Source organism: Idiotropiscis lumnitzeri, unplaced genomic scaffold (assembly GCF_059441095.1).
Source record: "Idiotropiscis lumnitzeri isolate Australia: NSW breed Sydney's pygmy pipehorse unplaced genomic scaffold, RoL_Ilum_1.0 HiC_scaffold_26, whole genome shotgun sequence".
In the NCBI taxonomy this organism is placed as follows: Eukaryota; Metazoa; Chordata; class Actinopteri; order Syngnathiformes; family Syngnathidae; genus Idiotropiscis; species Idiotropiscis lumnitzeri.
This window is the reverse complement of record NW_028283564.1, coordinates 1,594,016-1,666,104: the sequence shown is the minus strand read 5'-3', so window position 1 is coordinate 1,666,104 and position 72,089 is coordinate 1,594,016. Positions and strand designations below refer to the sequence as shown.

Genomic DNA, 72,089 nt, shown 5'->3' with positions numbered 1-72,089 from the left:
CACAGCGCCGCCAAGTGGAATCAAAAATGTGTTTTTATTTTAATTTTCACGTACTGCACGGTGCCCTTTTGACGAATCCGACTGAAAATTAGTCAGAAAAGACTCAAGACAATGATCTTACTCTCTGCCGAATTTTGTGACGTTTTGGCAAAAGGCGTGGCTATTACGGTGCTGAAAAGTCCGATTGTACTTTGTGGCAACAAAAGCTCCGGCAACATGACTCAGATGATCCTATCTTCTCGAAGTTGTACATATATATATATATATATATATATATATATATATATATATATATATACGGGGAGAGAGAGAGTGAAATTCATGTTATAACAAAAAAAACAAATTATTATTAAAACGTATTATTTTTTTATTCCCCAGCCATTCTTTTTGTATTTATTTAATTACTCCGACTTTTACCTGCTGGTACGCCGTCCGGTGTGCCCTGTGAAATGAAAGGTGGCATTCTTTATTTATTTATTTATTTATTCATTTATTCATTCATAACTGACAGCTTCGCGCTCCGCTCGTGCCCGGGCGGAAGAGGTGCTCCAATTCGGCTTAACTGTGACACACGCCCACCCTCCTCCCCCGGAGCTTCCATTCGGTTAAACTTAGGGGCCGCTTGGCACCGCCCGTGCCCGGGGAAGGTGCTCCTCTTCGGCTTACTGTGTCGCGAGCATGCCCTCCTCCTCCGGAGCTTCCATTCGGTTAAACTTAGGGGCCGCTTGGAACCGCCCGTGCCCGGGGAAGGTGCTCCTCTTCGGCTTACTGTGTCGCGAGCATGCCCTCCTCCTCCGGAGCTTCCATTCGGTTAAACTTAGGGGCCGCTTGGAACCGCCCGTGTACACAAGTTGTACACATTTGAGGATACTTCAGCCCTGAAGACATCTACATACTTATTTTTCATCGTAGTAGTAGCGCCACTAACTGGTAAAAGCTAATACAAGTTATTTTCTTGGATGTTTTTCTCTGTGCAACTCAACAAGGTCGCCCTCATATATGCTCGGATGACTGTTTCGGCCATGAGGATGTCACAATACGAAATTCGTCCTTTTTCGTGAAAAGTTGTGGGAGTGGCATTGCACTGTTCGGCAATAAAACAACGCTGATTATGAGGTTCTAAATATGAACGACAACTCGGGAAACTTTACACACACATCAGGCAGAGCAAATTTATCAATATTTTATACGTTAGTTGTGCAGCTTTTTTGAAATGGCTCGCCATGGCCCTCGAGAAATGTTCAAAAAAGCAGCCCTGGTTGAGTGTTTCACCTCGCTTTTTGTAAATTTTATGGAGTACAGTGAACCCTCGGTTATCGCGGTTAATGGGGACAGAGACCACCCGCGAAAACTGAAAATCCGCGAAGTAGCGGCGCACCTTCAAAAATGCTTAAAAAAAAAATACAATATATATATATATAAATATATATATATACATATATATATATATATATATATATATATATATACATATATACATATATATATATATATATATATATATATATATATATATATGTATATATATATATATACGGGGAGAGAGAGAGTCAAATTCATGTTATAACAAAAAAAACAAATTATTATTAAAACGTATTATTTTTTTATTCCCCAGCCATTCTTTTTGTATTTATTTAATTACTCCGACTTTTACCTGCTGGTACGCCGTCCGGTGTGCCCTGTGAAATGAAAGGTGGCATTCTTTATTTATTTATTTATTTATTCATTTATTCATTCATAACTGACAGCTTCGCGCTCCGCTCGTGCCCGGGCGGAAGAGGTGCTCCAATTCGGCTTAACTGTGACACACGCCCACCCTCCTCCCCCGGAGCTTCCATTCGGTTAAACTTAGGGGCCGCTTGGCACCGCCCGTGCCCGGGGAAGGTGCTCCTCTTCGGCTTACTGTGTCGCGAGCATGCCCTCCTCCTCCGGAGCTTCCATTCGGTTAAACTTAGGGGCCGCTTGGAACCGCCCGTGCCCGGGGAAGGTGCTCCTCTTCGGCTTACTGTGACGCGAGCATGCCCTCCTCCTCCGGAGCTTCCATTCGGTTAAACTTAGGGGCCGCTTGGCACCGCCTGTGCCCGGGGAAATTGCTCCTCTACGGCTTAACTGCCACGCACGCCGGCCGGAGCTCTGGTACGGTCCGAACCGCGCGAAACGTCGTCACCGATCGTGTCCGGGGGAACGTGCTCTTCTTCGTCCACTCTCCTCTTCGCCCACGCTCTTCTTCGGCGCACGCCGGCCGTCTAACCGCTCCAGCGCCCCGTCGTGCCGCTCGGCGAAACTACAATGCCCCCGAATATTTTTTATACCCGCGAAGCACTGAACCCGCGAAAGGTGAACCGCGAAGTAGCGAGGGTTCACTGTATGTATAAGACCAAGACCTACAAAAAAGTCTCTTGGAGCAATAAGCTAGGTTTTACAGGAAGTCGGCCATTTTGAATTTACTTAAAAGGGGGCGGGTCACCACAATGGACTTTGTGTAGAAATTATTATTGGGGCCCGAGCAGCGACCGCGGCGAGGTCCCTATTGTTTATGTAGAAATTATTATTAGGGCCCGAGCAGCGACCGCTACGAGGTCCCCATTGTTTTTGTGGAAATTATTATTATTATTATTATTAGGGCCCGAGCAGTGACCGCTGCGAGGTCCCTATTGTTTTTCTAGAAATTGTTATTAGGGCCCAAGCTGCGACGGCTGCGAGGTCCCTATTGTTTTTGTAGAAAATATTATTACTTTTATTATTATTATTATTATTATTATTATTAGGGCCTGAGCAGCGACCGCTGCGAAGTCCCTATTGTTTTTGTAGAAATTATTATTATTATTATTTTTCCGATTGTTCGATTGCATTTTTGACCCCCGAAACATGCACAAAAATTCACCAAACTTGGCAGTCTCATCGGGCATGGCGAAAAATTTGATATTTTAACGTCTAATATGAACAGGAAGTGAGTTATGAATTTTTGAAAGTCCGACTTTTGCCCTTTTTTGCATGTTTACAGGGGTCATTCTTTTGCACCCTGATCCTAAAGGCTTCATCTGATTGCCTTAAAATTCTGTCTGTAGCATCTTAAGACCTGGGACAAACACTGGGGCTAAAACTTTTTGTTTCCGAAATACTATATGACGGGGGCGGGGCTTCGAAGTTTTCACTTAAGATTTCCTTCGCCGCAATGGACAAAATGCTTAATAACTCTCTTGCACATGCTGCTAAAAATCCAAAACTTCACATGTACATAAAGAGTCGGTACCTGAAGACATCTATATGTTTATATTCTGTTATACACCTTGCGCCAATCAATAACATTTTTTACATTTTGACGTACTGCACGGTGCCCTTTTAACGAATCCGATTGAAAATTGGCTAGAAAAGACTCAAGACATTGATCTTACTCTATCCCTATTTTTGTGACTTTCCTTCGAAGGGCGTGGCTATTGCGGTGCCGCAGAGTCTGATTATTCTCCGTGGCAACAAAAGTTCCTGCAAAATGATTCAGATGATCCATCTTCTCGAAATTTTTCACATTTGAGGATATTCAGGCCCTGAAGACGGCTGCCAACTTATTTTTGATCGCAGTGGTAGCGCCACCAACTGGTTAAAACAAATACAAATTATTTTCGTTGATGTTTTTCTCCGGGCAGGTTAACAAAATCTACCTTATATTTGCTCGGATGAGTGTTTAGGCCTTGAGGATGTCACAATACGAAAGTCTTTCGCCTTCTTCAGAGTGTCACATGATGGTGTCTTGTGGCCCGTCTTTATCAGCTGATGTTCCATGAGGGCGTGACTTACCTGTCACAAGAATGAAGGCAAGTCACGCCCCCCGCTGTCCGTTCACTCCGCCAAGATGCTGCTCCAGGTGGTAGAGAGGATGAAGGCTCCCTTGTCTCTGTTCATGGTTTTTATGCCTCGCTTGCAGATCTCAATGGCCTCTCTGATCCAGCGCTGTTGTTTGTTCTCTTCTGTGCGGATGACCCTGCCCTTCTCCCGGTCCATGATGTGGTTTTCCCTTTTGCAGTGGTCAGTGATTGCTGATTTGTAATGTTCATGTTGTGCTTGTTCTTTTACTGCTCTGATTTTTCATTTTTTTGACAGGTAAGTCACACCCTCATGGAACATCAGCTGATAAAGACGGGTCTCAAGACACCATCATGCGACACTCTGAAGAAGGCGAAAGACTCGCCGAAACATGTCAGGTAAAAAATTTACCGAAAACATAATTGTCTGCTTTTAATGAATCTGTCAAATATCAATAATAAGAAGACAAAATGAACCTAATACAAATAAATGAATGCTTAATAACTCCCCTGCACATGCTCCTAAAAATCCAAACCTTCACCTGTAAATAAAATGTCCCGACCTGAAGACATCTTAATGTTATTATTTTGTTATACACACAGCGCCGCCAAGTGGAATCAAAAATTTGTTTTTATTTTAATTTTCACGTACTGCACCGTGCCCTTTTGACGAATCCGACTGAAAATTAGTCAGAAAAGACTCAAGACAATGATCTTACTCTCTGCCGAGTTTTGTGACGTTTTGGCAAAAGGCGTGGCTATTACGGTGCTGAAAAGTCCGATTGTACTTTGTGGCAACAAAAGCTCCGCCAACATGACTCAGATGATCCTATCTTCTCGAAGTTGTACACATTTGAGGATACTTCAGCCCTGAAGACATCTACCAACTTATTTTTCATCGTAGTAGTAGCGCCACCAACTGGTAAAAGCTAATACAAGTTATTTTCTTGGATGTTTTTCTCCATGCAACTCAACAAGGTCGCCCTCATATATGCTCGGAGGACTGTTTCGGCCATGAGGATGTCACAATACGAAATTCATCCTTTTTCGTGAAAAGTTGTGGGAGTGGCATTGCACTGTTTGGCAATAAAACAACGCTGATTATGAGGTTCTAAATATGAACGACAACTCGTGAAACTTGACACACACATCAGGCAGAGCAAATTTATCAATATTTTATACGTTAGTTGTGCAGCTTTTTTGAAATGGCTCGCCATGGCCCTCGAGAAATGTTCAAAAAAGCAGCCCTGGTTGAGTGTTTCACCTCGCTTTTTGTAAATTTTATGGAGTACAGTGAACCCTCGGTTATCGCGGTTAATGGGGACCGAGACCACCCGCGGAAACTGAAAATCCGCGAAGTAGCGGCGCACCTTCAAAAATGCTTAAAAGAAAATACAATATATATAATAAATATATATATATATATATATATATATATATATATATATACGGGGAGAGAGAGAGAGAGAGAGTGAAATTCATGTTATAACAAAAAAAACAAATTATTATTAAAACGTATTATTTTTTTATTCCCCAGCCATTCTTTTTGTATTTATTTAATTACTCAGACTTTTACCTGCTGGTACGCCGTCTGGTGTGCCCTGTGAAATGAAAGGTGCCATTCTTTATTTATTTATTTATTTATTCATTTATTCATTCATAACTGACAGCTTCGCGCTCCGCTCGTGCCCGGGCGGAAGAGGTGCTCCAATTCGGCTTAACTGTGACACACGCCCACCCTCCTCCCCCGGAGCTTCCATTCGGTTAAACTTAGGGGCCGCTTGGCACCGCCCGTGCCCGGGGAAGGTGCTCCTCTTCGGCTTACTGTGACGCGAGCATGCCCTCCTCCTCCGGAGCTTCCATTCGGTTAAACTTAGGGGCCGCTTGGCACCGCCCGTGCCCGGGGAAGGTGCTCCTCTACGGCTTAACTGCCACGCACGCCGGCCGGAGCTCTGGTACGGTCCGAACCGCGCGAAACGTCGCCACCGATCGTGTCCGGGGGAACGTGCTCTTCTTCGTCCACTCTCCTCTTCGCCCACGCTCTTCTTCGGCGCACGCCGGCCGTCTAACCGCTCCAGCGCCCCGTCGTGCCGCTCGGCGAAACTACAATGCCCCCGAATATTTTTTATACCCGCGAAGCACTGAACCCGCGAAAGGTGAACCGCGAAGTAGCGAGGGTTCACTGTATGTATAAGACCAAGACCTACAAAAAAGTCTCTTGGAGCAATGAGCTAGGTTTTACAGGAAGTCGGCCATTTTGAATTTATTAAAAGGGGGCGGGTCACCACAATGGACTTTGTGTAGAAATTATTATTGGGGCCCGAGCAGCGACCGCGGCGAGGTCCCTATTGTTTATGTAGAAATTATTATTAGGGCCCGAGCAGCGACCGCTACGAGGTCCCCATTGTTTTTGTGGAAATTATTATTATTATTATTATTAGGGCCCGAGCAGTGACCGCTGCGAGGTCCCTATTGTTTTTCTAGAAATTGTTATTAGGGCCCGAGCTGCGACGGCTGCGAGGTCCCTATTGTTTTTGTAGAAAATATTATTACTTTCAAATTTCCCCATTGTGGGACTAATAAAGGACATCTTATCTTATCTTCTCTTCTTCTTATTATTATTATTAGGGCCTGAGCAGCGACCGCTGCGAAGTCCCTATTGTTTTTGTAGAAATTATTCTTATTATTATTTTTCCGATTGTTCGATCGCATTTTTGACCCCCGAAACATGCACAAAAATTCACCAAACTTGGCAGTCTCATCGGGCATGGCGAAAAATTTGATATTTTAACGTCTAATATGAACAGGAAGTGAGTTATGAATTTTTGAAAGTCCGACTTTTGCCCTTTTTTGCATGTTTACAGGGGTCATTCTTTTGCACCCTGATCCTAAAGGCTTCATCTGATTGCCTTAAAATTCTGTCTCTAGCATCTTAAGACCTGGGACAAACACTGGGGCTAAAATTTTTTGTTTCCGAAATACTATATGAACGGGGGCGGGGCTTCGAAGTTTTCACTTAAGATTTCCTTCGCCGCAATGGACAAAATGCTTAATAACTCTCCTGCACATGCAGCTAAAAATCCAAAACTTCACATGTACATAAAGAGTCGGTACCTGAAGACATCTATATGTTTATATTCAGTTATACACCTTGCGCCAATCAATATCATTTTTTACATTTTGACGTACTGCACGGTGCCCTTTTAACGAATCCGATTGAAAATTGGCTAGAAAAGACTCAAGACATTGATCTTACTCTATCCCTATTTTTGTGACATTCCTTCGAAGGGCGTGGCTATTACGGTGCCGCAGAGTCTGATTAATCTCCGTGGCAACAAAAGTTCCTGCAAAATGATTCAGATGATCCATCTTCTCGAAATTTTTCACATTTGAGGATATTCAGGCCCTGAAGGCCCTGCCAACTTATTTTTGATCGCAGTGGTAGCGCCACCAACTGGTTAAAACAAATACAAATTATTTTCGTTGATGTTTTTCTCCGGGCAGGTTAACAAAATCTACCTTATATTTGCTCGGATGAGTGTTTAGGCCTTGAGGATGTCACAATACGAAAGTCTTTCGCCTTCTTCAGAGTGTCACATGATGGTGTCTTGTGACCCGTCTTTATCAGCTGATGTTCCATGAGGGCGTGACTTACCTGTCACAAGAATGAAGGCAAGTCACGCCCCCCGCTGTCCGTTCACTCTGCCAAGATGCTGCTCCAGGTGGTAGAGAGGATGAAGGCTCCCTTGTCTCTGTTCATGGTTTTTATGCCTCGCTTGCAGATCTCAATGGCCTCTCTGATCCAGCGCTGTTGTTTGTTCTCTTCGGTGCGGATGACCCTGCCCTTCTCCCAGTCCATGATGTGGTTTTCCCTTTTGCAGTGGTCAGTGATTGCTGATTTGTAATGTTCATGTTGTGCTTGTTCTTTTACTGCTCTGATTTTTAATTTTTTTGACAGGTAAGTCACACCCTCATGGAACATCAGCTGGTAAAGACGGGTCTCAAGACACCATCATGCGACACTCTGAAGAAGGCGAAAGACTCGCCGAAACATGTCAGGTAAAAAATTAACCTAAAACATAATTGTCTGCTTTTAATGAATCAGTCAAATATCAATAATAAGAAGACAAAATGAACCTAATACAAATAAATGAATGCTTAATAACTCCCCTGCACATGCTCCTAAAAATCCAAACCTTCACCTGTAAATAAAACGTCCCGACCTGAAGACATCTTAATGTTATTATTTTGTTATACACACAGCGCCGCCAAGTGGAATCAAAAATGTGTTTTTATTTTAATTTTCACATACTGCACGGTGCCCTTTTGACGAATCCGACTGAAAATTAGTCAGAAAAGACTCAAGACAATGATCTTACTCTCTGCCGAATTTTGTGACGTTTTGGCAAAAGGCGTGGCTATTACGGTGCTGAAAAGTCAGATTGTACTCTGTGGCAACAAAAGCTCCGACAACATGACTCAGATGATCCTATCTTCTCGAAGTTGTACACATTTGAGGATACTTCAGCCCTGAAGACATCTACCAACTTATTTTTCATCGTAGTAGTAGCGCCACCAACTGGTAAAAGCTAATACAAGTTATTTTCTTGGATGTTTTTCTCCGTGCAACTCAACAAGGTCGCCCTCATATATGCTCGGAGGACTGTTTCGGCCATGAGGATGTCACAATACGAAATTCATCCTTTTTCGTGAAAAGTTGTGGGAGTGGCATTGCACTGTTCGGCAATAAAACAACGCTGATTATGAGGTTCTAAATATGAACGACAACTCGTGAAACTTTACACACACATCAGGCAGAGCAAATTTATCAATATTTTATACGTTAGTTGTGCAGCTTTTTTGAAATGGCTCGCCATGGCCCTCGAGAAATGTTAAAAAAAGCAGCCCTGGTTGAGTGTTTCACCTTGCTTTTTGTAAATTTCATGGAGTACAGTGAACCCTCGGTTATCGCGGTTAATGGGGACAGAGACCACCCGCGAAAACTGAAAATCCGCGAAGTAGCGGCGCACCTTCAAAAATGCTTAAAAAAAAATACAATATATATAATAAATATATATATAGACAGAGAGTAGGAGTGAAATTCATGTTATAACAAAAAAAACAAATTATTATTAAAACGTATTATTTTTTTATTCCCCAGCCATTCTTTTTGTATTTATTTAATTACTCCGACTTTTACCTGCTGGTACGCCGTCCGGTGTGCCCTGTGAAATGAAAGGTGGCATTCTTTATTTATTTATTTATTTATTCATTTATTCATTCATAACTGACAGCTTCGCGCTCCGTTCGTGCCCGGGCGGAAGAGGTGTTCCAATTCGGCTTTACTGTGACACACGCCCGCCCTCCTGCCCCGGAGCTTCCATTCGGTCAAACTTAGGGGCCGCTTGGCACCGCCCGTGCCCGGGGAAGGTGCTCCTCTTCGGCTTACTGTGACGCGAGCATGCCCGCCTCCTCCGGAGCTTCCATTCGGTTAAACTTAGGGGCCGCTTGGAACCGCCCGTGCCCGGGGAAGGTGCTCCTCTTTGGCTTACTGTGACGCGAGCATGCCCTCCTCCTCCGGAGCTTCCATTCGGTTAAACTTAGGGGCCGCTTGGCACCGCCCGTGCCCGGGGAAGGTGCTCCTCTACGGCTTAACTGCCACGCACGCCGGGCGGAGCTCTGGTACGGTCCGAACCGCGCGAAACGTCGCCACCGATCGTGTCCGGGGGAACGTGCTCTTCTTCGTCCACTCTCCTCTTCGCCCACGCTCTTCTTCGGCGCACGCCGGCCGTCTAACCGCTCCAGCGCCCGTCGTGCCGCTCGGCGAAACTACAATGCCCCCGAATATTTTTTATACCCGCGAAGCACTGAACCCGCGAAAGGTGAACCGCGAAGTAGCGAGGGTTCACCGTATGTATAAGACCAAGACCTACAAAAAAGTCTCTTGGAGCAATGAGCTAGGTTTTACAGGAAGTCGGCCATTTTGAATTTACTTAAAAGGGGCGGGTCACCACAATGGACTTTGTGTAGAAATTATTATTGGGGCCCGAGCAGCGACCGCGGCGAGGTCCCTATTGTTTATGTAGAAATTATTATTAGGGCCCGAGCAGCGACCGCTACGAGGTCCCCATTGTTTTTGTGGAAATTATTATTATTTTTATTATTAGGGCCCGAGCAGTGACCGCTGCGAGGTCCCTATTGTTTTTCTAGAAATTGTTATTAGGGCCCAAGCTGCGACGGCTGCGAGGTCCCTACTGTTTTTGTAGAAAATATTATTACTTTTATTATTATTATTATTATTATTATTATTAGGGCCTGAGCAGCGACCGCTGCGAAGTCCCTATTGTTTTTGTAGAAGTTATTATTATTATTATTTTTACGATTGTTCGATTGCATTTTTGTCCCCCGAAACATGCACAAAAATTCACCAAACTTGACAGTCTCATCGGGCATGGCGAAAAATTTGATATTTTAACGTCTAATATGAACAGGAAGTGAGTTATGAATTTTTGAAAGTCCGACTTTTGCCCTTTTTTGCATGTTTACAGGGGTCATTCTTTTGCACCCTGATCCTAAAGGCTTCATCTGATTGCCTTAAAATTCTGTCTGTAGCATCTTAAGACCTGGGACAAACACTGGGACTAAAATTTTTTGTTTCCGAAATACTATATGAAGGGGGGGGGGCTTCGAAGTTTTCACTTAAGATTTCCTTCGCCGCAATGGACAAAATGCTTAATAACTCTCTTGCACATGCTGCTAAAAATCCAAAACTTCACATGTACATAAAGAGTCGGTACCTGAAGACATCTATATGTTTATATTCAGTTATACACCTTGCGCCAATCAATATCATTTTTTACATTTTGACGTACTGCACGGTGCCCTTTTAACGAATCCGATTGAAAATTGGCTAGAAAAGACTCAAGACATTGATCTTACTCTATCCCTATTTTTGTGACTTTCCTTCGAAGGGCGTGGCTATTACGGTGCCGCAGAGTCTGATTATTCTCCGTGGCAACAAAAGTTCCTGCAAAATGATTCAGATGATCCATCTTCTCGAAATTTTTCACATTTGAGGATATTCAGGCCCTGAAGACGGCTGCCAACTTATTTTTGATCGCAGTGGTAGCGCCACCAACTGGTTAAAACAAATACAAATTATTTTCGTTGATGTTTTTCTCCGGGCAGGTTAACAAAATCTACCTTATATTTGCTCGGATGAGTGTTTAGGCCTTGAGGATGTCACAATACGAAAGTCTTTCGCCTTCTTCAGAGTGTCACATGATGGTGTCTTGTGGCCCGTCTTTATCAGCTGATGTTCCATGAGGGCGTGACTTACCTGTCACAAGAATGAAGGCAAGTCACGCCCCCCGCTGTCCGTTAACTCCGCCAAGATGCTGCTCCAGGTGGTAGAGAGGATGAAGGCTCCCTTGTCTCTGTTCATGGTTTTTATGCCTCGCTTGCAGATCTCAATGGCCTCTCTGATCCAGCGCTGTTGTTTGTTCTCTTCTGTGCCGATGACCCTGCCCTTCTCCCGGTCCATGATGTGGTTTTCCCTTTTGCAGTGGTCAGTGATTGCTGATTTGTAATGTTCATGTTGTGCTTGTTCTTTTACTGCTCTGATTTTTCATTTTTTTGACAGGTAAGTCACACCCTCATGGAACATCAGCTGATAAAGACGGGTCTCAAGACACCATCATGCGACACTCTGAAGAAGGCGAAAGACTCGCCGAAACATGTCAGGTAAAAAATTTTACCGAAAACATAATTGTCTGCTTTTAATGAATCTGTCAAATATCAATAATAAGAAGACAAAATGAACCTAATACAAATAAATGAATGCTTAATAACTCCCCTGCACATGCTCCTAAAAATCCAAACATTCACCTGTAAATAAAATGTCCCGACCTGAAGACATCTTGATGTTATTATTTTGTTATACACACAGCGCCGCCAAGTGGAATCAAAAATTTGTTTTTATTTAAATTTTCACGTACTGCACGGTGCCCTTTTGACGAATCCGACTGAAAATTAGTCAGAAAAGACTCAAGACAATGATCTTACTCTCTGCCGAGTTTTGTGACGTTTTGGCAAAAGGCGTGGCAATTACGGTGCTGAAAAGTCAGATTGTACTCTGTGGCAACAAAAGCTCCGACAACATGACTCAGATGATCCTATCTTCTCGAAGTTGTACACATTTGAGGATACTTCAGCCCTGAAGACATCTACCAACTTATTTTTCATCGTAGTAGTAGCGCCACCAACTGGTAAAAGCTAATACAAGTTATTTTCTTGGATGTTTTTCTCCGTGCAACTCAACAAGGTCGCCCTCATATATGCTCGGATGACTGTTTCGGCCATGAGGATGTCACAATACGAAATTCGTCCTTTTTCTTGTAAAGTTGTGGGAGTGGCATTGCACTGTTCGGCAATAAAACAACGCTGATTATGAGGTTCTAAATATGAACGACAACTCGTGAAACTTTACACACACATCAGGCCGAGCAAATTTATAAATATTTTATACGTTAGTTGTGCAGCTTTTTTTAAATGGCTCGCCATGGCCCTCGAGAAATGTTAAAAAAAGCAGCCCTGGTTGAGTGTTTCACCTCGCTTTTTGTAAATTTTATGGAGTACAGTGAATCCTCGGTTATCGCGGTTAATGGGGACAGAGACCACCCGCGAAAACTGAAAATCCGCGAAGTAGCGGCGCACCTTCAAAAATGCTTAAAAGAAAATACAATATATATAATAAATATATATATATATATATATATATATATATATATATATATATATATATATATATACGGGGGGAGAGAGAGAGAGAGAGAGAGAGTGAAATTCATGTTATAACAAAAAAAACAAATTATTATTAAAACGTATTATTTTTTTATTCCCCAGCCATTCTTTTTGTATTTATTTAATTACTCCGACTTTTACCTGCTGGTACGCCGTCCGGTGTGCCCTGTGAAATGAAAGGTGGCATTCTTTATTTATTTATTTATTTATTCTTCTATACATTCATAACTGACAGCTTCGCGCTCCGCTCGTGCCCGGGCGGAAGAGGTGCTCCAATTCGGCTTAACTGTGACACACACCCGCCCTCCTCCCCCGGAGCTTCCATTCGGTTAAACTTAGGGGCCGCTTGGCACCGCCCGTGCCCGGGGAAGGTGCTCCTCTTCGGCTTACTGTGACGCGAGCATGCCCTCCTCCTCCGGAGCTTCCATTCGGTTAAACTTAGGGGCCGCTTGGAACCGCCCGTGCCCGGGGAAGGTGCTCCTCTTCGGCTTACTGTGACGCGAGCATGCCCTCCTCCTCCGGAGCTTCCATTCGGTTAAACTTAGGGGCCGCTTGGCACCGCCCGTGCCCTGGGAAGGTTCTCCTCTACGGCTTAACTGCCACGCACGCCGGCCGGAGCTCTGGTACTGTCCGAACCGCGCGAAACGTCGCCACCGATCGTGTCCGGGGGAACGTGCTCTTCTTCGTCCACTCTCCTCTTCGCCCACGCTCTTCTTCGGCGCACACCGGCCGTCTAACCGCTCCAGCGCCCCGTCGTGCCGCTCGGCGAAACTATAATGCCCCCGAATATTTTTTAGACCCGCGAAGCACTGAACCCGCGAAAGGTGAACCGCCAAGTAGCGAGGGTTCACTGTATGTATAAGACCAAGACCTACAAAAAAGTCTCTTGGAGCAATGAGCTAGGTTTTACAGGAAGTCGGCCATTTTGAATTTACTTAAAAGGGGGCGGGTCACCACAATGGACTTTGTGTAGAAATTATTATTGGGGCCCGAGCAGCGACCGCGGCGATGTCCCTATTGTTTTTGTAGAAATTATTATTAGGGCCTGAGCAGCGACCGCTACGAGGTCCCCATTGTTTTTGTGGAAATTATTATTATTATTATTATTAGGGCCCGAGCAGTGACCGCTGCGAGGTCCCTATTGTTTTTCTAGAAATTGTTATTAGGGCCCGAGCTGCGACGGCTGCGAGGTCCCTATTGTTTTTGTAGAAAATATTATTACTTTTATTATTATTATTATTATTATTATTAGGGCCTGAGCAGCGACCACTGCGAAGTCCCTGTTGTTTTTGTAGAAATTATTATTATTATTATTTTTCCGATTGTTCGATTGCATTTTTGACCCCCGAAACATGCACAAAAACTCACCAAACTTGGCAGTCTCATCGGGCATGGCGAGAAATTTGATATTTTAAACGTCTAATATGAACAGGAAGTGAGTTATGAATTTTTGAAAGTCCGACTTTTGCCCTTTTTTGCATGTTTACAGGGGTCATTCTTTTGCACCCTGATCCTAAAGGCTTCATCTGATTGCCTTAAAATTCTGTCTGTAGCATCTTAAGACCTGGGACAAACACTGGGGCTAAAACTTTTTGTTTCCGAAATACTATATGACGGGGGCGGGGCTTCGAAGTTTTCACTTAAGATTTCCTTCGCCGCAATGGACAAAATGCTTAATAACTCTCTTGCACATGCTGCTAAAAATCCAAAACTTCACATGTACATAAAGAGTCGGTACCTGAAGACATCTATATGTTTATATTCAGTTATACACCTTGCGCCAATCAATATCATTTTTTACATTTTGACGTACTGCACGGTGCCCTTTTAACGAATCCGATTGAAAATTGGCTAGAAAAGACTCAAGACATTGATCTTACTCTATCCCTATTTTTGTGACTTTCCTTCGAAGGGCGTGGCTATTACGGTGCCGCAGAGTCTGATTATTCTCCGTGGCAACAAAAGTTCCTGCAAAATGATTCAGATGATCCATCTTCTCGAAATTTTTCACATTTGAGGATATTCAGGCCCTGAAGACGGCTGCCAACTTATTTTTGATCGCAGTGGTAGCGCCACCAACTGGTTAAAACAAATACAAATTATTTTCGTTGATGTTTTTCTCCGGGCAGGTTAACAAAATCTACCTTATATTTGCTCGGATGAGTGTTTCAGCCTTGAGGATGTCACAATACGAAAGTCTTTCGCCTTCTTCAGAGTGTCACATGATGGTGTCTTGTGGCCCGTCTTTATCAGCTGATGTTCCATGAGGGCGTGACTTACCTGTCACAAGAATGAAGGCAAGTCACGCCCCCCGCTGTCCGTTAACTCCGCCAAGATGCTGGTCCAGGTGGTAGAGAGGATGAAGGCTCCCTTGTCTCTGTTCATGGTTTTTATGCCTCGCTTGCAGATCTCAATGGCCTCTCTGATCCAGCGCTGTTGTTTGTTCTCTTCTGTGCGGATGACCCTGCCCTTCTCCCGGTCCATGATGTGGTTTTCCCTTTTGCAGTGGTCAGTGATTGCTGATTTGTAATGTTCATGTTGTGCTTGTTCTTTTACTGCTCTGATTTTTCATTTTTTTGACAGGTAAGTCACACCCTCATGGAACATCAGCTGATAAAGACGGGTCTCAAGACACCATCATGCGACACTCTGAAGAAGGCGAAAGACTCGCCGAAACATGTCAGGTAAAAAATTTACCGAAAACATAATTGTCTGCTTTTAATGAATCTGTCAAATATCAATCATAAGAAGACAAAATGAACCTAATACAAATAAATGAATGCTTAATAACTCCCCTGCACATGCTCCTAAAAATCCAAACCTTCACCTGTAAATAAAATGTCCCGACCTGAAGACATCTTAATGTTATTATTTTGTTATACACACAGCGCCGCCAAGTGGAATCAAAAATTTGTTTTTATTTTAATTTTCACGTACTGCACCGTGCCCTTTTGACGAATCCGACTGAAAATTAGTCAGAAAAGACTCAAGACAATGATCTTACTCTCTGCCGAGTTTTGTGACGTTTTGGCAAAAGGCGTGGCTATTACGGTGCTGAAAAGTCCGATTGTACTTTGTGGCAACAAAAGCTCCGCCAACATGACTCAGATGATCCTATCTTCTCGAAGTTGTACACATTTGAGGATACTTCAGCCCTGAAGACATCTACCAACTTATTTTTCATCGTAGTAGTAGCGCCACCAACTGGTAAAAGCTAATACAAGTTATTTTCTTGGATGTTTTTCTCCGTGCAACTCAACAAGGTCGCCCTCATATATGCTCGGAGGACTGTTTCGGCCATGAGGATGTCACAATACGAAATTCATCCTTTTTCGTGAAAAGTTGTGGGAGTGGCATTGCACTGTTTGGCAATAAAACAACGCTGATTATGAGGTTCTAAATATGAACGACAACTCGTGAAACTTGACACACACATCAGGCAGAGCAAATTTATCAATATTTTATACGTTAGTTGTGCAGCTTTTTTTAAATGGCTCGCCATGGCCCTCGAGAAATGTTCAAAAAAGCAGCCCTGGTTGAGTGTTTCACCTCGCTTTTTGTAAATTTTATGGAGTACAGTGAACCCTCGGTTATCGCGGTTAATGGGGACCGAGACCACCCGCGGAAACTGAAAATCCTCGAAGTAGCGGCGCACCTTCAAAAATGCTTAAAAGAAAATACAATATATATAATAAATATATATATATATATATATATATATATATATATATATATATATATATATACACGGGGAGAGAGAGAGTGAAATTCATGTTATAACAAAAAAAACAAATTATTATTAAAACGTATTATTTTTTTATTCCCCAGCCATTCTTTTTGTATTTATTTAATTACTCAGACTTTTACCTGCTGGTACGCCGTCTGGTGTGCCCTGTGAAATGAAAGGTGCCATTCTTTATTTATTTATTTATTTATTCATTTATTCATTCATAACTGACAGCTTCGCGCTCCGCTCGTGCCCGGGCGGAAGAGGTGCTCCAATTCGGCTTAACTGTGACACACGCCCACCCTCCTCCCCCGGAGCTTCCATTCGGTTAAACTTAGGGGCCGCTTGGCACCGCCCGTGCCCGGGGAAGGTGCTCCTCTTCGGCTTACTGTGTCGCGAGCATGCCCTCCTCCTCCGGAGCTTCCATTCGGTTAAACTTAGGGGCCGCTTGGAACCGCCCGTGCCCGGGGAAGGTGCTCCTCTTCGGCTTACTGTGACGCGAGCATGCCCTCCTCCTCCGGAGCTTCCATTCGGTTAAACTTAGGGGCCGCTTGGCACCGCCCGTGCCCGGGGAAGGTGCTCCTCTACGGCTTAACTGCCACGCACGCCGGCCGGAGCTCTGGTACGGTCCGAACCGCGCGAAACGTCGCCACCGATCGTGTCCGGGGGAACGTGCTCTTCTTCGTCCACTCTCCTCTTCGCCCACGCTCTTCTTCGGCGCACGCCGGCCGTCTAACCGCTCCAGCGCCCCGTCGTGCCGCTCGGCGAAACTACAATGCCCCCGAATATTTTTTATACCCGCGAAGCACTGAACCCGCGAAAGGTGAACCGCGAAGTAGCGAGGGTTCACTGTATGTATAAGACCAAGACCTACAAAAAAGTCTCTTGTAGCAATGAGCTAGGTTTTACAGGAAGTCGGCCATTTTGAATTTATTAAAAGGGGGCGGGTCACCACAATGGACTTTGTGTAGAAATTATTATTGGGGCCCGAGCAGCGACCGCGGCGAGGTCCCTATTGTTTATGTAGAAATTATTATTAGGGCCCGAGCAGCGACCGCTACGAGGTCCCCATTGTTTTTGTGGAAATTATTATTATTATTATTATTAGGGCCCGAGCAGTGACCGCTGCGAGGTCCCTATTGTTTTTCTAGAAATTGTTATTAGGGCCCGAGCTGCGACGGCTGCGAGGTCCCTATTGTTTTTGTAGAAAATATTATTACTTTCAAATTTCCCCATTGTGGGACTAATAAAGGACATCTTATCTTATCTTCTCTTATTATTATTATTATTATTAGGGCCTGAGCAGCGACCGCTGCGAAGTCCCTATTGTTTTTGTAGAAATTATTATTATTATTATTTTTCCGATTGTTCGATTGCATTTTTGACCTCCGAAACATGCACAAAAATTCACCAAACTTGGCAGTCTCATCGGGCATGGCGAAAAATTTGATATTTTAATGTCTAATATGAATAGGAAGTGAGTTATGAATTTTTGAAAGTCCGACTTTTGCCCTTTTTTGCATGTTTACAGGGGTCATTCTTTTGCACCCTGATCCTAAAGGCTTCATCTGATTGCCTTAAAATTCTGTCTGGAGCATCTTAAGACCTGGGACAAACACTGGGGCTAAAATTTTTTGTTTCCGAAATACTATATGACGGGGGCGGGGCTTCGAAGTTTTCACTTAAGATTTCCTTCGCCGCAATGGACAAAATGCTTAATAACTCTCTTGCACATGCTGCTAAAAATCCAAAACTTCACATGTACATAAAGAGTCGGTACCTGAAAACATCTATATGTTTATATTCAGTTATACACCTTGCGCCAATCAATATCATTTTTTACATTTTGACGTACTGCACGGTGCCCTTTTAACGAATCCGATTGAAAATTGGCTAGAAAAGACTCAAGACATTGATCTTACTCTATCCCTATTTTTGTGACTTTCCTTCGAAGGGCGTGGCTATTACGGTGCCGCAGAGTCTGATTATTCTCCGTGGCAACAAAAGTTCCTGCAAAATGATTCAGATGATCCATCTTCTTGAAATTTTTCACATTTGAGGATATTCAGGCCCTGAAGACGGCTGCCAACTTATTTTTGATCGCAGTGGTAGCGCCACCAACTGGTTAAAACAAATACAAATTATTTTCGTTGATGTTTTTCTCCGGGCAGGTTAACAAAATCTACCTTATATTTGCTCGGATGAGTGTTTAAGCCTTGAGGATGTCACAATACGAAAGTCTTTCGCCTTCTTCAGAGTGTCACATGATGGTGTCTTGTGGCCCGTCTTTATCAGCTGATGTTCCATGAGGGCGTGACTTACCATTCACAAGAATGAAGGCAAGTCACGCCCCCCGCTGTCCGTTCACTCCGCCAAGATGCTGCTCCAGGTGGTAGAGAGGATGAAGGCTCCCTTGTCTCTGTTCATGGTTTTTATGCCTCGCTTGCAGATCTCAATGGCCTCTCTGATCCAGCGCTGTTGTTTGTTCTCTTCGGTGCGGATGACCCTGCCCTTCTCCCGGTCCATGATGTGGTTTTCCCTTTTGCAGTGGTCAGTGATTGCTGATTTGTAATGTTCATGTTGTGCTTGTTCTTTTACTGCTCTGATTTTTCATTTTTTTGACAGGTAAGTCACACCCTCATGGAACATCAGCTGATAAAGACGGGTCTCAAGACACCATCATGCGACACTCTGAAGAAGGCGAAAGACTCGCCGAAACATGTCAGGTAAAAAATTAACCTAAAACATAATTGTCTGCTTTTAATGAATCAGTCAAATATCAATAATAAGAAGACAAAATGAACCTAATACAAATAAACGAATGCTTAATAACTCCCCTGCACATGCTCCGAAAAATCCAAACCTTCACCTGTAAATAAAATGTCCCGACCTGAAGACATCTTAATGTTATTATTTTGTTATACACACAGCGCCGCCAAGTGGAATCAAAAATTTGTTTTTATTTTAATTTTCACGTACTGCAACGTGCCCTTTTGACGAATCCGACTGAAAATTAGTCAGAAAAGACTCAAGACAATGATCTTACTCTCTGCCGAGTTTTGTGACGTTTTGGCAAAAGGCGTGGCTATTACGGTGCTGAAAAGTCCGATTGTACTTTGTGGCAACAAAAGCTCCGGCAACATGACTCAGATGATCCTATCTTCTCGAAGTTGTACACATTTGAGGATACTTCAGCCCTGAAGACATCTACCAACTTATTTTTCATCGTAGTAGTAGCGCCACCAACTGGTAAAAGCTAATACAAGTTATTTTCTTGGATGTTTTTCTCCGTGCAACTCAACAAGGTCGCCCTCATATATGCTCGGAGGACTGTTTCGGCCATGAGGATGTCACAATACGAAATTCATCCTTTTTCGTGAAAAGTTGTGGGAGTGGCATTGCACTGTTTGGCAATAAAACAACGCTGATTATGAGGTTCTAAATATGAACGACAACTCGTGAAACTTGACACACACATCAGGCAGAGCAAATTTATAAATATTTTATACGTTAGTTGTGCAGCTTTTTTGAAATGGCTCGCCATGGCCCTCGAGAAATGTTCAAAAAAGCAGCCCTGGTTGAGTGTTTCACCTCGCTTTTTGTAAATTTTATGGAGTACAGTGAACCCTCGGTTATCGCGGTTAATGGGGACCGAGACCACCCGCGGAAACTGAAAATCCGCGAAGTAGCGGCGCACCTTCAAAAATGCTTAAAAAAATATACAATATATATAATAAATATATATATATATATATATATATATATATATATATATATACGGGGAGAGAGAGAGTGAAATTCATGTTATAACAAAAAAAACAAATTATTATTAAAACGTATTATTTTTTTATTCCCCAGCCATTCTTTTTGTATTTATTTAATTACTCCGACTTTTACCTGCTGGTACGCCGTCCGGTGTGCCCTGTGAAATGAAAGGTGGCATTCTTTCTTTATTTATTTATTTATTCTTTTATACATTCATAACTGACAGCTTCGCGCTCCGCTCGTGCCCGGGCGGAAGAGGTGCTCCAATTCGGCTTAACTGTGACACACACCCGCCCTCCTCCCCCGGAGCTTCCATTCGGTTAAACTTAGGGGCCGCTTGGCACCGCCCGTGCCCGGGGAAGGTGCTCCTCTTCGGCTTACTGTGACGCGAGCATGCCCTCCTCCTCCGGAGCTTCCATTCGGTTAAACTTAGGGGCCGCTTGGAACCGCCCGTGCCCGGGGAAGGTGCTCCTCTTCGGCTTACTGTGACGCGAGCATGCCCTCCTCCTCCGGAGCTTCCATTCGGTTAAACTTAGGGGCCGCTTGGAACCGCCCGTGCCCGGGGAAGGTGCTCCTCTTCGGCTAACTGTGACGCGAGCATGCCCTCCTCCTCCGGAGCTTCCATTCGGTTAAACTTAGGGGCCGCTTGGCACCGCCCGTGCCCGGGGAAGGTGCTCCTCTACGGCTTAACTGCCACGCACGCCGGCCGGAGCTCTGGTACTGTCCGAACCGCGCGAAACGTCGCCACCCATCGTGTCCGGGGGAACGTGCTCTTCTTCGTCCACTCTCCTCTTCGCCCACGCTCTTCTTCGGCGCACGCCGGCCGTCTAACCGCTCCAGCACCCCGTCGTGCCGCTCGGCGAAACTACAATGCCCCCGAATATTTTTTAGACCCGCGAAACACTGAACCCGCGAAAGGTGAACCGCCAAGTCGCGAGGGTTCACTGTATGTATAAGACCAAGACCTACAAAAAAGTCTCTTGGAGCAATGAGCTAGGTTTTACAGGAAGTCGGCCATTTTGAATTTACTTAAAAGGGGGCGGGTCACCACAATGGACTTTGTGTAGAAATTATTATTGGGGCCCGAGCAGCGACCGCGGAGAGGTCCCTATTGTTTTTGTAGAAATTATTATTAGGGCCCGAGCAGCGACCGCTACGAGGTCCCCATTGTTTTTGTGGAAATTATTATTATTATTATTATTAGGGCCCGAGCAGTGACCGCTGCGAGGTCCCTATTGTTTTTCTAGAAATTGTTATTAGGGCCCGAGCTGCGACGGCTGCGAGGTCCCTATTGTTTTTGTAGAAAATATTATTACTTTCAAATTTCCCCATTGTGGGACTAATAAAGGACATCTTATCTTATCTTCTCTTATTATTATTATTATTATTAGGGCCTGAGCAGCGACCGCTGCGAAGTCCCTATTGTTTTTGTAGAAATTATTATTATTATTATTTTTCCGATTGTTCGATTGCATTTTTGACCCCCGAAACATGCACAAAAATTCACCAAACTTGGCAGTCTCATCGGGCATGGCGAAAAATTTGATATTTTAATGTCTAATATGAATAGGAAGTGAGTTATGAATTTTTGAAAGTCCGACTTTTGCCCTTTTTTGCATGTTTACAGGGGTCATTCTTTTGCACCCTGATCCTAAAGGCTTCATCTGATTGCCTTAAAATTCTGTCTGTAGCATCTTAAGACCTGGGACAAACACTGGGGCTAAAATTTTTTGTTTCCGAAATACTATATGACGGGGGCGGGGCTTCGAAGTTTTCACTTAAGATTTCCTTCGCCGCAATGGACAAAATGCTTAATAACTCTCTTGCACATGCTGCTAAAAATCCAAAACTTCACATGTACATAAAGAGTCGGTACCTGAAAACATCTATATGTTTATATTCAGTTATACACCTTGCGCCAATCAATATCATTTTTTACATTTTGACGTACTGCACGGTGCCCTTTTAACGAATCCGATTGAAAATTGGCTAGAAAAGACTCAAGACATTGATCTTACTCTATCCCTATTTTTGTGACTTTCCTTCGAAGGGCGTGGCTATTACGGTGCCGCAGAGTCTGATTATTCTCCGTGGCAACAAAAGTTCCTGCAAAATGATTCAGATGATCCATCTTCTTGAAATTTTTCACATTTGAGGATATTCAGGCCCTGAAGACGGCTGCCAACTTATTTTTGATCGCAGTGGTAGCGCCACCAACTGGTTAAAACAAATACAAATTATTTTCGTTGATGTTTTTCTCCGGGCAGGTTAACAAAATCTACCTTATATTTGCTCGGATGAGTGTTTAAGCCTTGAGGATGTCACAATACGAAAGTCTTTCGCCTTCTTCAGAGTGTCACATGATGGTGTCTTGTGGCCCGTCTTTATCAGCTGATGTTCCATGAGGGCGTGACTTACCATTCACAAGAATGAAGGCAAGTCACGCCCCCCGCTGTCCGTTCACTCCGCCAAGATGCTGCTCCAGGTGGTAGAGAGGATGAAGGCTCCCTTGTCTCTGTTCATGGTTTTTATGCCTCGCTTGCAGATCTCAATGGCCTCTCTGATCCAGCGCTGTTGTTTGTTCTCTTCGGTGCGGATGACCCTGCCCTTCTCCCGGTCCATGATGTGGTTTTCCCTTTTGCAGTGGTCAGTGATTGCTGATTTGTAATGTTCATGTTGTGCTTGTTCTTTTACTGCTCTGATTTTTCATTTTTTTGACAGGTAAGTCACACCCTCATGGAACATCAGCTGATAAAGACGGGTCTCAAGACACCATCATGCGACACTCTGAAGAAGGCGAAAGACTCGCCGAAACATGTCAGGTAAAAAATTAACCTAAAACATAATTGTCTGCTTTTAATGAATCAGTCAAATATCAATAATAAGAAGACAAAATGAACCTAATACAAATAAACGAATGCTTAATAACTCCCCCGCACATGCTCCTAAAAATCCAAACCTTCACCTGTAAATAAAACGTCCCGACCTGAAGACATCTTAATGTTATTATTTTGTTATACACACAGCGCCGCCAAGTGGAATCAAAAATTTGTTTTTATTTAAATTTTCACATTATGCACGGTGCCCTTTTGACGAATCCGACTGAAAATTAGTCAGAAAAGACTCAAGACAATGATCTTACTCTCTGCCGAATTTTGTGACGTTTTGGCAAAAGGCGTGGCTATTACGGTGCTGAAAAGTCAGATTGTACTCTGTGGCAATAAAAGCTCCGGCAACATGACTCAGATGATCCTATCTTCTCGAAGTTGTACACATTTGAGGATACTTCAGCCCTGAAGACATCTACCAACTTATTTTTCATCGTAGTAGTAGCGCCACCAACTGGTAAAAGCTAATACAAGTTATTTTCTTGGATGTTTTTCTCCGTGCAACTCAACAAGGTCGCCCTCATATATGCTCGGATGACTGTTTCGGCCATGAGGATGTCACAATACGAAATTCGTCCTTTTTCTTGTAAAGTTGTGGGAGTGGCATTGCACTGTTCGGCAATAAAACAACGCTGATTATGAGGTTCTAAATATGAACGACAACTCGTGAAACTTTACACACACATCAGGCCGAGCAAATTTATAAATATTTTATACGTTAGTTGTGCAGCTTTTTTTAAATGGCTCGCCATGGCCCTCGAGAAATGTTAAAAAAAGCAGCCCTGGTTGAGTGTTTCACCTCGCTTTTTGTAAATTTTATGGAGTACAGTGAATCCTCGGTTATCGCGGTTAATGGGGACAGAGACCACCCGCGAAAACTGAAAATCCGCGAAGTAGCGGCGCACCTTCAAAAATGCTGAAAAAAATATACAATATATATAATAAATATATATATATATATATATATATATATATATATATATATATACGGGGAGAGAGAGAGTGAAATTCATGTTATAACAAAAAAAACAAATTATTATTAAAACGTATTATTTTTTTATTCCCCAGCCATTCTTTTTGTATTTATTTAATTACTCCGACTTTTACCTGCTGGTACGCCGTCCGGTGTGCCCTGTGAAATGAAAGGTGGCATTCTTTATTTATTTATTTATTTATTCTTTTATACATTCATAACTGACAGCTTCGCGCTCCGCTCGTGCCCGGGCGGAAGAGGTGCTCCAATTCGGCTTAACTGTGACACACACCCGCCCTCCTCCCCCGGAGCTTCCATTCGGTTAAACTTAGGGGCCGCTTGGCACCGCCCGTGCCCGGGGAAGGTGCTCCTCTTCGGCTTACTGTGACGCGAGCATGCCCTCCTCCTCCGGAGCTTCCATTCGGTTAAACTTAGGGGCCGCTTGGAACCGCCCGTGCCCGGGGAAGGTGCTCCTCTTCGGCTTACTGTGACGCGAGCATGCCCTCCTCCTCCGGAGCTTCCATTCGGTTAAACTTAGGGGCCGCTTGGAACCGCCCGTGCCCGGGGAAGGTGCTCCTCTTCGGCTTACTGTGACGCGAGCATGCCCTCCTCCTCCGGAGCTTCCATTCGGTTAAACTTAGGGGCCGCTTGGCACCGCCCGTGCCCGGGGAAGGTGCTCCTCTACGGCTTAACTGCCACGCACGCCGGCCGGAGCTCTGGTACTGTCCGAACCGCGCGAAACGTCGCCACCCATCGTGTCCGGGGGAACGTGCTCTTCTTCGTCCACTCTCCTCTTCGCCCACGCTCTTCTTCGGCGCACGCCGGCCGTCTAACCGCTCCAGCACCCCGTCGTGCCGCTCGGCGAAACTACAATGCCCCCGAATATTTTTTAGACCCGCGAAACACTGAACCCGCGAAAGGTGAACCGCCAAGTAGCGAGGGTTCACTGTATGTATAAGACCAAGACCTACAAAAAAGTCTCTTGGAGCAATGAGCTAGGTTTTACAGGAAGTCGGCCATTTTGAATTTACTTAAAAGGGGGCGGGTCACCACAATGGACTTTGTGTAGAAATTATTATTGGGGCCCGAGCAGCGACCGCGGAGAGGTCCCTATTGTTTTTGTAGAAATTATTATTAGGGCCCGAGCAGCGACCGCTACGAGGTCCCCATTGTTTTTGTGGAAATTATTATTATTATTATTATTAGGGCCCGAGCAGTGACCGCTGCGAGGTCCCTATTGTTTTTCTAGAAATTGTTATTAGGGCCCGAGCTGCGACGGCTGCGAGGTCCCTATTGTTTTTGTAGAAAATATTATTACTTTTATTATTATTATTATTATTAGGGCCTGAGCAGCGACCGCTGCGAAGTCCCTATTGTTTTTGTAGAAATTATTATTATTATTATTTTTCCGATTGTTCGATCGCATTTTTGACCCCCGAAACATGCACAAAAATTCACCAAACTTGGCAGTCTCATCGGGCATGGCGAAAAATTTGATATTTTAACGTCTAATATGAACAGGAAGTGAGTTATGAATTTTTGAAAGTCCGACTTTTGCCCTTTTTTGCATGTTTACAGGGGTCATTCTTTTGCACCCTGATCCTAAAGGCTTCATCTGATTGCCTTAAAATTCTGTCTGTAGCATCTTAAGACCTGGGACAAACACTGGGGCTAAAATTTTTTGTTTCCGAAATACTATATGAACGGGGGCGGGGCTTCGAAGTTTTCACTTAAGATTTCCTTCGCCGCAATGGACAAAATGCTTAATAACTCTCCTGCACATGCTGCTAAAAATCCAAAACTTCACATGTACATAAAGAGTCGGTACCTGAAGACATCTATATGTTTATATTCAGTTATACACCTTGCGCCAATCAATATCATTTTTTACATTTTGACGTACTGCACGGTGCCCTTTTAACGAATCTGATTGAAAATTGGCTAGAAAAGACTCAAGACATTGATCTTACTCTATCCCTATTTTTGTGACTTTCCTTCGAAGGGCGTGGCTATTACGGTGCTGCAGAGTCTGATTAATCTCCGTGGCAACAAAAGTTCCTGCAAAATGATTCAGATGATCCATATTCTCGAAATTTTTCACATTTGAGGATATTCAGGCCCTGAAGACGGCTGCCAACTTATTTTTGATCGGATGAGTGTTTAGGCCTTGAGGATGTCACAATACGAAAGTCTTTCGCCTTCTTCAGAGTGTCACATGATGGTGTCTTGTGGCCCGTCTTTATCAGCTGATGTTCCATGAGGGCGTGACTTACCTGTCACAAGAATGAAGGCAAGTCACGCCCCCCGCTGTCCGTTCACTCCGCCAAGATGCTGCTCCAGGTGGTAGAGAGGATGAAGGCTCCCTTGTCTCTGTTCATGGTTTTTATGCCTCGCTTGCAGATCTCAATGGCCTCTCTGATCCAGCGCTGTTGTTTGTTCTCTTCGGTGCGGATGACCCTGCCCTTCTCCCGGTCCATGATGTGGTTTTCCCTTTTGCAGTGGTCAGTGATTGCTGATTTGTAATGTTCATGTTGTGCTTGTTCTTTTACTGCTCTGATTTTTCATTTTTTTGACAGGTAAGTCACACCCTCATGGAACATCAGCTGATAAAGACGGGTCTCAAGACACCATCATGCGACACTCTGAAGAAGGCGAAAGACTCGCCGAAACATGTCAGGTAAAAAATTAACCTAAAACATAATTGTCTGCTTTTAATGAATCAGTCAAATATCAATAATAAGAAGACAAAATGAACCTAATACAAATAAATAAATGCTTAATAACTCCCCTGCACATGCTCCGAAAAATCCAAACCTTCACCTGTAAATAAAACGTCCCGACCTGAAGACATCTTAATGTTATTATTTTGTTATACACACAGCGCCGCCAAGTGGAATCAAAAATTTGTTTTTATTTAAATTTTCACATTATGCACGGTGCCCTTTTGACGAATCCGACTGAAAATTAGTCAGAAAAGACTCAAGACAATGATCTTACTCTCTGCCGAATTTTGTGACGTTTTGGCAAAAGGCGTGGCTATTACGGTGCTGAAAAATCCGATTGTACTTTGTGGCAACAAAAGCTCCGGCAACATGACTCAGATGATCCTATCTTCTCGAAGTTGTACACATTTGAGGATACCTCAGCCCTGAAGACATCTACCAACTTATTTTTCATCGTAGTAGTAGCGCCACCAACTGGTAAAAGCTAATACAAGTTATTTTCTTGGATGTTTTTCTCCGTGCAACTCAACAAGGTCGCCCTCATATATGCTCGGATGACTGTTTCGGCCATGAGGATGTCACAATACGAAATTCATCCTTTTTCGTGAAAAGTTGTGGGAGTGGCATTGCACTGTTTGGCAATAAAACAACGCTGATTATGAGGTTCTAAATATGAACGACAACTCGTGAAACTTGACACACACATCAGGCAGAGCAAATTTATAAATATTTTATACGTTAGTTGTGCAGCTTTTTTGAAATGGCTCGCCATGGCCCTCGAGAAAAGTTAAAAAAAGAATAGAATAGAAATAGAAATCCCTTTATTGTCATTGTACTCAAGTGTGCAACGAGATTAGAGGGCTCCACTCTCCAGTGCAATACAACAATAATACAGACAATATATAAATTAGATAAATAAATAAGACAGTGCAATGGAATTCAGTACTGAATAGGGCATATAGAAACACATCACAATGCTGTTTTGCAAGGTTAGGGTGGTCTCGTGTGTGTGTGAGAGTTCAGTATGGAGATGGCTCTCGGAAAGAAACTGTTTCTCAGTCTATTGGTCCTTGATTTGATGCATCTGTAGCACCTGCCAGAGGGCAACAGGTCGAACAGGTGTGAGTTTGGGTGGGTATTGTCTTTGACGATGTTGAGAGCCCTTCTGAGGCACCGGGCGGTGTAGATGTCCGACAGCGAGGGGAGAGGGCAGCCAATAATCCTTTGCGCTGTTTTGACTGTCCTCTGGAGCCTCACTCTGTCCGCCTCAGTGCAGCCGCTGTACCAGGTGGAGACACAGTACGTCAGCAGGCTCTCGATGGACGAGTGGTAGAAGGCCAGCAGCAGCTTCCTGTCCAGGTTGAATTTCCTGAGGACTCTCAGGAAGTGCAGACGTTGGCGGACCTTCTTTACCACTGCTGTGGTGTTGTGACTCCAAGAAAGGTCATCGGAGATCTGTACTCCCAGGAACTTGAACGTGTGGACCCTCTCCACACACACGCCTTCGATGCAGAGGGGGGGCGGCAGCGTCTTGTTCCTCCTGAAGTCGACGACAATCTCCTTTGTTTTAGCAGAGTTAAGGTGCAGTCTGTTGTCCTTGCACCAAGTTGTCAGTCTCCCTACCTCCTCTCTGTAGGCTGTCTCGTCACCTTCCGAGATCAGACCGACCACTGTCGTGTCGTCAGCAAACTTGACGATGGTGTTGTTGCCGTGGGCCGGGCTGCAGTCGTAGGTGTAGAGGGCGTACAGGAGAGGGCTCAGCACGCATCCTTGGGGGGAACCGGTGCTCAGCATGAGGGTGGAGGACGTGTAGGGGCCGAGCAACACAGTCTGGGGTCTGTTGGTCAGAAAGTCCTTAATCCAGATGCGTGTGAGGGCAGGGAGGCCGAGAGTGTCCAGTTTGGCGACGAGGATGTCTGGGATGATCGTGTTGAATGCCGAGCTGTAGTCCACAAAGAGCATCCTTGCATAGCTCCGCTGTTGTTCCAGGTGGCCCAGCACAACATGCAGAGCAGCCCTGGTTGAGTATTTCACCTATACACATAAAATTGACTTGACTCGACTTGGACCAGAATAGAAGTGGATGAGGGAAAAAGGGAGGGGCGGTGTTGACTGATATTGTGCAGATGGAAGTAGGCTGACCGGGTTGTGTTATTATGCTTATGGAAAGATAGAGTGCTGTCAAGGATGACACCCAGACTCTTGACCTGAGGGGATGGGAAAACAATGGAGGGGCCAACAGGAATGGGAAAACTGCCAACTTTGGATTGTATTGATTTTGTACTGAAAAGAATAACTTCTGTTTTGTCGCTGTTAAGCCTCATGAAATTATTAGAAAACCAGTCATTGATTTCAGATAGACAGGAGGTGACGGAGGTGGGAGGGAGTGATATGCTGGGTTTGCAGGAGAACTAGAGCTGGGTGTCATCCGCGAAGCAATGGAAAGCGATATTGAATTTTCGGAAAATTCTGCCAAGGGGAAGGAGGTATATGATAAATAATAGGGGGGCCAGGACCGAGCCTTGGGGCAAACCTGAGGTGACTGGGAGGGACTTTGATGAGAAATATTTAAGCTGGATGAACTGAGTGCGGTCTTTGAAGTATGAATGGAACCAGTTGAGGGCGGTGTGGGTGATGCCGATGGAAGAAAGTCTTTTGAGAAGGATGGTGTGTGAGATGGTGTCAAAGGCCGCAGTCAGGTTAAGAAGGATGACAATGGAGAATGAATCTGAGTCAGCTGCAATGAGGAGAGCAGAGGTGACCTTGAGTAGAGTTGATTCAGTGCTGTGAAGTGCACGGAAACCGGACTGAAAGGGTTATTGCAGGTGAGATGAGAGTGGAGTTGAGTGGCGACTACATTATCTAGGACTTTTGAAATGAATGGTAGGTAGGAAATAGGGCGGAGGTTCAGGAAATAGTACTGAGCGGCTTTTTCTTAATCTCATGAGAAAATGTACTCGGGCAAGCACAGTCGAAAAGAGTCGTGCGTTATCTCAGCCCAGCCTCACATTCTTCCCCCGGCACGGGTCTACGTCCAAGGGAAGGTCCTCTCCAGATTAATCATTGTCTGGATGGTTGATTCCCAGCTGGTCCCCAAGACTGGTATTCCACGGCTGGCCTTCTCCGGCGGGCAGTCTCTCCGTCTCTCCTGCTGGTATTCCCCTGTAATCTTGTCAGTGTGCATGTATGTGTGCTCCAAAATCAAATTATGTCTTTCAGAATGTGTTTTTGCAATGGCGTCCCCTTGAACCCTCCAATCAATCAATCAAATTTTATTTATAAGAGCACTTTTCATCCATAAAATGCGGCTCAAAGTGCTGTACAATAAAAACATCCAAATTACAACGAAAAACTAAAACCCATTCCACCCACTCAACATAAACACAAGACACATCCACATACACGCCTGAACTCGCACACACACAGAACACTCGCATTCACACAACTTAATAAACCATCTTAGTAGAAAGACAGGGTAAGGCACAGAGAAACCATATGAGAAAATGTACCCAGGGTAGGTCATCCGCGCTGAGAGGGATGACGGCTCACGCCCACAGGGAGCTGCGCCAACACACAGACCCTTAGCCCAGACTGACCGGGGTAGACCCTACACATAGTGCAGAGGGCCCCGGTCCGCCGGGCCTAAGGAGCCTCCGGGATGAAGCCCCCTGTGAGAAGGCCAGCCACACCTCCCAGCGCGGAGGCCCCCCTTGAGGAAACACTGGAGCTAAAATATATAAAAGAAAATGATAATGCTAAACAAAAAAGAAGCTAAAAATTAAAGGACAATAATATAAAAAGACGAAGCTAAAATATATAAGAAAAATTATGATACTAAAAGACAGAGAAGAAGCTAAAAATTAAAAGACAATAATATAAAACGACGGAGCTAAAATATATAAGAAAAATGATGATACTAAAAGACAAAGAAGCTAAAAAAAATTAAAGACAATGATAATATATAAAATGACAATCCTGAATTAAAAGACTAAGATAAATTATTTAAAAGCCAAACAAAAAAGGTGAGTCTTGAGCAGGGGTGGGCAATTATTTTTTCCATGGGGCCACATAAGAAACATAAAATATTGTGGAGGGCCGGGCCAAAAGGCTGAACTCAATTCTGCATAATATTAATTGTATTTCTTTTTTAAAAAGCAGTAAATAGCACTGTTTTGACAAGCTGGCATTAAAGTTAAGCAATGAAACTAAATACCAAATAAACTGAAAAAATGAGGTTGCCTTCCAAAAATTTATTCATTCAAATTTCTCAACACAATGGTAGACAAAATATTAACATTTTTTACTATTTGTGACTCATATTAGTAAACATATTCTGTCACATTCACTTCAAAACACATTTTGAGTTCCATATACTGTTGGATAGTTGTGTAAAGGTTCTGAGCATTTTAAAGACATCACAATATTGTCTTTTTGCACCAAACATTAAGCAAGATACAACATATTGACTGTCACTGAACTGTGATTTTGAGAAAAAGTGTCCCAGTTCATTGTTATCTGGTGCCGTTTTTATATTTCTCTGCATGTTTCGTCTGGTAATGCCGACTCAAATTGTAGTCCTTCAACACGGCGATCTGCTCCCCGCAAACTAAACACACAGCTTTACCTCTAACTTCAGTAAATAAATACTTCGCTGTCCAATTTTTGTTGAAAATTCTACATTCGGCATCTACCTTTCTTTTTGTAGCCTGAGCGGACATTTTTGAGGGCGAACGTTGTCTTGTTGTGATTCAATCGCGCGCATGTCTTGATAAACGCATTACGTCATTATGTGCGACGCACATTGTGCGGGAATAAAAAAAAAAAAAAATTTCAGAATAAAAGCAGTGCAGCTTTCGCCCATGAATGAGGTGAAATTAAAAAGTATGTTTATTTTGAAATTTCCAATTAACCTTACACTCGCGGTCAGAGTCAACCAAAGGTATGTGGCCCGGGCCATACAATGCCCAGGTCTGTCATACGGGCCAGTCAGTGCCACCCGGCGGGCCGGATGTGGCCCGCGGGCCGTGCAATGCCCAGGTCTGGTCTTGAGCCTCCTTTTAAAAATATCAACAGTCTCTGCGGACCTGATGTCCTCCGGCAGGCTATTCCATAGACGAGGACCAGAATGGCTGAATGCAGCCTCGCCATGTGTTCCAGTCCTCACCCGAGGAATAATTAACAGGCCGGTGCCAGAGGACCTCAGGGTCCGCGAGGATGGCCCAAGACCGTTAAGGTATTTAAAAACTAATTGAAGAACCTTAAAATCAATCCTGAAACACACGGGGAGCCAATGCAGCGATTTTAAAACTAAATCCAGTGCCCAATTTGGTATGTTTGCATCTCTATGTCCTATGTGGAGAATGTGCTTTGTCATATTTGTCCATGAAGTGCTGTCTGGCTTGTCATCAGTTTGTAATGTGCAGACTGAATATGTATGATGTGAATGTGAGTGTAGGTCATGAAAATACTATGTTCACACATTTATAAACTAAGTAATATAACTTTAGCATGTGAAAATAATATCATAAATCAGTAAAGACCATGACTACAATCAGTCATTCCTATGCGTAGTAGAATTAGAATTAGAATTAGAAATCCCTTTATTGTCATTGTACTCAAGTGTGCAACGAGATTAGAAGGCTCCCCTCTCCAGTGCAATACAACAATAAGACAGACAAATATATAAATTAGATTAATAAATAAGAGAGTGCAATGGAATTTAGTACAGAATAGGGTATATAAAAACACATCACGATGCTGTTCTGCAAGGTAAGGGTGTTCTCGTGTGTGTGTGAGAGTTCAGAATGGAGATGGCTCTCGGAAAGCAACTGTTTCTCAGTCTATTGGTCCTCGATTTGATGCATCTGTAGCGCCTGCCAGAGGGCAACAGGTCGAACAGGTGTGAGTTTGGGTGGGTATTGTCTTTGACGATGTTGAGAGCCCTTCTGAGGCACCGGGCGGTGTAGATGTCCGACAGTGAGGGGAGAGGGCAGCCAATAATCCTTTGCGCTGTTTTGACTGTCCTCTGGAGCCTCACTCTGTCCGCCTCAGTGCAGCCGCTGTACCAGGTGGAGACACAGTACGTCAACAGGCTCTCAATGGACGAGTGGTAGAAGGCTAGCAGCAGCTTCCTGTCCAGGTTGAATTTCCTGAGGACTCTCAGGAAGTGCAGACGCTGGTGGACCTTCTTTACCACTGCTGTGGTGTTGTGAGTCCAAGAAAGGTCGTCGGAGATCTGTACTCCCAGGAACTTGAACGTGTGGACCCTCTCCACACACACGCCTTCGATGCAGAGGGGGGGCGGCACCGTCTTGTTCCTCCTGAAGTCGACGACAATCTCCTTTGTTTTTGCAGTGTTAAGGTGCAGTCTGTTGTCCTTGCACCAAGCTGTCAGTCTCTTTACCTCCTCTCTGTAGGCTGTCTCGTCACCTTCCGAGATCAGACCGACCACTGTCGCGTCGTCAGCAAACTTGACGATGGTGTTGTTGCCGTGGGCCGGGCTGCAGTCGTAGGTGTAGAGGGCGTATAGGAGAGGGCTCAGCACGCATCCTTGAGGGGAACCGGTGCTCAGCATGCAGGTGGAGGACGTGTAGGGGCCGAGCAACACAGTCTGGGGTCTGTTGGTCAGAAAGTCCTTAATCCAGATGCGTGTGAGGGCAGGGAGGCCGAGAATGTCAAGTTTGGCGACGAGGATGTCTGGGATGATTGTGTTGAATGCCAAGCTGTAGTCCACAAAGAGCATCCTTGCATAGCTCTGCTGTTGTTCCAGGTGGCCCAGCACAACATGCAGAGCAGTGTTGATGGCGTCCTCAGTGGATCTGTTAGCCCAGTATGCAAACTGGTAGGGGTCCAGAGTGGGAGGAAGGCAGTCCCTGATGTGCTGGAGAACCAGCCTCTCGAAGCACTTCATGATGACTGGTGTGAGAGCAACAGGACGGTAGTCATTCAGGTGGACGGCTGGTGACTTTTTGGGGACAGGAATAATGGTGGAAGTTTTCAAGCAGGAGGGGATGACTGCTTGAGCCAGGGAGCGGTTGAAGATCCTGCAGAATACATGTGACAGTTGGTGGGCACATGTTTTGAGGACCTTGCCTGGTATTCCGTCGGGTCCAGTAGCTTTCCTGGGGTTAACAGCCAGGAGCGCGCGCCTCACATCGTGTTCCTCTACGGTGAGTGGGGGGGAGTTGGAGCATGAAGTGCGGGGGTGTGACGGTTGGGGCGAGTCAAAGCGAGCAAAGAAGCAGTTAAGCTCCTCTGCCAGCGATGCACTCGGGTCTGCAGAGGTCGTGCTGCTGCCACGGAAGTTGGTGATGCTCCGTAGACCCTGCCACACCTCCCGTGGTCTGTTACTGGCAAGGTGGGCCTCCAGCCTCCCCTTGTAGGTTGCCTTGGCTAGCTTGATGCCTTTGCTCAGGTCAGCACGAGCCACCCTGTACTGGGCTTTGTCGCCTGACCTGAAGGCAGCGTCACGGGCCTTGAGGAGAGAGCGAACCCTGCTGGACATCCAGGGCTTCGCATTTGGGAAGGTCCGTATAGTCCTGTGTAGGGACACAGTTTCCATGCAGAACTTGATGTAGTCCACTACACAATGTGTGTAGACATCAAGGTCCTGATGATCAAAGAGGCCCCAGTTTGTGTCTTGAAAGCAGTCCTGTAATTCACTCATGGCGCCGTCACGCCAGGTTTTCACAGTCTTTGTGGTGGGCCTGAATCTGCGCCTGAGAGGGGTGTATGCAGGTGCGAGCTGCAAGGACAGGTGGTCTGACTGGCCGAGGGGGGCGAGTGGGAGGGCCCTGTATGCGTGCTTGATGTTCGAGTACACATGGTCGAGAGTGTTGTCTCCCCTCGTTGGGCACTTGACATGCTGGTGAAACTCTGGGAGTACAGTCTTTAAATTGGCCTTATTAAAGTCTCCCGCTACTACGTGAACGCCATCAGGGTGGGCCCGCTGATGTTTATTGATGACGCACGCGAGTAGCGAGAGCGCCGTGCTAGTGCTAGCGTCGGGAGGGATGTAAACAGCTGTGACAATCACGACCGTTAGCTCCCTCGGGAGAAAATAAGGCCGGCATTTAACGGACATGAACTCGATGTCGGGGGAAGAGTGCTTCTCGACGATCGTGCTATCGCCGCACCAGTTCTCATGCACGTAAACACAGAGCCACCCCGCCCCTTCTCTTACCGGTGTCCCTTGTCCGATCCGCGCGATGTAGCGAGCGCCCGGCCAGCTGGATGCTAGCATCGGGGACGTCTGCGTGCAGCCAGGATTCCGTGACGACGATCACACTGCTGTCTCGCACATAGCGGTTTCCCAGGATTTGTAATCCCAGGTCGTCGATTTTGTGGACCACGGATCTGGCGTTGGTGAGGTACAGACTCGCCAGTGGTTGCCTATGGGGCTGCCGTCGCAGCCGTTGCAAGACACCGGACCTGCAGCCCCGCTTCTGCTTCCTCTCTCTGCGTCGCCTGCGCCGCCTCCCGGTCCCGATGACAAGCCACGGTGAGCCGGGCAGCCTCGCCAGTTCGTCCGGAATTTTGCGATCATAGCAATAATCAGTAAATATAAACCTGCTAAATTAAATAATTGACATTCTGTCCCATAAATGTTTAAAATGCCGGTAATTGCCATACAATCCTTCAAGGGTCGACGAGCGATGTTCGGGAGGAGGAGCAGTGGTGGTGGTGCGTTTCCCTCGGGCATGTGTCGGTAAATCCAGCGGAGTTCAGCGGCAGTGGATTGAAGTTGTCCTGACACAGGTTGATGACATGACAGGAACAGGCAGAAGTGCGAGAAGCAGACTGGCCTGCGGGTCCACATGGCAGACAGGTGCTAACTTTGATAGGTAAGCTAAACTTTAGCCACAGTAGACGCGTCAGCGACTATGCAATCGGTGGGTGGCATTCATGAGAATCGGGATCGCTCAACATACAGATAATAATAAATAAAATCACTGTAACTGGAGGGATTGTAAACTGCTAAAGCAGGTACAACAAGCGGATCCAAAAAATTTCTGAGAGTTACCGGTGAGCAGTGGCAGCCAAACGTGCCAGCGTCCACTCAACCGGGAGTTGATTCAATATTCACAATATTTTATTATTTTGTCGTACAGTTGTTTAAAAATGGCTCGCTATCGCCCCCTAGAAAAAAAAAACAACAAAAAAAAACAGCCCCATATCTCTGTTTCACCAAACTGAAAATTTGATGAAGTGTGTACAAAGCCAAGACCTAATAAAAAGTCTCATGGAGCCGTATGCTAAATTGAACAGGAAGTCGGCCATTCTAAATTTATCAGAATCCGAAATCCTTTTATTGTCATTGTACAGTGTGCAACAAGATTAGGGAGCTCCCCTCTCCAGTGCAATACAACAATAATTTAATCAAATATATAAATTAGATAAATAAGAGAATAAATATTGTGATGGAAAATAGTATGAAATTGGAGAAATACAACACAATACGTCGCTGTTCAGCAAGGTAAGGGTGGTCGTGTGTGTGTGCATGTGTGTGAGAGTTCAGAATGGTGATGGCTCTCGGAAAGAAAATGTTTTTCAGTCTATTAGTCTTTGATTTGATGCACCTGTAGTGCCTGCCAACAAATTTACTTCAAACATTGACGAGGCTTTGAAAACAAAAGCTGCTCTAACTTTAACTACAAGCAAATTCCTCTTGAAGATTCCTCACGTTATTTCTCGGAAATATTTCACATTTCCAACGTGCCAGTACCCCAACGTTGTCCGGGTGGCGAGGGCCCTTTATAGCTGCTCGCAGCTCTAGTTTTTAATTAATTTTTTTAAATCAATGGTGATGACAGTGAAATATGTCTTGTCTGGTATCATGATAGCTGGAGGATATTTTGTCATGATATTTTAGTCAGGCCTGATAACAGTGATGTATGCTGATTTAAGGCTACTTTTATTTTGAAATGCCGTATCACATTTTGGTGGGACCGCATTTGATGGACAACTGGGGTTGTCTAGTGTCCCCCAAAATGGGTCTGATATCACGATAGCTCGAGGGTATTTTGAAATGATTATTTTAAAATCAGTGTTGATGACAATGAAATGTGCATATTTCAGGTGGGTTTTTTTTTATTGTGAAATTACACATCAGATTTTGATGGGACCATTTTTGATGAACAGCTGGGGTCGTCTAGTGTCCAACAAAACTAGTCTGGTATTACGACAGCTCCAGCTCTTTTATTTTAAAATGCCTCCTTACATTTTGATGGGACTACTTTTGGTGGAAAGCTGTGTTGTCTTGTGTCCTCCAAACCTGGTTTGGTATTACCATAGCTAGAGGATATTTTTTAATGAAATTTTAAAGTCAGGCATGATGACAGTGAAATGTGCAGATTTCAGGCAACTTTTAGTTTGAAATTACAAATTAGATTTCGATGGGACCACTTTTTATGGACAGCTGGGGTAGTCTCGTGTCCCACAAAACTGGTCTGGTATCACGATAGCTCAAGCTATTTTTTTTTTAACTCAGTGGTGATGACCGTGAAATAAGCGAATTTCAGGCTACTTTTATTTTGAAGTGCCACATCACATTTTGATGTGACCACTTTTGGTGGACAGCTGGTGTGGTCTAGTATCCCCAATCCTGGTTTGGTATCACGATAGTTTGAGGATATTTTTTAAAGATTTTTCTTTTAAATCAGTGTTGATCACAGTGCATATTTCAGGTGATTTTTTTATTTTTAAATGCCACATCAAATTTTGAAGTGACCACTTTTTGTGGACAACTGGGGTGGTCTGGTGTCCCGCAGAACTTGTCTGGTATCACGATAGCTTGAGGATTTTGTAATGATTTTAATTTTTTTAATCATTGGTGACGACAGACAAATAAGCAAATTTTCACGCTTTTATTTTTAAATATCCCATCAGATTTTGATGGGACCACATTTGTTTTTACGGTTCCGTCACCACGCGAGTGGCTACCTGCTAAAGCAGCACGGCTCACTATTTGAGCCTTTTTCGCGTGTTTTTCCCTTTACCCAGTTTTATTTATTTTACCTCATCGCAGCAATGGACATCCAAATTGCGGTGGTTTTATTGCTGCTGGGGGCTGTTTTTTGCGTGATCGTGTCCGGAGATGTCACTGGGAGCTACGGATCAATCGTTTACACAAGAGATCAGCTGTTAGCACTTCGTGCTAACCCCGTGCCGACTCCCGGAGCGAGACCCGATATCCCCCACGAGTTGAGGAGGAAGAGACGGGGGATGTCGCGCGGGGGCGAAACGCCAGGCAAAGAGGAGGCGTGACCACCCCGTCCTCCTGTCCGTTTTTATGGGAAATGTTAGATACCTTCCCAAGAAAATGGACGAGCTAACAGCGCTAACGCGGCACAAGAGGAACTTCCAATGAGCTAGCTTGCTGATGTTCACGGATTCATGGCTAACAGACCTAACGCCGGACACCGTCGTGGAATTTGACGGCTTCCAAATACTACTTGCGGACAGGACACTGGAAAGCGGTAAGAGGAAAGAGGATGGCTGGCTGTGTTTGTTAATGATAGATAGTGTAACCCTAGGCACATCACAGCTAAGGAGCAACTTTCCAGTCGGGACAATGAGCTGCTAGCTGTTAGCATGCGTCCATACTTGACAAGCATCGCGAGTTAACAAGGACGTGCACGTAACAGGTGCGTGAGTAAACTGCTTAAAACTTTGATCGTCATTCAGCTGACCTACAAATTGAGACGCTACAGTCAGTTTGACGTTTTTGTTTGCTTGATTGTGGATTGACATGGAGGAACAAGACAGTGGAAAGAGGACATTAAAAATGACGGAGAAAAGCTGTAGAAGATCACAGGCCTAAACGGATGCAGGCACGCAGGTGCAAATTTGCTCAATTGACCTCCATGCAACGTCAAATTGAACAATTGATGGAGGATGATGCAAATGTTGACGCTGTAAAAAACTGAGCTTTGTGTTTGCTTTAGCGGCATGGAGCAAGAATTTGTGGACCTCAATTCCGGTGTGCAAAATTTAAAGACTGAAGAGGATTTTGCCGATGACCAAAATAACTGGTTTGATCCAAAAAATGTAATTAATGGAAATGTGAGCAATGGAAGAAGGACGTTTTGAAACGTGCAGAGGAAGGATGCAATAAACAAATATCACCTGATGATAGTAGATCTGCATCAACTAACTACACCCATAGAAGTAGAAGTAAAGAATGTAACAGACAGAAGCTCACTTCTGTCAACGTCTTCAATTAAATTAAAGGCTCAAATGGAACGAGCATGTTTAAAGGCAAAGGCTGCTGATTTACAACAAAGGTTGGCACTTGAGCAAGAAGAAGCTGCAATTAAGGCAAAGAAGGAAATGCATGCAATGCAAACGGCACTCCCTGAGTCTGATGCTAAATTGGATGTCTTGAGAAGATATGAAAATACCCAGGAGGATGGTATCCACATTCCTGTTGAGTGTGTTACAATTTAAACAAGGAAAAACATTCAATTACCATCACAGCCTATCAGAGCAACAAGCAGTGTTGACCTGAAATGCTCCCACTTCGACTATTCCAATGGCTAGATTTCCACATCAGACAGAAAGTAGAGAACAACAGGGACATGTGCTTGATGGCCTTTGCCAAGCAATCTCACAGCAAGCCAGTGTCGCAGAATACTTAGCAAAGAGTCAAAAAGCATCGCTACTTCCCGAACTTTCCATTCCTACGTTTAAAGGCGACCCTCTGCATTATAAAACCTGTATAGGTGCCATTGAACATGGGATTGAAGGCCGTACAAGTGATAACCGTGATCATCTTCAATTTTAGCTGCAGTATACTAGTGAACAACCACATGAGTTGGTGAAGAGCTGCATCCATATGGAACCTCTGACAGGATATACCAAAGCAAAACAAATCTTTAAGGAGTTTTATGGTGATGACTTCATGATAGCAGAAGCATATTTAAAGGAAGCCATGGATTGGCCAACAATCAAGTCTGAAGATGGTGTTGCACTTCAGTCTTTCACATTATTCCTTATGGGCTGTTTGAACATAATGGCAGATGTTAATTACATGGAGGACTTGGACAACATGGCTAATATAAAGGCATTGGCAAACAAACTTCCATACAGACTTATAGAATCTTGGAGAAAATTTGCCTGCAATCTCCAAGAAAGAACAAATAGAAGAGTGAAGTTTAAGGATTTTGTTGACTTTGTTGACAAGCACGAAAGATTCTATAAAACAGAAAACAAAATCACAGAAACACCAAAATCAAAGAAAGTCTTCACAACAGTCATTGTGCCCGCCAAGATGGAAAACAACAAAACCACCACGCCAAAGGCAGAACCTGTTTCAGTGGATGCTATTGCCAAACCATGTGCTAATTGTAATGGAGAGCAACAGTCTCACAATTTGTAAGGAATTTAGGAGAAAGCATCACAAGGATAAGATTGACTTCTTGAGGAGCAAGGGTCTGTGTTTTGCATGTTTGATGCACGGTCGCATTAGCAGTTGCTGGAAACAAAAGCTTCAATGTCAAGAATGCTCTAGACTGCATCCTACAGCACTACACATTGTCCATAAACTTCTGCAAAGAAACAGCCTAAGACGATTGTGAATAGCAGTACCTACTAAGCGCCCTCGTACAAACAACAGAAACCTGGGGTGTCACTGGGGCCTGTAAATAGGACTGCATCCTTTCAATAATTCCGGGATGGGTCAAGGCACAAAAAGGAACCAAGACAGTGACGACTTACTGTCCGGTTTAAAAATGCCTTGACGCCTTTTTTAGACTGAAATAACTTACTAAAGTTTTCGTTTTGTGCCATTCAGAATGGGAGAGGGAGCCAGGAGGCGAAACAGCCGTCTTGCCAGTTCAATCCCGCACACCCTCTGACTCTCACCCTCCGTTCTGCCTTTTTATTGAAACTAACTCATCAATAACTAATCACCAGAAGACAGAAAAGCATCAACAACTAATCACCAAGAGACAGAAAACATCAATAACTCACGGTATAAAGGTCAGTTTAACTAAAGCATCAATAACTAATCACCAGGGACTCCAGCAGGCAGAAAATCATAACCCAAGGTCAGTTTAACTAAACACATCTTCAGGATACGGTGTCTGTGTGTGTGTGTGTTAAAATAACAAGTAAGTGTCTCTGTGTGTGTTAAACATTAATGAGTGTATAAAAACATGATTATGAATACACAAACAGATTACCTATCCTCAGCCCATCTTACATTTCCCCCCTGTTGTGGATTTAAAAATCATGTCCTTACGGCTTTAAGACAGATCATCATAATGAAATCATACAACAGTGTGATCATCAGTGGAGGAGCGAAAACCTCACATTAGGGAAAAATTCCCCTCCTCCCTTCCGGCGTAGAATGAGATCCTCATAATTTGATGACCATCAGGGAATAAAACTTGTCCCTGGGGTGACTTGGTGGAGGCCCTTGCCTCGTTGTAGGAGAGGACAGCCGTCCTTACCTCCCGGATCTTCGTGTATGGTGTGTGTGTGTGTGCACGTGTGTGGACAGGGGCAAGAAGTCCATGTGTTTTTACGTTTTAGTGTCCAGTTTGAGTTCGTCATTCTCAACATTAATCAGGTTGTAACGGTACATTTGGGCAACAAACCTACGATTAACCATCATCTTTGTCATAAAAATAATGCAACATGAACAGACTAAACATAACAAAATGAAAACTATAATTATCCCTATATATTGTTTTTTTAAATTCTTCATAGTGGTCATAACATCAATAATTGTTTCATTTTTATTAAAAATTTAAATGCAGTAATGTACTCCAATCAAGGCTGATATTCCTTTGTTATGTACGTCATTAATTTCCAAACAATATCTAATCTTTTTGTTCTGTGGCTTCAACATATTTATCATCTCATCAATTATTAGCACCACAGAGTACTGAGTTTCGAGATCCTCACAATAGTCGTTCTCAAAATGATATATTTTTTTATCAATTTAGCTTTGTTAAGGTAAGATATTTTATTGACAATCTAACATTAATATGCAAAGAACATGTACATTAGTACAAAATGTAAAAAAAAATTGTGGTGGGGGGGGGTGCGAATTGTTTTCTTCTTGGTAGGGGGGGCATGACAGGAAATAATTGAGAACCACTGGTCTAGTCACACACCAGCTCGGGTTCATTCCCTACCAGAGAAATGACATTCCATGTCCCCAGAGCTAGGCGCTTTATGTTGCCGGGGATTGGACTGCCTTTGACTGCCTCCTAGCTCAAAGGAAACCCAAATTCTTTGGTCCCGCCCACTGGTAGTGAGCCGAAGCCCTTGTATTAAATAATAAATAAATACATAAAATAAAAAAATTAATAAATTTAAAAAACGGACCGATCCACTGCTTGGGTTAGTTTGACCCACCTTGAGATCCGTTCCCACTCAGTGACAGTGTCTACAAGCCACTGCCACCAGGCCAGTGAACCGACGTCCAGGCAGTGACAAAAAACGTGATCAAATTACATTGCTCATCATAAGGTGTTTGTGAGACGCTCTTTGTATGTTTCCTCAATTAAGACCTGTTTTCCATTGGTGTATTTGAAAAAAGTGGTGAACCTGTTAAATTCACTACAAAACGTTAAGAAGATGAAAGTAATGTTTGAAGGAATATTATTTTTCTATCGACATGCCGGCGGGCGGGCACAGATAGAGAGTGATAAAGCAGCACCACCCGCGCGGGGCGTGCTGACGAAAAGGCAAGCGCTCCTCCTCTCATCGCGTCCTTATTAAGACAGAAAAAAGACGCTGTTGAATTTGACCTATTCGCAGTTCGAGCAGGTGCTTAACGCTGGAGAATATCACCACTTCGAAGTTCGAACTGCTGTTGAAACGGAGAGGTAAGTGTTTTTCGTTTGTTTTTATTCAAAACATGCCTCGAGTGCATTTGTTCATGGTTAGAGATAGTTGTGTGGAAAACACTATACAAAGTAGCACCATGGATGTGGGCCTACAACACTGGCCTAGCAAACATGTGCTCCTACATCGACATAATTGATGAGCTCCAGTTAAGCATTGAATAATTATAAAACGTCATGGTGCTTTTACTCATTTAAAGAACTAAACCGACGCGTATTTTCATCCGGTGGTCAGGTTTGCATTGAATGTGAGCACGAGGGACGCTAGCTTGTTGCGTTAGCTTTGCGGAGCTAACAGCTTGCACTTTTGTTATAGAACAACAGAATGCAAGTACCATGATAATTTCTGTCATTAATTTTTGTGTAAGACACGATGTTCACTGGTTAATTACATGATTCTTAAAGCAAAGGTTACTGTGAATGCAATTTTGGTAAGATTTTTGTAGTCACACTGCATAAATCTGTCTGTCTGTTGTTTAAACTTCAATATAAACTATTATGGTTGAAATCGTTAATTGGGATGGAGGGATTGATATTTTTTTAATTTATAATTTATTTTTCTTACACTGATATTGTTAAAACTCCATTTAGCCTATAGTATTAATAATTCTCAACACAAAACTGTCTTTTTTCTTTATAGAATAAACAATGCCTTCCCTGAGATGCAGGAAGTCCCCAAAGCAGGATACTATTGAACATGCAGTCAAGGGTCTGGACAAGACTGCAGAGTTAGAAGCGAAGTATATAAACTCATTTAAAGGTATGATGTTAACGCTTTTGCTAAGATATATTATTGTTTTCTGATAACCAAGCTGACATCGTTTTTTAAGTGGTTATTTTACATTAAGAGTGTCTTGACCTTTTCTTTTGTCAGTTTCAAGTTATTTCAGTGAGCGTGAAACCTGATGGTAGGAGTTCTATCTAAATTAAGGCTGTACTTGATGACGCCCTCCGGCATTTTTATACCACAATAGACCGGTGAACAAGTCCGATATTGATAGTCTAGTGTAAAGCACGTTATACGTCACAGAGATCACGTGACGCGATCCAATATGACTGTGTATACAGTGTATGTCATTATGAAACTAAATAATCTTAAAGTTTTTTTTTTACGTAACCAGGTGCCATTGACATTTGTACTTTCAGTCCTAATACATACTGGCTAATGCAATGCTGGAAAATGAATTTTGGCTGGTCTGTTCCTTTAAAATCATAAAGAAGGGCTCTGCTCTATCCCTCACAAGAAGCAATGTTTCAAACCACCCTACATTAGTATAGTGGCCCAAATGAATATGATGACTCCTTATTTGTGTGCTTAAAAATATGACGAAGCTATCTTGATTTCCCTGTTAACTAGGTCGAGGAGTATTTACCAAGACCCCTTTCAGGAAAGACGACTTTATTCTTTATTATGGAGTACAGAGGAAAATTGATAGATTCTGATAAATCTCAACGCAGGAAGATGGATGGAAGAGGCACTGTCTTTTTGTTTGACTTCCGCCGGCAAGAAAAAACTTGGAGGTGAGGCAAAGATTGAGATGTTATCTTATTTTTGTTTTTATTTAAAAAAATAAACACATACTCATCCCATAAGTGTTAGGGGAAAAATCATTCTCTAAGCAAAAATGTATACCGTATTTTCGCACCCAAAAGACGCGCCGTGTCAAAGGGCGCAACACCTGTTGAGGCCGCTATTTCTGTCTTTGTAACATATACTGGACTCACCGCCTGACAAGATGATAGCACAGCTGCTGTTAGCATAGCATGAACTTGGCAGAGCTGCCCACACTGACACAGCCGATAGCAGCCTACTATGCCCCAATAACATGAGCAATCACCCCATTGTTGCAGCAGACGCCAAGTCTCTATTGACAATAGCTGACAATGGCTCAGGCCAATATTAGGTGCATTGGCAATAGCCTACAAAGCAACGTCAGGGGAGGGACTTGGCTGCTCACCACACTCCTTAGAGTCACGGTTTAAAAAAAAAAAAAAAAACTCATCATACAAGCAAACAATGAAACATAGAAATAAGATTAACACAAACATGTATCTCTCATGCCATCAATATACCCAAAAAAAATGAAAATAATACAAAAGCCACTCAGCCTTAGCTAATTCAAGCAATGCATTCTGGGAGCAGAGACCCACAATCCCATAGCTGTTTAGAGAGATTTGCATGGCTGTTTAAAGAGATGTGCTGTTATGCTTTGGACTTTTTGTCTGTTGTCTAAACCTGGGACGTTTCTTGCTTGCAATAACATAAATGATAAGACAGACTAAAACATTGTGGACAGCTGCCCTTTGTCCAGCTTTTTCCAACACCATCACCCAAACATTATAGTCAGATGGTGTATTTGTCACGGTCGATTGTAAGCATGGACAACTCACTCTTTGCCCAGCAGGGTGTGCTAACATGCACTTCCAACAGCTCGTTGATGACAAGGGCTGATGGACGTGAGTGGTACTTTGTCCATTTAATGGACGCATCGACTGACAGGGCGCTTTGTTTGCTTATGACTGCGAAAATACGGTAATTACTTTTATTCATGCGTTGAATCTGTACAAATGAAAATATAGACCATGAAGTCTCAAAGACAAGCTGTTAATAGGGTCTGATTCCAATAGAAATTTCTTGTATGATTTGATTTAGAAGATTTAAAAATTGTGGATTTCCTATTTTTATGTTTTGTGTACACAAGATTGTCTCAAAGATTAATTTCTGACATTGATTGAATAATTGTTTTTTTTTTTTTTTAAATCTATTTTAAGTGTTGATGCCGCTCAAGAAGATGGCAGTCTGGGAAGACTGGTTAATGATGACCACATGCACCCCAACTGTAAAATGAAGAAGAAGACAACAGAGGACAGACCACACCTCTGTCTGTTTGCGCTCCGAGACATTGATGTTGGCGAAGAAATAACTTAAGACTATGGACCAGCTGGCCTTGGAGAACACAGGTTTGTAAGATGCATCTTTAAGTACAATAACAGAGCCCACTTGTGGTGTTCTGGTGATGTAGTTTCCAATTAGTTTGGCAATCTAATAAATGTATGTTGAGGTTTCTATGGAAGTTGAACATGCTGACTGACTGGGGGAGTTCTCCATTGTCCACTATCTGTAATTCAAATTTGTGGGTCTGAGTCAAAGTTTGGCTCTTCAGGAACAACGAACTGGTCAGGGAGTGACAGTATTACAAAGTTCTGCGTTACTCTTTTCTGGGCGGTGGCCCTGTTAGGCCATCATATGCCATATTGCAAATATCCCCATTGTGGGACTAATTAAGGACATCTTTATGTTGTGGTTTCCCTACCAGAACCAGCACCAACCCTGTATATTCATGATATAAAACACTGTTTCAATTTGATATTTAGCCTTTCTATACTGTAAAAATAGAAGACCCCAGGCTTTCCTGCGCCCCCTTGCCCAATTGGTGGTGTTCAGGAGACAACCTGGGACTGAAATATCAGTCACAACCAGTGTTGTTTTCGTCACTGATGACTATGACGAAAATACTTCGTTAACGCCCCTTTTTTAATGACGATGACAAGCTAAACGAGGTTCTTTTATGACGAAAACATGACGTGATGTACATGAATTTTTTTCGTTGACGAGACAAAATTGTTAGCATGTGGTTCATAAATTATTTTATGTTGCTTTTAGTGAAATAAAGCCACAACAGTTGCCCAACAAAATGTTTTGCTTCTCTGCTTATTTTGGAGCAGTGAGCATTGATTCCACTGTTGCCACTTTTTTCTGTTTGTAATGAAGAATCCTTTGTAGTCCATCCAAAAGTCTTTGTTATTGGGTGGAAACCTTGAATGCCTTGTTTTAACTCAAATGGACTTAAACCCATCCATCCATCCATCCGTTATCTGTACCGCTTCTCCTCACTAGGGTCGCGGGGGTGTTGGAGCCGATCCCAGCTGTCTTCGGCAGTAGGCGAGGTACACCCTTGAATTGGTGTCCAGCCAATCGCAGGGCATACATAGACGAACAACCATCCACGCTCACACTCATGCCTAGGGGCAATTAGAGTGTCCAAGCAACTTGCCATGCATGTTTTAAGAATATGGGAGGAAACCGAATTACCCAGAGGAAACCCACGCAGGAAGGCCGGAGCCAGAATCGTACCTACGACCTCAATATTGTGAGGCCATCCTGCTAACCAGTTGGGCCACCGTGCCGCTTGGACTAAAACCTTTGTGAATAAATTGACGAAAACTAGGGTAAAACTTTTTTTGCGTTTCCGTCGATTAAAACTGGACTAAAACCCTTTTTTTAGTTTTCGTTGACTAAAACTGGACTAAAACTATAACGAATTGGGATGACTAAATGTGATGTAAACAAATCAGCACTTTGTCCAAATGACTTGGACAAAATCTAAAATGCCTGCCAAAAACAACACTGGTCACAACACGTGTCTACAGAAGATTAATTGGCATGGGCGAAATTAATTAGTTTTATTTCATTCATGAGCTTATGTTTTGTTTTGGGTGGCTAAGGCTTAAAATGTGTAAAAATCTAATCCAACCTCAAATATAATTAATTCAATAAATTTATGATGCTACTAAAACATCAAAGCAGCCTCCTCCAGGCTTTACAGACTCAGAAATGGAGGTATGCGTATCGTGTACTCATCCTGTCGTGTCTCGAGATGTTAAAATTGCAGTTAGATAGACGTGTGCTGATTAGACAAGACTTCTAATATATCTGGTGTCACAGGATATTTGTCAGTGAATGTGTATGTCTGGTTTGAGGCTCACTCAGCTTTTTCTTGTGTTGTGGGGTCCAGTTGAGTTGAATTGCGTGTCAGGTATGTTGGCCATCTGACACCCAACTGTCAGGTTTGTGTTTGTGGGGACCCCGTAGAGCCATTTTTATTGTTGACATAAATCATAGCTAATCATCTTTTCCTTCATTATCATATGAAATACAGTTAGGAGTTGTATGTGCCTTTACTATGTTATAATCTTAGAACCTACCAGCCACTACAGGTGTCTGACAAGAAGACTTTTGGCTGTCCTGTGCTCCATTGCGGCCCTGGTGGCGTTCAAAAGACAACCTGTGACTGAAATATCAGTCACAACATATCTCTACTGAAGATTAATTGTCATGCGCTAAAGTAATTGGTTTTGTTTCATTCGTGAACTTGTTAGTTTTTGTTTTGGGTGGCCAAAGCCTAAAATGTGTAAAATTCTGATCCATTTTCTTTTTTTAATTCATTAAATTAATATTCAACTTGTTCATTAGGATGGAGGACAACCGACAATGACTGAATCGGCTGAGGTTGATGCCACCAGAACATCGAAGCAGCCTTCTCAAGTTTTGACAGACTCTGAAAAGGAGGTATGCGTATCATGTGGTCATCCTGTCGTGTCTTGAGATGTTAAAATTACAGTTAGATAGACCTGTGCTGGTTGGACAAGTTTTCTAATATATCTGGACATAAATCGTAGCTAATAATATTTTCCCTCATCATCATATGATATACAGTTATGCCTAGTATATGTCTTTACTATGTTACAATCTAAGAACCTACCAGCCACTACAGTTCTCTCATTGGGAGACTTAAGCTTTCGTCAGGTTGTCGACTGCTGCATTGCCCTCTTATTGGCTTTAAGTACACAACCTGTAACTGAATTATCTGTCAGAACAGAACCTATGTGTCTACAGCAGGTGATTTGGCATGTGGATTCTTCAGATTTTTAGAAAATAGGTAAAATTGTGATCAAAAGTTTAAAATGTCTAAAATTCTGGTATAGTTTGCAATAGTATATCTATTAAATCATTTCAAAACTTCTTAACAAGGATGGAGAACATTGGCTGTGACCGAATTGGTTGAGGTTTAGATTACCAGGACCATTGAGCAGCCTCCTCGGGATCTACAAATTTAGGAATGAAGATATGCATCCCATGTTACAATCCTGTTATGGCCCGAGGTTTTGAAGTTGCAGTTACATATTGGGCTGGGCGATATGGCTGATAAGTACATAGCGATATAAGTATTTCATATGGGTCCATCGATACACATTGAATTCTTTTTTTATATTATTTTATTTATTATCGTTTTTATTTTCCAATATTTTCACTGCCCTGTTAAAAAAACATTTAATGTAGTTTTCCTCCCGGGAGCTTTTTGTTACGGTCAATTAATTTTGTTATTACATTTTGTCATATCATTCATCAATATTTTAGTTTTTTTTTTTTTTTCAAATAGAATTAAGACCTTTTTCTGTGCAGATTCCTCTGGGGATTAAGTATTTAATGGGTTCTCAATTTTCTCTTGGACTCTGATGCAACCCAGTCTCCTCCCTTGGACAAAAAATATGGGCTGAATCTTTCTTGGAATAACGACACAGATTCTGACGAATCATTGTCAAATCCTGCCCCTGAACTTTGCGCCTCAGACCCAGACCATATTACTATCCCAAGGCTCAGGAGGACCAAAAGTATACAGGTAAACAACCCATATAGATTTCAGGGAATCTTACAAGCAAATTGCATATATTTTATTGGTCTCCTGCCTTCTATCCTTTATATTTCGTTGTTGTTGTTTTCTAGATTAAAAAAACAGGCTGACTTTGGAATGGATAAGCATTATTACTCCAACTAAGATGACAGTGGAGATGAATATATTCCGGATACAAGTGAGGCCTCTGATTCAGACGGAAGTGAATCTTTGAAAATTGTGGACCCTCTCTTGAAGTCTAAGAATGCCTTCAGAGATTTTTCTCCCACACCACGAATCTCAAAAGCCACCTCAACGCAGGTTGTTAATCAAGGGCGTTCACCCGTTCGGAGGAGTAGCAGCACTGGTGTGATTCTTGAATTCTATGGCTCTTCAAATATTTGTGCAGTTTAACACAAATCATCCAAAATAGAATTCAAGCACATCTGTGACAGAAATTCAAATTCAGAAGTCAAAGAGAGAGAACAAAAAAAAAAATCTAATGCTGCGCTTCTTCCGAAGACATATACTGTAAACATTAAATGTATGTTAGGACAATCTTGAAAAAAGTATTAGAACACCCTTTACTTTTATTTCTTGTTAATTTTATTAACCAAAATATGTCCATTTTTATTACAGATTAATGAATACAAAATTAAAACTCTAATCAGCTACTTTTTAATCGTTATATTTGTATAAACAAATGTTATACATCTGTGTGTTAACTTATACAAGAAATGACGGAAAAGCAAGGGTGGTTTAGTATTTTTTTATCGTATATAGTCTGTATAATATCTTTAACCTATGCTGATGCTGTTTAATACTGATTTAAATAATAATAATAATGTCATAATCTGTTGGTTTTACATGAACAAAACCTTTCAAGCACTTTTTAAAATTCTAAATACTACCTCTTGTCAGTAAGTTGGTTCACAGCACTGCCTTGGAGTGAAAGTGTGTAGTGCTGAGACAGTCGGTATGTGCTGAGTCGTCTGACGTTTGTGTGACTGGTACCCAGGAAGGTAGCAAAACCAGGCGGTGTGTATGTCGTACCCAGGAAGGCAGAGAAACCAAGCAATATGTATGTGGTACCCACGAAGGCAGAGAAACTAAGCAGTGTGTATGTGGTACCCGGGAAGGTAGCAAAACCAGGGAGTGTGCATAGATACAGACCCCAAAAGTGATTAAAACCAAATAAAGTCCCCAGAAGATCATCTGTAGTCAGGTGAAGGACCCTGTACTTTGTTCAACTCATTTACTCCCTTAGACGTACAAAGACGTCTTTTAATGCAATGGCGCCCTCTACCAAAGACGTATAAGTACGTTTCCTGTCTTTTTTACGTCATAGTGTACATAAGGGTCTGATGCAACCTCTGACTGAGAATCAGCCTTGTCCGCATTGTGAATCATGTAAAAATCACCCAGCAGGGGGCAGAGGTGCAAAAGATCCGCCTTGAATCTGCGCCAGAGGTACAAATGGGGGGCGGGATCCTGGGGTAGACTTATAAGTGTGGAGAGCAGCGTGGGTAGCAGCAGCATCGGCAGCACTAGCAGCAGTCGCATTAGTAGCGTTAGCAATGAAATCCTCCAAGCAAATGACGATCGAGGAATGCTTTTTTGTAAAAAAAAAAGCTTCCTAAAAGCATCAAGGCGATGGAGACGCTTTGGTTGAGAGGATGACGCTTCGTCGTCGTCACAACAAACAGGCGTCTAAAGAGGGTGCGCGTGCCTTGCGGCCTGCATCGCCTGCCTTCGGACAATAGCCAAAGCAGCTGAGAGTCCTCACCAGATCCCCCCGAACGAGGAGGTAAGCGCTCGCAAGTTACCATTGAACATGTGGTTTTACCCCTCATGCTTTTATTGTACATATCATGCATCTTGCGGGCAGAAAATGTCGCATAAATGTGCAGTTAGACGCGAGCGTATCTCCTCCCCGACGAGGAAACAACAATACTGAATGGTGTGGTAATCATGCATACTTTCTAAAATTCACAGATTGTGCATCCCGCGGCAAGAAAGTTCCTCCTCGTCTTGTTGGTGTAAAGAAAGGTAAATTATAATATGAAACTTCACACGCCAGCAATAAAATGCAGCAATAAATATATATTTCCAATTGTTTATATTTCTGTAATTTACAGGTTGTTTATCAGGAAGCAGTGGTTCCGGATGGCGTCACACTGGATGGCAACCGAGGAAAATCGACTTTACAGCAACCCCTGGACCACTGAATGCCGCTGCCCATTTGGAGTCTGAGGAGCCAGCTGATTTCCTGCAGCTGTTTCTCACGGATGAGCTTCTGCAGCACATCGCGGATGCCAGCAATCACTTCCCAGACAATTATTTTCACACAAACCCCAGTGGACAAACACAAGCTCGCCTATTTTCCACGGACCAGCAAAGCCAGACCACAACGAAAGTGTCGGGTCTGTTTGCGCAAAGGCAAACGGAGTGAAACAAGAATGTGGTGTGAACTATGTTGTGTGCCCTTGCATCAAGGCAACTGTTTTATTTTATATCACACAAAAAAAAAGTATGTATGACACTGATGTATTTCATTTTTGTACATAGTTCAACAGTTCAGTCGTTTAGTGTTATGTGCAAATAAATTTATTTTATCAAAAACATATTTTTTGTGCTTTTTTTTGTTATTTTATAGAAGGCATGCATTATTTAGATGTTAGAGGTGTCATAAAAGCCATAAATAATAGTGTCAAAGTTCAAATTATGGTCAAAATGCATCAGTTTACAAAAAGCTCATTTTCTCAGTTTTTTCCCCAGGGATTGGAGTTTTCATGAAATTTAGCTATTTTCAAATGCCGATTGTTCAAGAATGGAAAAAGATAGGAACAAACATTTTTTTTCTGTTGAAAGAAGAGAGTCTCATCTTTCTTCGGGTGTGCTCCATGTCTATATAGCATTAGAATACAATATTCTGTGGGCCTTGCAATATTAGTCAAAACCCAGGAAAACTCTGGGATTGAGTGGGTTGCTCCAGTGAAAATGGCTGGTATTTAATGAGTTAAGACTGGTTAGGACATCCGGCTCGCAGTCCCAAGGTGCAGGGTTCGATCCCGGGACCCAGCTTTCCTGTGTGGAGGTTGCATTTGTGAGTGAGTTTGAGCGCAGATGGTTGTTCGTCTTTGCGTGCCCTGCGATTGGCTGGCAACCACTTCAGGGTGTGCCCCGCCTACTGCCCGTTGACAGCTGGGTAGGCTCCAGCACGCTATCCTTGTGAGAATAAGCGGATTGGATATTACATGTATGTGTTTATGCCCTAGGCCAGGCGAGGGCAAACTACGGCCCGGGGGCCACATGCGGCCCGTTAAAAGTTTTAATCCGGGCCGCCGAACTTGAAAAAAATTTAATGAATAAACCTTGTTAATGTTTTATTTTCTAAACACTGTGGTTTTCAAAGACAAATATTATTGTTGGAATGCTTTTATTCACTTTCATATAAAATTAAATGTATTTTTTTTCTCAGATGAGGTGAGGTTTCCAAAACACTCCATCCATCTGCTCCTGGTCCGGCCCCTCTGTCATATTTTAGAACCCATTGTGGTCCTCCAATCAAAAAGTTTGCCCGCCCCTGCCCTAGGCTTTGTGTCTTTGCTTGGTTGACTGTGTAATGAGTGTATGAATGCATTTCTTTCTACCAGACACCTTGGACTTCCCATGGCAGATTAATAATCTATTTTATCTATCCATCAGGGTCACGAATGTCATTTGATGAGTAGAGAATTTAGAGTCTCCAATTAACCTAATATACATGGATTTGCGCATGGAAACCTGAGAAAAAGCCCTTAGTCCTACTTTTCCATCTGAACCACTTTATCCTCACGAGGGTCACAGCCGTGACATCCCAGCTGACTTCAGAAAGTAAGTGGGCGACGACTCATGATCTCTTGGTTGAATAATATTGTTAGGGGCTCAAAATGGCCCTCTACAATAAAATGGCAGAAGAATATTACATACTCTCTGGCAGAAGAATATTGCGTTTTTTTGTTTTGTCCAATTAACTTAAATAAAACTTGGGAAAATTTAATGATTACATGTAAACCAGCTGGTCTTCCCCATACCAAGCCCTGGCTAAAACTGACTGAAAAATGCATGATGTGTGCCTTTTAAACTCCTCGGCCCATCCACTATGCCAGGGATGGGCAAACTATTTGATTGGGAGGGGGGGGGGGGCACAATGAGTCCTAAAATACATTTAATTTTAAACGAAAGTGAACAAAAGCATTACAACAATATATATGTCTTTGAAAAACCACAGTATTTAGAAAATAAACCATTAACAAGGCTTATTCATTTAATTTTTTTCAAGTTTGGGGGGCTGGATTGAAACGTTTAACGGGCCACAAGTGGCCCCCGGGCCGTAGTTTGCCCAAGTGCCCTAAGCCAATTGATTCTAAAAAATAACAGTTTTCTTCATCAAAACAACATTTTATGATCAACATAAATGTTAGTGAGTACATAAAGGTATACTCATTCGATCTATCATAACCCCATGCACTTAGACTGTACAAAAAAAAGAAAATTTTTATTTTAAAACCTAGTATTCGCCATGACGTCACACGCTAGCGTCAAGTGCTTGGCGCTAAAAACCCGGAAGTAACAGCGGCACTCGGTTTGAAAGTGGAGAGTTGTGCATGGTAGGCGAATTCGGGAGAAATGTTTGTTGAACACGAGGACTGTGGCGTAGAAGATGGTTTAACAGCGATCTAGTGCGCACCCAACCGTGATGGCTGACCAACGAAATAAATGTGGACCGACGGAGTGGACTGACAGGACGTGGAAAACAGGTGTGTGGCATGTGTGCGTGTGCACGAATGTGGGAGCGCGTTCACTATGGTGGCAGCGATCGCAAAGCAGCAGCACCACTCCTTGACAAAAGTATTGTACTTTCTCTGATGTTTTGGGTTTGCTCTGCTTTGGGGTTTGTAGTTCTGGCCACGCAAAAGTAACAAAGCAAGTTCTTGGATGTCTGCTTTTTTCTTGAACTGTTAATTGGTTAACATCGTGGCTCTTATTTTTATCTAATGTATGGAGTTTGGTGGCTATCTATATGCACAACTATATTAGTTGCACTTGAAATTGCATACAGAAAATTAGTATAAATAGGTTACGCTATAAAGTATAACAATATTAACAATCGTTATTGTTGTTACTGTTTATTTATTTTATTTTGCAATAACTGTGCTCCAAGCTTAGCTGTTGTGCCAGCTGCCAAGTAAAAATATGTAATCTCACTCAATAATAGGAATAAATACTTAACTAACATCTCAATTTTTCGGGTTGGGCTGTGGGGGAGGGGAGGGTGGCTGCCTGACATAAAGCAGACTGTCCTGCACATGCGCAGACCAGCCGAGTGTGTGAAGTGTGCGTAAGTGCAGTACCGGGACCGACCACTAGACAGCGATCCTGAGTAATTTTTCCGCACACACATTTCTAGCACACTCGTCTTGTTTTTGTGACCTTCCTGGGAAGCCCTGAAACTTTGACAGGACCTCCCCCTGAGCTTCTTATCACTGAATTCAATGCTCTTTTTTGTGGGGCCCAGATTTTTGGTCCCCACAAAAATTTTGGTCCCCTACAGTGGGTGTGCTGTCCGATGTTGGTCCCCAACATGTAGCTTATACAAACACACACACACACCCCTACTTGTTTTTGTGACATTGTTGGGCCACCTGAGCAAAACTCACATTGTGGGAACCACCCTTTCTAGTGGTTGTACAGCTCTGAAAAAAATCAGGCAGTGTCCAGGAATTTAGTTAAACACAAAAACCACTTCAAATTACCAATTAATGACCTGGAGGTCAAATGAGTGACTCAAGTGCATGTAATTCAGTCACTGTAGCCCAAAGATTCTCTGGGCCAGTGGATGAACCATTATTCGTCTTGGACAGCATTGAAGCAGGCCGTAGCCTGGTTTCTAAAGCTGAAAGACTTACTGACAGAGTAAAGGAAAATAGAAAGGAGTTAATCACATTAGGTGAAGAAGGCAAGATGAATTTATTCAAGAGAACTGTCAAAGGAAAGTATTTGACCTGCGACGACTTGGATAAAGCAGAAAGAGAACTTGTGAAATACTGTCAAAGGCGAAGTTTCAAAAAAGATTTAGCCATATTTGAAAAACAAAAAAGGGTGAAGAAAAGTAGCCCACTTTACAAGTTCAATATAGTACTTCAAGATGGTGTCATGAGGGTTGGTGGACAGTTGAGCCACGCAGCCATGCCTGAAACAGCAAAACAGCAAGCCATCTTGCCAAGGATTCACATAACACAAAGCTAGTCCTGAGATACATTCATGAGATTACAGCTCACGCTGGAAGGAACCACATGATGGCTAATCTGCATCAACAGTTTTGGATACCTCGAGCTGCTAGAGTCATCAGAAGAGTGCTACCTGACGATCCGCCTTTCAAGAGAATTGGCGTTGATTATTTTGGTCCATTCTAAGTAAGTAGGGTTAGAGGACAAGTAAAGAGATACGGCGTGATTTTTACATGTCTCGCTGTACGAGCCGTACATCTGGAAATTGCATCTTCACGTGACACAGATGCTTGTCTCAACGCAATCCGAAGATTTCTTGTCAGAAGAGGACAAGTGAGAGAGATGTATTCTGATAACGGAACCAACTTTAGATCAGCTGACAGTGAAATGAAGAAATCAATCAAAGAATGGAACACTAAGTAAATCGAGAAACACTTGCTGCAAAAAGGTATTCAGTGGCATAGCAATCCCCCAGCAGGTTCCCACCACGGAGGAAGCTGTGAGCGACTTATTTGGTCTGTGAGAAAAATCCTGAATGTCACTGTAAAAGAACAAATTTCGGGTGAAGAAAGTCAATATACCTTGCTTGGTGAGGCTGAAGCAGTTATAAACAGCAGGCCTATCACAAGGACATCTTCCGACCTCAACGACTTGGAAGCACTCACACCCAACACTCTGTTGTGGCTGAAGGTCAAACCTGAGTTACCTCCTGGAGTCTTCTGTAAAGACGACCAATACGCCCCAATACGTACCTCTGGGAATGAGCTGGTCAGCTCTTTAAAGAGTATTATGTAAGTTGAAATACATTAATCCATTTTTCTTTTTTGGACCATCTTTAACTGTGTAGTGTGTAATGTCTAAAATACAAAATGATCTGATTTTAGGGTGCAGTTGACGACTGTGGCACAGGTCCTCGCTCTACAAGTGCTAATAGTCTTCGGCAAAGAGAAAAATCTGCCATAAGGTACAGAAAACATTGGCATCAGAGTAAATGGATGCATGTTTTTGCAATGTGCGAGGAAACTGGCGAACTCAGAGAAAACTACGCAGGCTTGGGAGAACATGCAAACTCTACACAGGAAGGCCGGAGCCGGAATCGATCCCACAACCTCTGCATTGTGAGACCATCGTGCTCACAAGTCGCCCACCGTGGCGGCCGTCCATTATGAATGCCATCCCACCATCCATTATCTGTACGGCTTCTCCTCACAAGGGTTGCGGGGGGTGCTGGAGCCTATCCCAGCTATCTTGGGGCAGTAGGTGGGGTACACCCTAAACTGGTTGCCAGCCAATCGCAGGTCACACAAAGACAAACAACCATCCGCGCTCACACTCACACCAATTTAGGGTGTCCAAACAACCTGCCATGCATGTGTTTGGAATGTGGGAGGAAACCGGAGAACCCACGCAGGCGTGTGGGAAACATGCAAACTCCAAACAGGAAAGCCGGAATCAATCCCGCGACCTCTGCATTGTGAGACCATCGTGCTAACAAGTCGCCCACCATGCATCCCTGCTAAATAAATGATTAATTTTTACATTTTAGTATTTGTAAGCGATCTTGTGTTCATGACAGCATTTTCAACAGTGTGGGTGTTTGTATGAAAGCATTTCACTCGTGTATGGGCATGAGCATGTTTCAGTTGTATTTATGAATAACAATAATTTCACAATTGTGCCTGAGCGCCTTTCACTGGTGTGTATGAGAATGTTTCACCTATGTGTATGAGCGCATTTGACGAGTGTATGAGCAACAACTATTTCACTAGTGTGTATGAGAGCGTTTCACTCGTATGTATGATAGCGTTTCATAAGTATGCATGAGCAACAACAATTTCACTGGTGTGTAAGAGTGCATTTCAGAAGTGAAGCGATTCCTGACTTTTGTCCCCAACGGCACCTCATACTCCCCATCTCCCGCTCACTTCTCCTGACCCCATGAGCCATCCCCGTTGCTACTACATGGAGATTTGATGTGTTTTTTTGTTTTTTTTGTTATTAGCTTCTTCAACATCTCTTCTGATTCTCATCTCTTCTCTGGCGCTCGTCTCCGCCTGTCTGATTTGAAGTCGACCTCAGAATTTGCACTATTTTGACATGACTTCTGTGGTAATCACTACTGACATATTGTGTCATTTGCTCAATAATACATTAAAATTATAATAAATAATAAAAATGGGTCCGGTGCCGAGCTCTGGCTTCATATCTTTAAAAGTGGTCTTCTCAAATCTGTTACTAATGGCCTCTAAATCGGTTGTGGTAGAGAAGGGGCAAATTAGACCTTATGGCATCTTAATTTGGTCAAGTCTTGTACCCATTTTCAAGGCCAGCGACTATTGCTTTAGCTATATACAAGAAAAGGATTACTCTGAATATACACAACAACAAATCCCAGATGTCCATCCCAAATGTTGTTTCAAAATAATCCAGTTCAGATGATAAACAAATGTATTGGTATGTTGAGGTCATTATTTCAAATCAAAATATACACTTCTTTTTCAGACAATGGGGAGGATCGAAGAAGTGGAAAAGTTGCAGGAGTAACTTCACAACAATGCAAAGAGACAGAATCTGGAAGAATGTCAAGTTTGTCCATGTTTATATTTCTGGAATTTAGTGGGCGTGCATCTCGAAATGTTTGGGGATGGTTCGGGCTGCCAGACAAGACTTTCACTGCGAGCGCTGGACCACTGGATGCTGCGGCAAACAGCGGACTTCTTGCAGCTATTTATTACCAACAAGCTACTCCTGCACATCAATAATGCGGATGGCACAGACTGCTTTGCAGACAATTATTTTGAGGCAAAACCAAGAGGTCTGTAAGCACTCTGAAAACAAAGTAAAATATTTGACACCCACGGCAAAGAAAGCCATGCTACAGCATAGGGCTGGGCGATAAACCGAAAATTTACCGTTACCGAAATTTATTACAATGACCGAAATCATTTTGCCCATGTCGGTAAATTCGATGAATAAAAAAAGAAAAGCCTTTTGTCTGCGGCAATGTTCATGCCCCTTTAAGACCGCTACAGCGCCTCTAGTCATGTGACTCCACCCGTCTGTCGCTCTCGTTGCTGGCGATTCAAATCCAGAAGCTTTCTCACCACCCACAACACAACCATGCTGTGCTGAAAGTTCAAAGTGAGAAGCAAGGTTCGACAAGTGACAACAGCCCATGAACGGAGGCGACACCATACGAGAGAACGTCTCAGAGGTGGACGCGATAGCCTAGCACATAGCTAAAGATAAAGCTCCTCTAGTTACGTGGCGCGCACAGGATTTAAACGCTTCATGAAAGCCGTATTTCCCGATATGGACTACATCGGGCCGGGAGCTTAGACATGTCAAGCATTTTGCATCTACATCCGACTTGTGGTCGGGTCGCAACATGGATCCCTGATTGAGCCTAACTGTGCATTCCATAGATGACAAGTGGCGACTGCGCAGCAGAGTACTCGAGACGGCACATTTTCCCCGATAATACCCACTTGTTTATTTGGCTTGCATTGACATTTTCTTTCATTTTATTTCGCGTTTTTTTATTTGCCATTATTTACATCATGAGAGCATCTTGGCGCAATCTATTTGCAGAAAAAGATTTCGCAAGAGGTACCCTTTTTCTTTGTGACATTGTTCAAGTCATGCAAAGCAAGCTCAGGGTTCGCGGTTAACCGCTTCCCGATTGCCCGGGGCAAGTGAAATTTGGCCACGGGCAAGGTAAAATTATGGGCAACTTGCCCGACCGGGCAAGCATTTTTTAAAGCAGCCAAATATCTTTAATTTTGACGAAAACGGTGGTGTGATCTGTTTGTGTGCACTGTATGGTGATGGTTTAACCCAGACAACCCCTTATGTTTTGGTATGGTCCATTGGCCTTATCGGGGGCAATGGGCGGGCGCTACGGGGATCAGTTAGTTCAGTGAATGTCGAGTTAAAGTGGACGTCAATAAATCCCGCAGTATTGGAACTCGCTGTCGTAGCATCCTCATTTGAAGTTTGAAAAACACAACAAAAACCTACGATATTTTGGCCGAAAATTGACAGCCGGAAGTTTTCTTACCTTCTGCGCATGTTTACGAGTGGCGACGAGTTCGTTCAAATCCGAACATTTCGGATTCCTCTGACATGACTAAAATAGCTCGAATATTTTTAAGTAGACAATTCAGTTGTGAGTAAGGAAGGGAGTAATATTTGATTATTGGCTGTTAATTCATTAGCTCCATGATGTGACCTGACATAGTGTCAGTGACTGTGTTCTGTTGATGCTATGAAACTTATGGAGGCAGCACCACAGGCACTGGTCTTAAAGGAATACACAAATTTGCCACACTCATAATTTACTCATGTGATTCCTCAATTAATACGCTCTCCTGGACTTAAAATTGATCATCTGGATTGCTGTAATATCATTTTCCCAATTTAACATGCAGATTTGTTAATTATTAAAACTACAATTAACATTTTCAATAACTGCACAGGATGATACATTTGCTCTTGTGAGTAGGGTTTCATGGTTGATGATGAAAACAAGATTAATTTATGCTTATCAGATTATATGTTTATTTACATTTGTGGCGCACATTTTACAACCATAAACATTTTATTCTTAGAGAAAAAAAATTGTCACTTGCCCAAGTCGGGCAAGTAATTTGGCCACTCGGGCAAGGCAAATTTTAGTGGCACTTGCCCTATGGGCAAGCAGTTTTTAAAGTTAACCGCGAACCCTGCAAGCTATTTGGAATGTTCATACAAATGATTTTTGTACTTTTATTTTTCATTGAAAGTAAAGTGTACCAGTTGGTCAATAAAAAAAACAGTCAATATGCAATTCCTGCATTTATTTTGATTTTAGTCCACGTGGGAATTTATTGTGCATTTATCGTTATCGAGGTAAAATTGCTCGATTTCTCGCGATATTGATTTGAGGTCATATCGCCCAGCCCTTCTACAGCATGTATACAGTGTGAGACGTGTTGTGTTCACTTGCTCCAAGGCAATTGTTTTTAAGTGTATACCACATACCCAACGAATTGTGTAATTTGTATGGCGGGGTGTACACATGCGTTGCAAAAACACATGCACACACTGTCACTCACGCACTTCCGTATATAGTTTATTTCAGCACCTTTTGTCATGTTGTTTTTATTTTATAGAAGGAAAGCATTATTTTGATGTCTGAGCTGTCACAAAAGAAAAAATAGAACTGTTGAAGTCAAGTCAAGCTTGTGCTTGAAATGTTTGTTCTTAGTTTCTCAGTTTTTCGTGAGCAATGGGAATTCAGTTATATTCAAACGCTGTCAGGTAAAGGCTCCATATTTTTATAGCATTATAGCACACTATTCTGTGGGCGCTAGAATTGAAGGGTTTGCGTTAGTAAAAATAGGTGGGATTAAATGAGCTGAAGTGTATCTCTTGAGTGCTCCTTAAATATTTGCCTGTGTTGGTATATTTTATTTTGGTCGTGTCATGTTTATTCTTACGCTGAAAGAGACATGAGGTGTTCGAAAAAAATAAAGGATTTTTTTTTTTCCCGGTCAAAACTACCAATGGTGTCTGTTTTTTTTCCCTCCGTGAAATGTACGAGTTATCACTTTGACGCGCATGATGTCACGTGGCTGGAGGACTGGAAACTTGCACGAACAACATTTACGTTGAAATGTAACAATGACACATATATCGACATCTAACAAACATGCATGGGCATCTAACATTGACACTTACATTGACGTCTATAACATAAAACATTACAATCACATCTAACAAACACGGACATCTAACAGACACATCGACATCCATCATAAACATTTACATAGACATCGACATCTAACCAACCTCTACATAGACATCTTACACACATCGACATCTAACAAACATTTACATAGACATCTAACATAAACACATCTAATATAGACACATAGATTGACATCTAACATCGACACATTGAGATCTAACATAGACATACATTGACATCTAACATAGACTGTTACATCGACAACTAACATCGACACAAGGCTTTGTCAAATGACACGTCATGACGACATATACAGAGACACAAGGCACAACAGCATATTTTTGGTACAAATTGAACCCGATATGTTAGCTACCTCGTTCGACTTAAAGGGTTAGCGAACTTGTTATGGTGGTTGAGGCGTGGTGGCTACCCAGCTCGTGTAGTGTATATTAAACTTAAGTTAATAATTTATGACCAGTAAACACGGATGTTGTAACGCAAAACAATGTTCAAATGTTAGTTTTTTTTCAACACATTTCATGAGAAAAAGCTCTACTTGTCTGTGAGAAATGTATGTTGTAGACCCATTATATAACACAATATTACACAATTTTACATTGGAATTTCATTTAATAAAACATTGACAATTATCTTTACAAACACTGTGTATGATTCATCTTTTCATTTGTTGTTCAATGAGCAAAACAGTGGCGATCAAAACAGTGCAAATTAAATGACATTTTATAGGTATCTGGTTGCAATACAGTGAACCCTCGCTACTTCGCGGTTCACCTTTCGCGGGTTCAGTGCTTCGCGGGTCTAAAAAATATTCGGGGGCATTGTAGTTTCGCCGAGCGGCACGACGGGGCGCTGGAGTGGTTAGACGGCCGGCGTCCGCCGAAGAAGAACGTGGGCGAAGAGGAGAGTGGACAAAGAAGAGCACGTTCCCCCGGGCACGATTTGGGGCGACGTTTCGCGCGGTTCGGACCGTACCAGAGCTCCGGCCAGCGTGCGTGGCAGTTAAGCCGAAGAGGAACAACTTCCGCCCGGGCACTAGCGGGGCGACATTTCGCTCCGTTCGGGACCGTGCGAGAGCTCCGGAGGAGACCGGCCGGCGTGCGTGGTTGTTAAGCCGAAGAGGAACACCTTCCGCCCGGGCATGAGCGGAGCGTGAGGCTGTCAGTTATGAATGAATAAATGAATAAATAAATGAAGAATGCCAGGGCACACCGGACGGCGTACCAGCAGGTAAAAGTCGAAGTAATTAAATAAATACAAAAAGAAGTAATTGAATAAATACAAAAATAATGGCTGGGGAATAAAAAAATGTTTTAATAATTTTTTTTTTTTTGTTATAACATGAATTTCACCCTCTCTCTCTCTACCCGTATATATATATATATATATATATATATATTATTATTTTATTTATTTATTTTTTTAAGCATTTTTGAAGGTGCGCCGCTACTTCGCACTTTTTTTTAAAAGCATTTTTGAAGGTGCGCCGCTACTTCGCACTTTTTTTTTTTTAAGCATTTTTGAAGGTGCGCCGCTACTTCGCGGATTTTCAGTTTTCGCGGGTGGTCTCGGTCCCCATTAACCGCGATAACCGAGGGTTCACTGTAGTAAGTTACATTCTAATTTACATTGACAGGTAATGGAAATGACTACTGGTAACCTCAATTGAACTGTATTTCAGTCAGAATGCCTCAAACATCATAAAAAAATAAAACGTTGAGTATTATTTCTCCTTCAAAATGTCAGAAGAAATACTCTATAATGGCCTGACGACATTAACATAGCTTATAGTATATAGCAGGGATGGGAAAACTTTTTTATTGGCGGGCCACAATGGGTTCTAAAATTTGACAGAGGGGCTGGACCGGGAGCAGATGGATGTTTTGGTAACCTCATCTCATCTGAGAAAAAAAATACATTTAATTTTAAATGAAAGTGAACAAAAGCTTGTCTTTGAAAAACCACACTATTTTGAAAATAAAACATTAACAAGGTTTTTTTTTTTTTTTTTCAAATTCGGCGGGCCGGATTAAAACGTTTAACGGGCCGCATGTGGCCCCCGGGCCGTAGTTTTCTCACGTCGGTATATAGCATAGCGGCATAGGTTCCCTCGTCAACATCAAGTGAGTTACCCTCTTACCAAGACCAAAATACGGGGCTCTCCATCTCCCGGTCACTTCTCCAGACCCCAACAGTCACCCTCGTTGCGAGAACTTGGAGATTCGATGTTTATTTTTTTTCGCTTCTTCAACTTCGTGTCTGATTCTTTTCTCTTCTCTGGCTCCAGGATTCCGCTGTCAATCAGATGACGATTGAGGCGGGACTTCCGGTTCAAAGTCACCCTCAGAGTTTGCAACCATTTGAGATGGCTTCTGTGGTAATAACAACTGTCATAGGTGCAATTTGCTCTATAAAGCATTAAAAAATAATAATAATAATAAATTACAAAAAATAGTCAAGTACAGCACTCGTCTCATAAACTAGGTAAGAATTTAGCGTTACTAACGTTGCTACACTATAAAGAGTGTTTTACTGACTAGCTAAACCCAGTTTGCTTAAACTGATCGTACACTGGACGAAATCTTACCGTTGTCTTTTTACAAATGGATTATGAAATTGTTGCAGAAATTGTTTTGCTGTGACGGAGGGCAAGTTTTATAAGGTTCGTTCATCGGGAAGGTTTTATATTAGACGAGGATGGTCTTGTTCTTCGGATTTTTTTTTTATTTATAAAAGGCCGAGCATTTGTATTTGCGCTCAGACTGTGTTGCACAGTGCACACGAACCAAAAGCTCTAAAGAAAACACAATACCCGATCCAAACGGAGGGACGTGTTATCTTTATCTTCCACACCGCCTATCTTGTACTGGCTTGCGGGGAGGTGCTGCCGCCTATCCCGTCTGACTTTGGGCGAAATGCGGGAGGGACGACCTGAACAGAGAAATACAAAAAGAAGCAGTACAGCGTCAGTGTAACTCCTTACGGGATAATATCCTCGTCGCATAAACAAGGTAAGAATTTCACGGTATGCATTTTGGTGAACTATAAAGCGTGCTTTACTGACTGGAGCGACGTCGAGTTAGCCTAAATGTATCGTGCATTGGACTAAATCTAGCAAGTTAGAATTATACGATTTGTTCTTCGGGAAGGTTTTATATTAGAGGAGGAATTAAGATCTTGCCCTTCGGACATTTTTTGTGATAAAAGGCCGAGCATTTGCATTTGCGCACAGTATTAGTCCACGAAACAAGAAATACCCATGTACAAATAACTTGCAATTATAATAGTTGGAGCTGTAACAAAGTGTTTTTCATACGGTGTTGTATAAATTAGCAGGAAATTAGAACACAAATTAAAACACGTACAGTAGATACAAGAAGAACAACGACAGTCACATGTTGAGTCGAAAGCTAAAGAATAAAAATGTGTCTTCAAAACGTTTTAAAAGTGGACAGAGAGGGGGCTTGCCTAACATTCAATGGAGAGTCAGGGAATGGACTCCGAGTGCAAGTTTCAGGCCATCTATCTCAAGAAAGAGCTTCTGATGCACCTCAAACGGGTACTGCAAATTTAGTAAGTTCAGCGCATAGTTAATTCCCATGAGCAGGAGACTGGCAACATTTCCACAACCTCATTTTCTTAAGCAACAATGGAAACAGAGGCATGGGATGTGTCTTCTTGTCCCTCACTTGCTTGGAAGACATAGAGTACGTGTGTCAAACTCAAGGCCCCGGGGCCAGATCTGGCCCACAACCTAATTTTATGTTGCCCGCAAAGGGCAAATCATCTGCATCAACTTCCTGTTTCTAGCATATTTTCTTCACAACAACACTGAGATATGAGATATTGCCAATTATTTGTTACCAATCCTCCCCTTTTAAAATAAATTGAAAAATTGTTGAACAATTACTTACTAGCTTCTGATTTCAAAACTGGCTTTCCAATCAATTTATATGGGTTCACAGTCCCTCTGAGGGAAACCACAACTACGATGTGGCCCGTCCATAAAAATGAGTTTGACACCCCTGACATAGACCTTCAGTACTTGCTTGGCCTGGTCCTCTTTTGCTTGTTCTCTGCTGACTTCCTGAAAGAGCATATACATCCATGGTTAGGTGCATAATGTCCCAAATTTGTGTTTGCTTTTTATAGTTCTGAATATCGCTGTCTTCAGGCAGTATCCAAGAAGCTCCAGAATCTTCACCTTGCAGGAGACTTCCAATGGCACGTTTTTGCAATCATTAACACTGCATCATCCAAAGAGAGCAAACCATTTTCAACATTTGAGATTGGTCAGTAATATTTACAAGTAACACCCACTCGTGTGGATTGACCAATAGATTAGATCTAGAAAAACTTTTAAAATTACTCAAATTATGACAACATGTTTCAGCCGGACACCAGTGATATGTGACAGTATTTGCAATCTGCATTACATGTTTATAACAGCATATATGAGAATCAAAAAATAAATAAAAAGGGCAATGAAAACGGAAATTAAAATAGAAACCTCAACCTCAAGGATAGGATTTTTGTCGAAATCTCAAAATCGAAACTTTGGACCTTCTGATTTATTTTGTCAATTACCCGAAAGTAACCTTTGCCAAATTCCAACCCTTTAGCCAGAGCAGGTCACATACTGGCAGCAATTAATTTATTTGAATATTGTGACAAATAAAAATGTTTGCTGCACAGTCTATGAGTTAATTGCAGCTTTAAAAACGTAATACTGTTGTAATTTACCTGGTAGTCCGTGATGAGTTCCTCTGCAGACTGTCCGAGGAATTTCATCAAGGAATGGATTATGCCCTCCCTTCCAGCTTCAACGTTTTGCTATTTAAAAAGACACAAGATGATTAAGTGTCTTAAATAAATAAAAGCTCACATATGCATTGCTTACATCCCAAAAAGTGCATCTCAACTTTAAATAAAAAAAATAGCAAGATATCCATAAGCTCTAACAGATCTTTTATTGTTTTATTCTGTTAATGCTTATGATGGACTTATCCAAAATAGTTTGATGCAAATTCTATTTGCAGTAATAAAACACAACCCTCTTACATGACTGAGTGAACTGAGCATAGGTCTTATTTCAGTGCCAGTAACTCGGCCTTTTTTTCCAAGTATCTCCTTCAATTCCAGGGTGTAAAGTTCCATCTTGGTTAGCCAGGTTCTCTCAAATTGAACATATGTAATTTGTTTGAACTCTTTCTTAATCTGAAACATTTTTCCCTCAATTAGAACATTTTCAAAATTAAGAAATCTAAATCACGATTTAAATTTTGATTAATCGTCCAGCACTAGAAGATACAGCAGCAGGTATTACTCCTCCTCTAAAATAATAAAGGCAGTACAATCATCACTTAATTTGACACAGAGTTTGGATTAATTGCTGGACTATGGTCTGATATTTGTCCCACTTGAAACTAAATCTGAATATTGGTTATTTGAATGTGAATATCTTAACTTTGATATTTGAATTGAAACCTGAATGTTTTGAATTGAACACTGAATTATTGAATTGAAAAACTGAATTCGAATTACATAAATTGTATATTTTTAATTTGATTCTGAATTTTTCGATCATAATGTTTTTGTTAAGAACTATATCCCAATAAACTTGAATGTAGGACTTTAAAATGCGTTTTTAATTCCTCAAAAAAAAGGTCTCCTCACCAAAAATTCAATACTGCATATGCTCAAATTCAGTTTACTAAGTAAAAATTCAAGACTCAGTGACAGACATACGGGAGCTTTAGGGTGCCTCAAGGATGTGCAATGGATTCCAATCACCTTCCACCTATCACATCAACCCCCCATCCTTCAGCAGATCCACTGGCTTCCAGTCAATCAACAAATCATTTTCAAAATTCTTCTATATATTTTCAAATCTATGGCTGGCGACCAGTTCAGGGTGTAGTGCGCCTTTCGCCCGTAGTCAGCTGGGATAGGCTCCAGCACCCTCCCGTGACCCTGTACCGGATAAGCGGTGTGGATAATGACATGACACATGACTTTCAAATCTCTTCACAACCTCGCCCCTCCCTACCTTTCAGACATCATCCATATTCCCACTCCATCCCGCGCTCTCCGGTCTTCATCCTCCTCACTCCACCCCTTGCCTGCCACCATGGGGGACAGAGCCTTCAGCGATTCGGTTCTCCAGCTCTGGAACTCTCTCCACCTGACCTCTGTAATTGCACCACCCTCCCTGTGTTTAAAACTAAACTCAAAACCAATCTGTTCCGCCTTAATTACTCTCTCCAATTCCAGATATGTCCCTCATCCACTTTATTGTATTTTATCCTGCTTGATTTACGTGTTGGTGTTTCTACCCGTATTTGTGTTTTTACTTTCGTATTTTACTCTGTACAGCGGCCTTGAGTGTCCTGAAAGATGCTTCCAAAAAAAAAAAAAAAATATATATATATATATATATATAAACACACACACACACACACACACACACACACACACACACACACACATATATATGTTGTTTGTTTTTTTTTCATGGTGGAAAAAAATTTCATCTAAATAACTCTAATGAATTTGTCTTTTATCATGGTGGTCTGTAGGATGAATTGGATCAAGAGCCTGCCAAGTGCACCATGGTGGTGTTTGTTGTCCGGGAGGAAGAGGATCTTCAGCCACCACATTACATCGGGGCAGTTATTGTAGGTGTGAAGGTTCTTTGTCAGTTGCCATCTCTTGCACATAGATGTGTGATGCTGTTTGGCCTCATCTCTCCACTAAACCTGTCTTACCTAAGTAAGTTAAAACACGCTTTTGATGCACCACAAAAAAATACTCATGGAGATAGAACCAAACAAATTGACACGAATAGTGTGCGGTTTGAGTGTCAAACTAAATATTTGATAGCCCAAAAAAAAACCATTTCAGAATGTCCTTTTTAACCGTTTGTAGGTTGTATTCAGAGAAAAAAACTACAGCATTTTTATAAAACAAAATTACATCAATTTAATGTCTTTATTCCAAAGTAACAAATATATATATATATATATATATATTTGTGTATATATATGTGTATATATATATATATACACAGACCAGTTGTCCTTTCATTTTACCATGAAGAGTCCTGAGACCTCTATGGCCCTGGTTAGACGACCACCCACCGCTGTGTTGTTGGGAATAAATGTGCAACATTGTTCACCGAACATAGCACAAACACCACCTCTCTCATCCAACAATACATCAACAGTCATCCTGTTTCGGAATGCCATTAGAGATTGGTTGATAGCCGTTCATGCACAGTTTCAAACCCACTTTGCGTCCAATTACCTAATTTTTGCACGTTGTGATGATGCAGTTGACCTGTCAGCGTTCTTTGTTCTTCGTTCGAGGACTCAAATCCTGTTACTTGATCTGTTAATTTACACTTACTTACTTACTTACACTAAGGAGAACACCGATGGCTTCCATGTATGTTGAATCATTTTTTTTTTTTTTTTGCCGTGATACTCTGCTTTCTCTTTTTTAACGTCACCGATGTCCTGTCATGACATTGGACAGTTCACACAGTTTATTAACAAACAATATAAAACATACCATTTACGATCAATCAATTACATTTTGTGAAATGGCACTCTCCAGAAACTACCAATAATTTATAAGCAGGGCCTAGTTATGAAAAACACATACAGATATGCACTAAGTCTCAAAACCTTTTACATTTTTGGGTGATTTATCAAATGATCTATCATATCCACACCACCACCAGATTTCCCCTCTTGATAGTGGATTGAAGTTTATTTCAACCACTATCAAAACCAGACACAGTGGTGGTGAAAAGATTCCTAACCGCTTAGCTCTGTCAGCAACATTAATGCTATTTAAATTTTCAAGAGCAACTATCATAGAAAACATGTTCATCTACATCAACTCTAGTCACAGGATACACGCTGACCCAATCCATACATGTATTATCAAGATAAGCATTAATATAATATCAATAATACAATTTCATTTGCTTATTTTGGATATCTCGTTGTCCAATTGCTATCTTTTCACGAAAGTACAGACTTTCTCCTGTAACTTTGTTCTGTGGACCAATAGTTGCCCACTTGAGTATTACTCATGGTTCCAACTCAAATCTATCAACATGTCGTCCAAGCTCCACAAATATGTCCCATCACTTTTTTTTTTTCAATTATCTGCTTGGTGTTTGCAAATCCATTTTGATTAGTAATTGGGATTCTTACTGTTGGTATTGTACTATAGTCACATCATAGTTTGTTTATGTAACTCTGGGTTGTTCCCACATATAACACAACAACAAAAATATCAGAATAAAATTGTATACATCCAACATAGAACAGCTGCTTTTAACCACTTCAGGGTCATTTTGTCTGAAATATCCCCTCTACTTAGTCTGGTGTCTTATGAAATAAGACCACCCTATCATCAGACTTCCGCTCATCTCCTTTGTAGGAGATTTCAACCAAAATGACCTTTTTACATGTGTCAAATGAACCAATGTTGACTCTTCTACTATATTTACAGCTGTGAGAGCTGTCAATAAAACTAAACATGGCATTCCCCCTTGGGTAATTACATATGTCTTATCTTCAAACTTCTTTCAAGCATCCAGTCTCCTGGCTCCACTAGTTTAGTGCCCTGCTAGGAGACAGAAAGATCCTCACCACTCTAAATTTGTGCCTGTCTTTGTTTTTCTAACACTTTTCACATGTAGTCAGCTAAAGTTGCTTCAGCATCTATTTCCCATTTGTTCTTAAATTTGAGGTATTCTATAAGGCCTTCCAAACAATGTTTTACAACGTCTCGGTCCTAAATACAATGAAATACAATACAGTGCAACTCTCTGTATATAACTCAAATTAACTCACATAAACACATTTACAGTAGATACCAGAAAAACAACAGAACAGCAACAGTCTCATGCTGAGTCAAAGGCCCGAATATTCATCTTCAAGCGAGGTTTAAAAGTGGACAGAGAGGCGACTCGCATAACATTCAATGGAAAGTCACAGTGCTTGTCGTTTTTACAAACAGTTTTACTAATTTCCATACACTGTGTCCACTGCCTCCCCGTTTCCTCAATGCATAGCCTTTTCACTTTTTTTTTTTTTGTTCATTCTTTTCACCAATCCAGAGCTTTGAGGGTGGTAAGCACAATTATCTTTCAAATCAACGTGAAACATTCCTATCTCTTTCACAAGTTAGTTAACAAAATGGGTACTATTATCACTGTTTATTATTTTCAGGAATACCATATCTCGGAATGATATCCTTACAAAGTACTTTTGCCACTGTCAATGCATCTGGATTTGTTGGTTAGAAAGAGTTCTAACCATTTCGAATTCACATCTATGATGACCAAACATTTATTTTATTTTTTTTCTTCACTTTGGTTTTTATCAAATAAGTCCATATGAATAATTTGAAATGGATATTGTGGTGTAGGAAAGCGTCCTCTGCGTGGACTCAAATTACCTTGTGAATTGTGTTTCGCACACGTTAAACATGCCCTACAAAAATGTTTCGAATAAGCATTAAAGCCGTAAGCCGTATAATAACGTAATATCTGATGCACCATTTCCCCTGTTGAGACATGTGTTATCCCATGACTCAATATAGCAGCCCATTTGTAAAGATTATTGTTTGGTCATACAGAGATCACGTAGCGATGTTACACCATTTTCCTCCAAAGCCTTTGTTTAACTTTGGGACTTCTATCACTAAAACGTGTATGTCCGCAACAGCTTCTTTAGCTGTATTGTCTGCAATGTGTATTCAAGGAAAACACTTATGCAATGTATGCGCTACACATTTTAAGACGACTATATGTGTAAATAGTAACACAATTTACTCTCTTTAGTTTACACGCTTTTGTTTAAGATACTAATTCTGTTGCATGAGCTGAGTAATTTGAGGAGTAACTGCTAAGTTCTTTTTCCCAGTGTCATTTGATACAACTACAGTATTTTATTTATTTATTTATTTATTTATTTCCATCTACAAATAGCACTTCTCCGTTTTCTGAAGGCGAATCTTTTTGATGCCTTTACTTTTGGTTACTTTTTTCTACTAACTCATAACAATCTAGTTTTGTACCATCCTCCTGACATAATAATGACAGCCGGGTTTAATGTTGTACATCTCTCTATAATCAGATGTGGTTTTGATAACAATGTATTCATACACTATAAATGTCCCGCCGGTGACAAAAACGTCATGTTCATCAGCAAAAGCAATGCAGAAACCGCACGTGGTACTCTCAAAACCAGAGGATGGAACAAAACTATGGTTGCACTTGTTTCTGCAATTTCCAGATTGTGGGACTAATAAAAGACCATCTTTATCTTAATCTTATATCTACAGCAATAGATACTGCATTAACTGTTCTCATGCAGTGCTTCAATGCACATTCTACGTTGTCTAGTTTGGAATAGAAGTATGCGATTGGTTTCATCTTATCTCCATGTTTCTACACTAAAACTAAGGCCTTTTGCATCTGGACAAAGGGTCAGTGCCATACTTCATACGAACACTTGTTTCCTTTCACAAAAGCTGAATATGCTTTATCAGTCCAGTGTAAGGACAATGTCATTTAGAGGTTTTCCTCATTCATCATTTTACTCAGTGGCACAGTAATTTCTGCATAATTTGGAACTCAGACTTTACAATAATTTGTTAATCTTAAGCATGTTAATTTTATTTTTATTTCCTATTTTTCTAACTTTATGACTCATTTTACTTCAACCAGTTCTACCTCAAAGTGAACAAGTACACATCAATGTTATTTGTAGTCTCTAATTTCTTCTCTGCTTTAATTCCTTGGATGTTAAGATGGCGGCGCGCATGGACGCAGCGGCTAACAGCTCCCCCTCACAGTGCTCCTTATTACTTTTTATTAGTGTTTGCTTGCTCTTATTGGCATCAACTGAGGCACAACATCGATATACCCGCCAGGACATCGTGAACATTGGATATCGATGCGAAATAACCATCACAGAGGAATTTTGCTATGATCGCAAAATTCCGAACGAACTGGCGAGGCTGCCCGGCTCACCGTGGCTGGTCATCGGGACCGGGAG

General features: G+C 42.4%; 1 protein-coding gene across 3 annotated transcripts; it reads left to right on the top strand.

The window, feature by feature from the left end:
- The first annotated feature begins 26,539 nt into the window (after positions 1-26,539).
- Positions 26,540-49,752, top strand: LOC148315995 (uncharacterized). Of its 3 annotated transcripts, none has more exons than XR_015840456.1 (7): positions 42,445-42,517; positions 43,176-43,295; positions 43,893-44,056; positions 45,308-45,496; positions 47,790-47,885; positions 48,844-48,996; positions 49,101-49,752. XR_015840456.1 is itself a non-coding variant. In XM_088287101.1 (4 exons), exons 1-4 carry the CDS (start codon positions 26,588-26,590, stop codon positions 49,116-49,118), a joined length of 312 nt encoding a protein of 103 aa, XP_088143227.1. In that variant the 5' UTR covers positions 26,540-26,587; the 3' UTR covers positions 49,119-49,752. The 3 variants fall into 3 exon arrangements, 1 of the variants encoding a protein (XP_088143227.1); XR_015840457.1 differs by having other exon boundaries at positions 48,780-48,996; XM_088287101.1 differs by lacking the exons at positions 42,445-42,517; positions 43,176-43,295; positions 43,893-44,056; positions 45,308-45,496 and adding an exon at positions 26,540-26,632.
- Positions 49,753-72,089: the final 22,337 nt, after the last annotated feature.

Excerpts from the sequence above, each read along its gene's own strand:
- LOC148315995 (XM_088287101.1), top strand. The coding sequence starts at position 26,588 with ATGCGACACTCTGAAGAAGGCGAAAGACTCGCCGAAACATGTCAG. Across the intron at positions 26,633-47,789 it reads GACTCGCCGAAACATGTCAG|GATGGAGGACAACCGACAAT; the intron begins GTAAAAAATTAA and ends CTTGTTCATTAG. Across the intron at positions 47,886-48,843 it reads TGACAGACTCTGAAAAGGAG|TCTCCTCCCTTGGACAAAAA; the intron begins GTATGCGTATCA and ends GATGCAACCCAG.